The sequence below is a fragment of the Diabrotica virgifera genome, chromosome 9 (assembly GCF_917563875.1).
Source record: "Diabrotica virgifera virgifera chromosome 9, PGI_DIABVI_V3a".
Classification (NCBI taxonomy): Eukaryota; Metazoa; Arthropoda; class Insecta; order Coleoptera; family Chrysomelidae; genus Diabrotica; species Diabrotica virgifera.
The window spans coordinates 203,078,196-203,150,284 of NC_065451.1; the positions used below are offsets into that span (position 1 = coordinate 203,078,196).

General features: G+C 33.3%; 2 protein-coding genes across 2 annotated transcripts; both read left to right on the forward strand.

The window, feature by feature from the left end:
- The first annotated feature begins 20,837 nt into the window (after window positions 1–20,837).
- LOC114330494 (uncharacterized) lies at window positions 20,838–36,611 on the forward strand. The gene is made up of 3 exons (XM_028279837.1): window positions 20,838–21,094; window positions 32,587–32,811; window positions 36,209–36,611. Exons 1-3 carry the CDS (start codon window positions 20,933–20,935, stop codon window positions 36,551–36,553), a joined length of 732 nt encoding a protein of 243 aa, XP_028135638.1. The 5' UTR covers window positions 20,838–20,932; the 3' UTR covers window positions 36,554–36,611.
- Window positions 36,612–61,465: 24,854 nt separating this feature from the next.
- Window positions 61,466–69,396, forward strand: LOC114330493 (uncharacterized). The gene is made up of 3 exons (XM_028279836.1): window positions 61,466–61,691; window positions 66,218–66,442; window positions 68,970–69,396. Exons 1-3 carry the CDS (start codon window positions 61,530–61,532, stop codon window positions 69,312–69,314), a joined length of 732 nt encoding a protein of 243 aa, XP_028135637.1. The 5' UTR covers window positions 61,466–61,529; the 3' UTR covers window positions 69,315–69,396.
- Window positions 69,397–72,089: the final 2,693 nt, after the last annotated feature.

A 72,089-nucleotide genomic window follows, 5' to 3' on the forward strand; every position in this document is an offset into this window, starting at 1 on the left:
ATTCAAGAAAGTTAACAAACAATATATGATTTTGATATAGTTTGATATAAATGGTAATTTTGATCAAATTTATGTATTCCACTGTCTAGAATTATTCAAGAAAGTTAACAAACAACAGGCGCCAATGTATCTGTTAGTAACAGAACATCCGTACATCTATTTCTGTATTACATGTGGATTTTCCGAAAAAAGTGTACCTGAGGTCGTGGAATTTTAGACTCGTATTTGTTGTCAACAACAAGACTATTAATTTTATTTAAACAAGTTGATACTAATCTAATATCGAAGCAAAACATGAGTGTAGGAATCAGTGGCTGACGCTACGAAAACATTGAGCTAGACACTATTTCGATTTCATGAATTTTCTCTCTGTTCCCCTTCCGAAAATTTTTCGTATTAGAAAAGTTGTCCGACTTGACATGAACAACTGAATAAACGAAGTCTCACGAGGGAGGTAATCACCAGTGGCGACGCGTGACTTTTTCTAAAAGGTCATATGTTGCCCTAAAGCCACATCCATAGGAATTTTATCCATCCTTTGGATTTTACGATGTTTACATTTATATGAGACTCTAAGTCTATTTTTAAAAGGTTTCAACCTTTGTATTTCTTTGTGTTTCTATGTTTGTAGCACTATAGGGGCTTTTTAAACTAATATACCTTTTACCAGGACAAAATTTTTTTATTAAATTTTACTTTTTCTAAAGTGTTACCAAAACCAGATGCAAAAAATCTTATTTAAAAAAATGAAGATATGGCTAAACATATACCTATATAGCTTCAATAGAGCTTGACGATACGATACAATATCGATACTTTTTAAGTATTGAGTATTGTATTGGTTATGTTAATGAAGTATCGTATCGAGTATCGATATCGGCAATACTTTTTTATAAAAATATCGTATTGATATTGATTTCGATACGATATCGATACAATACTCGATAAAATATCGACATAAAAAGGATTATACATCTGAGCTGTGTAGGCTCTTTATGCCCACATTTGCATGCCTGGCAAATGGACATTATTCTAAAAATATTACGAATATTTCTTATAACTTATATGTATATTCTTATAAAGATTAAATATGGCTGAATGCTTCTTTAAAAGTCGACAATACTTGTTAATTCTGTATTGTTTAAAAACTACTTTTGAAAATATAGGGAAATCCACGGATATTCGAAATAAATCGCAATTCAGTATTTCGTGGGCATACTGAAAAAATCCACTAACTCCATTTTTTTCAATTTTCACATTTTAATACTATTCAATCCACAAACATCAATATGTTAACAGGAAAAACCGTATATCTCCAAATTCGTCCTCCACCGTGCTTAAATCGGTACATTCAATGACACAGAAAATCAACTAACTCCACTTTTTTTTTTTCATGAATAAAATAATGTTTTTTCAAATATCTTTATGTACATGTATGTGCACCCCACCTGTGGTTAACATCCTTCAAAATCATATCAAGGTACCAAAATTTGAACAGCCAGTGTACTCGATTTTTAAGAGGTAAGCCATAAGTATAATAATGTTTAAATGCGTTTTTCTCAAAACTTTACTTTTGTGAGTTAGTGGATTTTCCCAGTACGCCCACAATTTTTTAAAAATTATTTTTGCGTCATCATCACTCACTTCCATAATATTGCCACAAATGTCACATGATATAAACAGTGTAATCATAACAGTCATTTACTCACTCTCAAGAGTTTCAAGTTCAGGCACTAAAGTGTAAAATATTATAACAGCTGATGCTTGGGTTGCAGATCACTTATACTTTTATGTAATAAATAATTATGATCTAAATACCTATTCCACAAAATATAATCAAACAACTGTGGCGTTTTATTTTTTTTTTGTTCTCGATATAGATATTTTCAATAATATCGAGGCAAGCGTATCGATAATACAAGAGTATTGTATTGATTTCAGATAATGAGTATCTTATCGACATTAATATTGTTAGTGTATGTATTGTATCGGTATCGTATTGGTTTTCGATACGATATCAATACAATATCGATATTTTTATCGAATATCGTGAAACTCTAAGCTTCAATAATATCATTTTGTATATCACTTGAAACTCTCGAAAAATGTTTCTAGATGTTGGCAAATTTTTTGATCTTTTCTGGCAATTATCGTTAACAATTCCCTGTAATAGGGATGTTCATTAATTTTTAAATATAGTTAAATTCAATAGATTACAAGGTATATAAAAAAGTAACAATCATAAAACTGTTTAAAAATGTATATTTTTTAAGATAAATGAGTTCATAATGTTGGTTTTCTTGGAGGCTAGAAAAACGGTACCCTGCAGCGAGGCTACGGTCTGTGACGTCAGCAGTCGTAACGTCTTTGATCGATGACTAGTTTTGTATACTTATTTACTCAGTGTATTTGAATGTGCGCAGTTTTTTACGTATTTAATTATTAAAAATAAAGCCAAATAAGTGGTGTTTTGTTCCTGGGTGTGTAAATACATCAAAAAACAGTTCTGACAAGATTTTTATTACCGTTCCAGCCAATTTAAAACAGAAAAAGAAATGGTTTGTTGCAGCTAGAACTTAAAATAACTAACTTAAAGAACTAACTTAATAAAATAAACATTATAGAAGTTTTCCAGAGACTTTCGGCCCTTAGTAATAATGTAATTGTTCTTTCTGCATTTACATTTTTCAAAAATACTTATTATTAGTTTTCTCAGGATTCGAAAAAAATGAATGAATTTAAATAGCATTGGACCAAGATTTTGCACCTACCCCCTTAAAGAGTAAATGAAAAAGTTTCGGGACCTCAAATTTATACAGTAAAGTTTACATACAGTAAAAGTAAACCTTGAAATAACTACATGTGGATGTAGGTATGACTTTATATTATATTAAAATCATTAATAATTTAGTGAAAAGATTGGTTGAAATGAAAATGTATAATACCCGAGTTCAAAAATATTTTTTACCTTGGAACAGTTGTCAACTCGAAATACGAAACAACCGAAATAAGATCTAGAGTTGAAAAGGACATAGCAACATTTAACAACATGCATGAGAAATATTTTCACCCATTGCGACATAATATCTCTCCCACTAAAAATGCGGCTGCTAAAATGTTATTATTTCCGGTCTTGCTATATGGCGCAGAGGCCTGGACAATAATGGAAACATTAATGAAAAAGCTAGAGGCATTCGAGATGTGGGTGTACCCACGTATCCTCAATATCCTAGGCGACCCACACCAACGTACAGGTATTGCGTCGAATGGGAAAACAAAAAGAAATCTCTTTTACAATTAAGAAACGAAATCTTAAATATTTCGGTCATATCATGAGGCATGATAAATATCGTATACTCCAACTGATAACGCAAGGTAAAATAGAGAGCAAACGCGGACCCGGAAGAAAAGACACTCATGACTTAAAAACTTACGCCAATGATTTGGACAAAAATCGATTGAGTTATTCAGAAACGCCTCAAATGAAATTAAAATTGCCATGATGATAGCCAACGTCCACAACGGACAAGGCACATGAAGAAGAATAAAAATATTTTTAATACACCTAACCAAGGTAAAGTAATAACGAGCCAATGTATGTATACAATATGCATGCGTACAATGCATGCATACAACTTTCTCTATTTTTTTTTGTGGAGTATTAAGCATTTATTTTTTTAGCTTAAAGAAGACATGGAAAATTATATGGAATATACACTCAGTAAAGCTGTGGTAGATTTATTTTTTCACAAGATGCCAATAAATCATACACCATTGTTACATCTACACTACAGTCGGTAGTTTATACGAATCGGCTTTCTGAAAACCTTCTTCCATTTTATTTGTTTATTTGAACTAATCATTTTTATTGAACTAAACAAATTCACTATAAAACGACACTTTAACCCTGATAAAACAAGAAGAGAACAAAATAAAATGACCTGAAACGTCAAACAGGTAAACAGTAACACTATGAGAATGGCGCGCGCTTGGGGTATGCAACTAGTGACGTCAGGCCAATAGAGAAGCGTTCTTGAAATTTAAAATAATGCTAGATTTCTAATAAAGATTTTTTATAGAAAGGCTTTTTCAATTTTGTTGAAATTTTGGAAAATTATTCCTAGGGTGTTTCTTAATCGTTTTACATGTTTGAAATGACTTTTTAATTTTTTGTGAACATCCCTATTGCCTCGATTGTCAGATTCGTCGCCCTCAAAATGACCACGAAACGTTAATTCTTGTTTGGCCAAAAAACATACTGTATCTATTATAAGTGTGCTAAGGATATACCTGTCTATTTTTTTAACAAACTCATTATGTTTAGCAATATTTGCTTTAAAAGCTTGGTTAACAGAACTTTCGATTCTTGTTTTGCCAAACTGAATCAAATTGGGTATACATCTTACATGTAGGTAACGGAGAAATTTCATGTCTCCTTTTTAAAACTCTAAAACTATTTAAATCGTGAACCTGGTCCACCCATTTTTCTGTAGAAACCAGAAGACATGGCCAACAATACAGTCTATTTTTCTTGCAACCACATAACCAAGGATTTTCACTATACCAACTAAATTTAAAATTTGGAACTACTTTTTTTGATTATTTTTTTAAATTGTTTAAAATAGGTCTTTCATTTTCAATAATCTCATTTTTTTCTTCAAAATTATACAAGGAGAATTACTTTTCAAGTAGCTGATCGATTACGCAGCGACACTCATCCATGGTTAACTGCAAGCACACTTTTTATAGGTACTGTAACCAAATTTAAATCTGGTAACAGGGCTACTGATATACACAGGGCGCTTATGCCGTCGCTTCTTCAAAATTGTCAGACGCTAACCGGTCCCGAGCGACAGCGATTGTGACCACAAATGAAACTGGTAAATCTATCTATCTAATCAGCCCTAATCATCCATCCTTGGATATAGGCCTCCTCTTCCTTCTTCCATGCCTCTCTATCTTGGGCAATTTGCATCCATTTTGACCCAGTGTGCTTCTTCAGGTCATCTGACCATCGCATTTGTGGCCTTCCCCTTTTTCGTTTGTGGTTCCACGGTCTCCAATGTATAATCGTCTTAGTCCATCTTTCATCCTTCTGCCGTAGGGTGTGTCCGGTGAACTTCCATTTAAGCTTTGCTACTTGGGTTGAGACATCTTTCACTTTTGTTTTGTTACGGATCCATTCGTTTCTTTTCCTGTCTGATAGTTTAATCTTCAGCATTTGTCTTTCCATGGATCTTTCTGTCTTTGCTATTTTTTCCATATATTTTTTTGTAAACGTCCATGTCTGAGAGCCATATATTAGAACAGGGAGTATACATTGATTGAAGACTCTTGTTTTTAGATATTGCGGGTATTTTCTGTTCTTTAGAATATAAAACAGTTTTCCGAATGATGCCCAGGCCAATCTTATTTTTCTCTTTATTTCTTCGGTCTGATTTTCTTTATTTAATCTAGTGATTTGTCCTAGATATATATACTCGTTTACTTGTTCTATTCTTGTTTGTGCCACTGTATTTATTAGTTCTTCTTGTTGATTGGTCATGGTATTTGTTTTACTGTAATTCATCTTCAGTCCTATCTTTGTCGATTCTCTATCTAGTTCTTCCATCATTCTTTGTAGTCCCTCACTTCTTTCTGTTATTAATACAATATTATCAGCATATCGTAAGTGATTCAGATATTGCCCGTTTATGTTTATACCCAAGCCATACTTGTGTAGTTGTTTGAACACATCTTCTAGCGCTTGGTTAAATAGCTTGGGCGAGATGGTATCTCCTTGTCTTACTCCTAGGTTTATTTTAATAGGCTCCGTTTGGAGCTGAGTTGAATTAGGTACCATTAACACATACTATAATAATATATTTCTATTGGTAAAAATATAGGTAAATGGAATAATTATTCATCGTCATAAAATATTTATTTGCAAGATTTTTAACTGTTACCAATAGTAACAGTGGTTACTTGGACTCTTTGCCAGTGGTAATCACGATTTTTTTAAGTGTGGATTGAAGACCTACCTGTGGAATATGTGCAAGAATATAAAATATTATGATATAAGCAAGAAAAGACCAAAATGGGTAAACAATCCCTTAGTTATACACTTACTGGTATTACAAAAAGAAATATAAATAATTTGTTACTGCAATGTGTTCTTTTAACATTTTATGTAACTAGTACTATAAGAACTTTAACATTTTCTTAAGTGTTTAAATACATAATTGAACCAATTTTTCAGCATAGTTTCCTGGCAATTAAATAATTTTCCTTTTAATCCCAAGTAGCACATCCTTTGACATTAGTCTTTCAAATTAATAACGAGGGTTTTGTTTTTTTTTGTTTTAATACGGTTGTGATTATATAGAATTCGGTAGTTGCAGCCTTTCCTGCTAAGGATATTTTGTTTTGGATGTCTTTGCTCCTATGGATTTGAATAGATCCAATTATTTAAGTAACCATTCATCATTCAATCTTCGCGTGTCCACTGCTGGACATGGATCTCCCTCATAATTTTCCATCTATTTCGATCTTGTGCCTCTTGCATCCAATTCCTATGACAACGTTTTAGATCATCAGTCTAACGTTTTGGTGGACAACCTATGCTTCGGTAGGCATCACCTTTTGATCTCCATTCCAGTATCTGCTTTGTCCATCTGTTATCTGTCATTTGAGTGAGCTACGTGACCTGGCCAAATCCATGTCAATGTTGCTATCCTCTTTAGTGCATCAACCACTACTAATCTTTGTCGAAGCTGGCGGTTTGGGATCTTGTCTGGTAATGAAACGTCCAATATAGCAAGCATAGCACGCCCTCCATCGCTTTGAGGCACACAGATATTTTGCACTGTTCTCCTTGTCATGGTCAACGTTTCCGCTCCGTTAGTCAACACTGGCAAAACACACTGACTAAAGGTTTTTCTTTTAAGGCATATTTGTCTGTCAGACGATTTGAAAATATGGTTCAACTTGCCGAAGGCTTCCCAAGTCAGTCTAATACCACGGAGAAGCTCAACAGTTTGGTTATGTTTTCATATGCGAATCTCATGACCTAGGTATTTATAGACCATTACCTGATCTACGGAAAGACGCAAAGCAGACAAGTTATGTAGAAAGAAAAAGAGAGCCTATGAAAATAGACAAATAGAAAAAATGGAAGAAAACTTTCAAAAACAACGGAATTAGAGGGGCTTACGAATACCTAAAAATTATAAGAAGTGAGTATAAACCTCAAACAACTCTATGTAAAGATGAAAGTGGGCAAATAATCAGTGACCAAGAGAAAGTCACAGAAACCTGGAAGCATTATTTTCAGACCCTACTTGGAACACAAGTAGACATGGAAGATGAAATGGGTATGAACTACGTAGAAGAGAATAAAGTAGATAATGGAGTAGAAGCTCCAACTATAGAGGAAGTTCTCGAAGCTATTAAGGCCCCGAAAAACAATAAAGCTCCGGGAGATGACGAAATACCAGCAGAACTGTATAAGGTAGGTGGCGACCACCTAGCATGTCACATCCACGCACTCATCCAAGACATATGGCAACAAGAGAAAATACGCGACGACTGGAAGAAAAGTATAGTATGCCCGATCTATAAAAAAGGAGACAAACTCCAATGCAAAAACTACGGTGGAATGTGGAATCTCTCTATTATGTACAGCATATAAAGTCCTCACTTATATTATAAACCAGCGGCTCCAACCGCTAGCAGAATATATTATTGGAGAGTATCAAATATTTACAGCCAAACGGATCTTGAGCAAATCATGGGAACACGATATTAATATTCACAACGTGTTTGTAGACTTCAAACAAGCATACGACTCAGTCAAAACGAACAAACTATACTATATTGTTATGATCTGCTTCTTATTAATTTTATATTAATTATTATTTATTTGATTAATTATTTAATTGTCGCAAATCATACATAAAAATTGAATAAAAAATCTCAGGGTGCCTTTTTATACTATTAAAAAAAATCCAAATTATCTCACGTTATACTTATCTTCTCTCGTGGGTTCAGTATCTCTTAGTTGATCCTAATCGGGATAAAATAGGGAAAAGAAATAAAGCAAAATATTAAAATAAAAATACAGAATTGTCTTTTATTTATCAAAATCAATACTCTGAAATCTATCGAATCTAAAAACCTGTGGACACAGATATCCGAATGAAATTTTTACCACTTAAATTTATTATAGTCAAAAAAAAAACAATTTATCGGTTTGTTCCCGATGACTTTGGTAAAACAAACTAAACAAAACAAATTTATGTATTCGCAAGATTACCTATATTTACTATTTACTTTTTGAAATCTTGGAATTTTAATTCATATGCTTTTTACTCAAAAATTTTGTTTCCGAACATAAAAATCTCTTTCACATAAATTGACTGACCTTTTGCTTCACTCACTCTGATGTCTTCTTGTGACCCAAAACAGCTCTCCCTCGTTGACTATGTTAAAGGCTACTTATCAAAGCCCTCTCCGTTCTCCAGCTTCAAAACTATCAGCATATCAGCACCAATTCTCCAACAAGCCGGGCTTCTTTTGGCACGTACTCGATTCAAACAAAACTCCAAAAATTCTCTGCTCTCCTTCTCACAATAATACAGAATCAAAGAGGTATTTCGTCTCAATTTGATCTGTCTCTCGTTCCACTTTTCTACACTATTCTCCACTATCAAACAACCACTGGTATTTGCTAACTACTTATCCACCAACACGTCGAACTGCTCCTCAGAGATGCCAAAAACATAATGACTTCTTTTTCAAACTCTCTCAATCATCCAATCCAACTTTTCCCCTTCCACATTGCCAAACATCAGAAACCTCGACTTTTCCATTCGACAAACAAAACAGTCATTTTCAAAATTATTCCGACAATCCTAATTACTTTCGAAGAAACTCTACAACATATACTCGTGTTGAAATAAAGATATTAAAATTCCAACTTTCTTTTCAATTATCAATTTCGAGAAATTTATAATTACCTATACCCTAAACAATCTTTTTCCATTTTAAATCTAAATACATCGTTATTTTCACTTTAATTATTCACAAAAGTCTTTAATGGTTCATCGGAAAGCTCATTAAAAGAGAATTCTACTTACATCCAAACTACATTCTAAGAAATATCTACAGCTCAATACACAGGATGTATCAAATTTATGTGCCCGCGTTATTTAAAAAAAAATTTAATTTAATTTTTATTTTGCTTTTGATTGATAAAATTGAAAACAATAATATATTGGCTGAATTGGCAATACCACATAAGCTAATAAGACTCATTAAAGCCACAATGGATGAAACGCAGACATGTGTACGAATACAAAACCACCGGACAGACTTTTTCAAAATTTCGCAGGGACTAAAGCAGGGAGATGGGCTGGCCCCAACATTGTTTATTAACCTGGTACTGGAGTATGCGGTTAGACAAATGCAAACTGGACGAGGAAACCTACTGACCAACAGAACGGTTCAACTGGCCGCTTATGCCGATGCCTCACTTATATTATAAACCAGCGGCTCCAACCGCTAGCAGAATATATTATTGGAGAGTATCAAATAATTACAGCCAAACGGATCTTGAACAAATCATGGGAACACGATATTGATATTCACAACGTGTTTGTAGCCTTCAAACAGGCATACAACTCAGTCAAAACGAACAAACTATACTATATATTGGCTGAATTGGCAATACCACACAAGCTAATAAGACTCATTAAAGCCACAATGGATGAAACGCAGACATGTGTACGAATACAAAACCACCGGACAGACTTTTTCAAAATTTCGCAGGGACTAAAGCAGGGAGATGGGCTGGCTCCAACATTGTTTAACCTGGTACTGGAGTATGCGGTTAGACAAATGCAAACTGGACGAGGAAACCTACTGACCAACAGAACGGTTCAACTGGCCGCTTATGCCGATGATAATAATATTATGAGTAGAACATCAACAGGAGCACAGGAAACATACGCAGAGTTAAAAACACAAACAAAAAGGCTAGGTCTGGAAAATAACGCAGAAAAAACAAAAATAATGACTCAGACGAGAAGAAATATAGTCCCACAAAACATTATACATGAAGATGACATTGAAACTGTTGGAAAGTTTACATACCTGGGAGTAGAAATATATGCCGACGGATCAGAAGATGGGGAAATACGGAAGAGAATAACGCAGGCAAACAGAGCTTATTTTGCCCTCTCCCATATATTTCGGTTTAAAAGTGTCCACCGAAATACAAAGATGAGAATCTATAAAACTTTAATTCGACCAATAACATGCTACGGCAGTGAAGCCTGGGTCCTGAAAGAAACATCCGAAAACAAACTCGACACATTCGAAAGGAAAGCATTAAGGAGAATACAAGGACCTGTGAGGGAAAACGGAATCTTCAGAAGTCGATACAACAACGAAGTTTATCAACTTTATAAGGAAGCACCCCTGTCAGACTTCATTAGAATACAAAGATTGCAATGGGCCGGACATGCGATAAGAATGGGAGAGGATAGGCTACCAAAAAGAGCACTGAATGCTAGAATGCAGGGAAAGAGACCGGTTGGAAAGCCAAGAAAGCGCAAGCGCCAAGAAGACACAGTAAACAGCGACGCACAAGCCCTTTTAGGAGCCCGTGTATGGAGAAAAGGAGCCACAGACAAGCAAGGGTGGAGGCAAAAAATAAAGGAGGCCAAGGCTCAATTTGGGCTGTAGTGCCGTAGAAGAAGAAAAACACCTGATCTACGGATCCTGTTCCTTCGGTGACTACAAGATTTGTCATCATCTGGGTTTTGGATACTCGTATATTTCTTTTCAATCCCCCTTCCAGAGAGGAAAGGTAGAGCTTATTTAAAAGTTCTTTGGCCTCATCTATCCTATCAGCTATTAGTACAATATCATCTGCAAACCTCAGATGGATAAGCTTTTCTTCGTTTATATTTATGCTCGTGTCGGTCAGTTTTGCCCTTTTACATATACATTCCAAAAACGTAGTGAACCGTTTCGACGATATGGTGTCTCCCTGAAGTATTCCACGTTGTATCGGGAATTTCTGGATTTGACAATCACCCACTCTAACACTGGCTGTTGGGTTTTGGTGTATGTGTTTAATTTTATTATTTATATACCGATATTTAATTCGGCATTCTGTCAAGGCTTCCAACATTTTTTGTTGATAAATGGTGTCAAAGCCCTTTTCGTAGTTCAGAAATATTGAAGTTAGTGGTTTATTATATCCAGTACATTTTTTCATAAGATTTTTTATTACCAGTAGGTGCTCGTTTGTTCCGTAGAATTTTCTAAAGCCCGCCTGTAACCATTAGTCTTTCAAATATTTGCAATATCTAATATAGAATGGAATGGAATAAAACAAAACCTAATTGATATGGTTAATCATTCGTTAAAACATAATTAATATTTTCTCTATCAAAATCTTCCACCAAATAATGAATAATGAATGAACCACTTTAATAATGAATTAATAATAGTTATAGAACGGTTATAGTATATTTTACTGACAATTTTTATATTATGGAATTATTTTTCATAATCGATCGGAATAAAACTAATTTAATTTGATTCTTGATTTTAAACCTAAGGTGAAGACTTAATTTTATTTTCCGTAGAGTGTAAAAACAGTTTGCCCCCACATAGCGCACCCTGGATAAGCTAAAGGAACTAGCAAATATGTACTGCGGTTAAGAGAATCTTGGCATCTCCTGACCATAGATATTACAGAGCATATGTAGAGAATACCAGAAAGCAAATGAATAACAAAAGAAACGGATCTCCTTCAGGACAGAACGACTAGTAAAATCCTACTCGTAATCCAGGTCTTTAACGTTAAAGAGAGAAATGTATTTCTTCAGACAAGACAAAGAAAAAATTTAAAAGAAATCCTGGTGTAAAATTTTCAAACTTAAAAGACAATTCCAGCTAATGTTGTAAACAAATTACTTATTTATTAAAACAATTGAAAACCACTAATTTAGTTATGTATTTATTTAGTTTAGTCATTTGTTTAGGTTATAAAAATCTGTAATTTATGCAAGCATGAAATATATTTTGTACGCAGGAAATAGATATGTTGCTATCTGGGTACATTCATCGAAACCAACATGTTGGAAAAGCCCTTGGTTTACCTGTGTATGCAACCGTTAAAAAATTCCGTTATAGTTCTTACAGTACTAGTTACATACGTTAAAAGAATACATTGCAGTAACAAATTATATTTCTTTTTGTGGGCACTTTAAACTTTTGTTGTTTTGAAAAAAAAAAATAGTTAGAAAAAACAACAAATGTTGCCAAACTTAATAAGAGCTTCGCAGGCCACACTACGAGATAAAAAGACCAACGTTGGAATCCAAATATACAACATTGGAGACCTTACCAAAGTAAACGACCGAGAGGAAGACCACAGATGAGTTCTCTTTCTCTCTCTCTTGTCGTTTCCCCATTACTGAGGATCGTGATTTCTTCCAATATTCCTAACAATGTTTCTCAATTGGTCTCTATCTTCAGCTGCTCTAAGAGCTTCGCAGAATGAGTTTCCAGCTGAATTATTTATTTGGTCGGACCATCTAGTTGGTGACCGCCCTCTTGATCTTCTCCCCGGAACGTTTCCAGAAACAACTAATGTCTCCAAACTGTCGTCACCTTTGCGAACCACGTGACCAAAGAATTGCAGAATTCGTTGCAGACATATTGTGGACAGCCTTTTTTTAATCTTGAGTTGGTTTAGAATGGAAACGTTTGTCCTATGAGCTGTCCAAGGTATGCGCAGCATTCTTCTCCGAAGAGTCCAAGTCTCTGCTCCGTATAGAAATATTGAGAATACAAGGGCATTCACCAGTCTCATCTTGATATTTTGAGAGATATACCTGTCTTTCCAAACTTTAGTTAGGCGACTCATCGCATTTTTTGCCATACCAATACGTCTCCGAACTTCTGCTTCACAGTTACCATCTTTAGTTATACTAGACCCGAGATAGACAAAGGTGTTTACTATCTGGTATTCTTGTAACGTGTTAGTCAGTTGAATAGTGTCGAATCTGTCGATCCCCATTATTTTTGTCTTAGCTTTATTGATTTTTAGACCAACTTTATTGCTTTCGTACTCAACTCTTCGCAGGAGATCAAACATTTCTTCATCATTTGCTGCTATAAGTGTAGTGTCATCAGCAAATCTTAAATTGGAGATTTTCCTACCAGCTACTGTTACTCCACCGGCCCATCCTTCTAAAATCACCCTCATGACATGTTCACCATAAATGTTAAATAAGTCAGGTGACAACACGCATCCTTGTCTAACACCTCTCTCGGTCTTGAATTGGTTTGAGAACTTTTGCTCTAGTCATACTGTCGCTATATTGGACTGGTAAAGATTTTTAATAAGTGTCACCAGGTGCAATGGTGCGCCCATTTCTATTAAAATTGACCACATATTTATCCAGCTTACACAATCAAATGCTTTTTGGTAGTCAACGAGGCATATAATCATAGGTACTTGAAATTTTCTAGAATTTTCAAGGAGTTGCCTCTGGTTCAGGATTTATTCCCTTGTAGCTTTACCCTTTACAAACCCCGCTTGTTCCTGAAATATTTGGTAATGTAGATAGGTTTTTAATATGTTTTTGATCATGTGTAGCAAGATTTTACTAGCATGTATTATTAGTGACAGTGTGCGGTAGTTTTCACATCTGGTAGTAGTTCATTTTTTGTGTAGCGGGATATAAATTGAGGTACACCAATCAGATGACCTTTTCCTGAATTCCAAACAGCGACACAGATAGAATGGATGATATGTAATCCTTTGTCACCTAGTAACTGTAGTATTTCACATGGTATTGAATCGATGCCTGGGGATTTATTTCTCTTTAGTGATTTAATTGCATCTTTGACTTCAGCGAGTAAGACCGTAGGTTCTCTAGGATGCTCAGAGGGCCACTGATTTTCTGCTGATACCTCGTTATTTTTATATAGCTCGCCACAGTAGTTTCGCCATGTTTCCAATATTTCGTCAGTATCGTTCTTTAGATTACCTTCCTTAACTATTACAGACTACGTTTGAGGTTTAAATTCTCTGGCAAGGAGCTTGATCTTCTGGAATAAATTCCTCGGTTCATTTCGACAGCCATGTTCCTCTATCTTCTCTGCATATTTGAGAGATATAATCAGCTTTGTCTTTGCGGCACTGTTTCTGATTTCTTTCGATAACGCTCTGTATTCACCGTTTGTTCCGTATCTAGTTTTATGTTCTTTTCTGCGTTGAATCACAGTCCACGTATTATCGGATATCCATGGCTTACGGCCAGTGAAAACCGCCGCCTCACAGTCTTTTGCAGCCTCGATTACCTTATCTTTGAGATAGATCCAATTGTTCTCAGGGTCACTATCTACTTGGTCTAAAGAAAGAGCTTCTTCTAGGTTTTGTTGGAAGTCACTGATTTTTGATGGATTTAGAGACATGACTTTTCTCTGGGGTCTTCTTTTGGGGACTTTAAAACGAAGTCGAATGTTTAATACCAGGAGTTGATGATCGCTTCCACAGTCTGCTTCCACAGTCACACAGATGAGTTGGGTTGATGATATTAAAAGAGTTCTTGGAACAAATTGGAAATATGTTGTAGAATAAAACAATACAACAGTACTTTAAAACAAGATTGTTTGACCAGTGCCTACTCCCAATTCTAACATACGCATGCCAAAAATGGACCTTAATCAAAGCAAACATGGATAAAATAATGAAGACACGAAGAGCCATGGACAGAGCAATGTTAGGAATAAAATTAACAGACATGAAGCAAAACATCTGGGTAAGAAATAAAACAAAAGTCAAAGACGCAAGACAACATATAGCCAGGCTAAAATGAAGCTTCGAAGGTCATAACGCCAGACAAACGGACAATAGGTGGAATACCACGATACAAAAATGGTGACCATGGACAGGAAAGAGAGCAAGAAGACGACCCCAGATGAGATGAGGAGATGACATAAGAAAGATAGGAAGAACACACTGGAAACAGAAAGCACAAAACATAAGAGAATGGAGGAAACTGGGGGAAGCCTATTTTCAAAATTGGACGAATTAAAGGGCAAAAGAAGAAGAAGAAAGAAGAAATTAAAAACTAAAATAAAGAAGAAGTGTAGAACTTTCCATAAAAAATTTGTCGACGGTTGAAAGGTAAAAGGTTGTAACCAACAACTTTTTTCAGGAAGTAGAAAAAACGCGCCATTTAAGTAATTTTATGAGGAATTAACCTAAGAATTGAATAATTGAATAATTGAAATTGACCTAATTGAAGAAGGGGGTATGTAACATTTTCTAAAATTTTGAGTTTCTTAGTGAATGAAGGTGGTATGTAACTTCACTATCATGTAACACTAATACTGTACCTCTAAAAAGCTTAATAAGAGATATTCTAGTGGATGAAGGTAGTATGTAACATGTAATAGCTATTTGTATAACAAGGGAGGAAAGTGCTACTTTTCCTCCTGAGAATGAAGTTTACTGCCCGACGCGTAGCGGAGGGCAGTAATCATTCAAGGGAGGAAAAGGCACTTTACTCCCATGTTATACATATGGTTTTTCCACCTTCCTCAAATTAATAATAAGTCATTTTTCATTTTTACTTTATTTATGTAACTAACCAACAAAATTTATTACAACTAAAACTAACAAGTAGGTACAATACAACTGTCAACTGTCAAATATAAGTCAAATTTTTGTAAACATTGTTAAATCAAAATAACAATTTACTGTGTTTTACCATTCGGCAAAATACAGGGTGTTTTATAAATAAACGTTAAAATGTATAGATACTTACCTAATAGAAAATAGATATTGTACAGGGCGTCAATAAGTTATATTTCATGAATGAAATACCATGACGTCACTTTTACTTTTCCTCCCTAGGGAGGAAAAGTAGAACTTTGCTCCCTACAATCAGGTCCAGAAAAGTATACTTTCGGTAGAGGTAGGTGGAAAAATACTTTTCTTGAATGGAAGAAGGGGGTATGAAACATTTTTCGTCTTTTTCAGGTTTAAATTGTTTATAACTCGAAAACTATTAATTTGGAGAAAAATTACAAAAGAACTTTTGTTCCAATGATCAAAAGAACCTAAAATAATGTACCCGGGTTGAAAAAATTGATTTTTTTAATTTGTTTAATTTTTTTTTAATAAATGTCACTAAATAACTTTAAAATCATGGCATCTAGGTATAGGAAATATAACACGAAAAATAATCAGCATTTCTTAAGGACTTCAAAACGCAAAAATATACAGGGTATTCCATTTGAAATAAGAAAATTCACTAGATTTTCAGAAAAACGAAAGTTCTGACAACAACGTAATTGACACTATTGTATCGGCCGCATTAGTAAACCCTTTGTCACCAAAATCTATAAACAATCGTGCAAGCCGTTTCCGAGATAATTGGGCCAGGTCGAAGAAGACCGTCATGGCTTAGATACCTGTGAGAATGGCTTAACAGATCCTCTGCAACCCTTTACCGAGCTGTCATCAACAAAATTACCTACTATAGCCAATTTGATAGCCAACGCTCAATAATCGAGCACGGCACATGAAGAAGAAAATTATTTTGTGTTCAATTATATAAATTTTTGTAAAACTGATTATAGAGTATTAGTTCATGCCACATACCCCCTTCATCCATTCAGATAAAGGATAGTTAAACAAATTAAAATTAACGGAAGAAGGCACAGTTTTTATTTATTTTTAGAAAAAATACTAAAAATAAAAACAAATTATCAGTAGTAATTGCACAAGAGCTCTAAAATTATTGAATTTTTCCCGAGTGACATTTTGACAGTTTTAATTTCACGAGCCAAAGGCAAGTGAAATTATGTCAAAGTGTCACGAAGGCAAAAATTCTATATTAATTTTAGAGATCGAGTGAAATTTGTTGCGATTATTTCATGAATAAAACTGTTCAAAACCAAAATTTTATCGTAATTTATTTAGGTAAGTACAAACTAGTACAATTAAACAAACAGTTGTTATAAATATTAATTTGACGGTTGAAAGTCATCACTTTTATAATTTTTAAAACATTAATTGTCATTAATGTCACTGAATGTATTTTTTCGTAGCAACGAAGGGAATCTGACGTAATATACTTGACGACGGGAAATTATCAAAAATTATCGATTTAATTTAGATTTCTGTAGCTTTCTATTGGTCAGTTTAATTTTTTCATTAATTTGTAGATGAAAAATATTAGGTTAGTTCCTCATAAAATTACTTAAATGGAACGTTTTTTCTACTTCCTGAAAAAACTTGATTTGTGGATTACAACCTTTTACCTTTCAACCGTCGATGTAGTAAAGTTTGCTGTCGAAATAGGTACAAAATGACTAAACACTAAAGTAAGGAATAAAAAGATATTATATACTAGTAAAAGGAAGACAGCAGATAAATGGCACTAAAACCAATAAAGTAATGACAGAAGATGCCATCAGATCAGATGCCATCAGAGTAAAACGGAGAAAATGGAATAGTATTATATAGTCCCTTAGCATTAAAATAAAACTACAAATTAATCCTATAACGTATTCTTTAAACATGTAACTAGTACAATCATAAATACAGAATTTCCTAATTGTTATATGCATATTTTTTTTGGATATTCCATTTATCTCCAAGCTGTAATTAAAATTACAAACAAGTAAATAGAGTAAACAAAGAATAACATGCAGCAGACTACCCAGTGACAGAACAATACAACTATATAAAAAAAATAGTTTTTAGAATTATATAAATTTTAATTAAAAAAAAAATAAAGAGCCTTTTTTTATTAAAGCCTGGTTCTAATAGAAGGTGGAGCAAAAGTAATCACTCTATTGGAAAACTGTATAACTATTGCAAATGTCACCAAATGTCAATTCGGTTCTTCTCAGGAACCAATTTCTCTCTCATACATCTCCATAGCTATTGTCTATAAACTGTGTCTTACGCCATGTCAAGATCCATAAATACCAAATTTAGCGTCTTTTGCAACCATTTGCCAAAAAATATCAACCCCTTCCTCTTAGAAAGTTCCAAAAATGTTATTCTACATCCCACCAGACTGAAAACAAGTCTGGTAGGATGTAGAATAACATTTTTGGATGTTGTTCTATGTGCTATTAGATTGAAACCTTAGTTTTTAGAAAGATAAAACTTTTTACTACTCATAATGGAAGGAAGAAGAGGTCCAGGAAGAAGAAAATGCTCCTGGCTGAAGAACGTAAGAGACTGGATAAGCATGGACACACATTCGACAAAACCGCTGAAGAAGAAGAAGAGTAACTATTGTGTAACCAGCATCTGATTAAATTATTATTGCCGTATTACTGGCTGGTGCCTGTTCTACTAATTCCTAGGTAGACACTACGCTATGGAAAGATCAATGTTAGGTATTACCACTAGAGATAAAGTACCAAACCTAAAAATAAGAAGAAGAACAGGAGAAATGGATACAGTTGAAACCATGGCTAAATGGGCTCGGGCCGGACATGTTTCCAGATTGACGGATGATAGATGGACTAGATAGATTCTGGAATGGCGACCAAGACAAGAGGCATATGGAAGCAGAGGACGAAAAACTGACTAGACGGACAGATGATATAAAAAGCATCACCACAAATTGAATGCAAGAAGCTCAAGATAGAAATAAGTGGAAAATTTTACAGGAGGCCTACATTCAGCAGTGGACAAATATAGGCTACTTGATGATAAAGACGATCTGGTGATTTGTAACGACACCATATTTTGTTTTTGTGCGTTTATGTATTTTTAGAATGTATGTCATATGAAATCAACATAGCTACAGCGGCAGGAAAGCGAGCTGTAGCTACTGCTCATGGAAGATTGTCTACACAGCTATATGAAGAGTTGGAAACGCCCGTTATAGCAACAGACCAGTCATCGAAGGACTTGCCTCATATATAGCAGATTAAGAGTGCCGATGGAAGAATGTTAAGAACCTATGTTAAAATAAAGCAAAGATGAATTGAGTACTCAATTCCTCTTTGTTAGTTAGTCAGACTTAGTTTTTTAATAGATTGGATTGAAAACTTAGTTTTTTGATAGCAGTTGCCGCTAGGGCATCCCTGCCATTTCGTTCGTTGCAATCCGTGACTGCACGCCGGGGTTTATCCTAGTTGGGTCAGAGAGAGCAGCATATGTGCCTCCTGATGAGAGACTAATAAGTTTCGAAACCGGTAGAGGTGCTTGCTGCACTCTCTGATTGAACTGGAATAATGATGCGGCTGTAGTTTCGTGTTACAACGAAATTGAAAATGGATATTCATTTTTGAGTTGTATCTTTCTCCTTTGTAAATAGGTCCTAGATAACTCGTCTTTCTGTTTTTTACAATATTTAGGAGTTCTCTCTCAGTCGCATTCTTCTCAGTACCTCGTTGTTGGTCACGTGCTCTGTCCAATAGATCTTCAGCATCCTTCGAAAAACCCACATCTCAAAGGTTTCTATACGCCTCATACTTGTAATTCGGAGAGACCATGTTTCTACTCCATATAGCAATATGGAATAAATGAATGTTTAAATTGATATCCGATATCCAACAATAAGGTACAGTTTATAAATAATTTTTTCATTCTTTGAAAAGCGGACCTAGCATACTTTATACGAACACGTACTTCGACCTAGTGATCTAGATCGTTTGTCATGCAGCAACCAAGGTACTGGAATATCTGGGAATATAAAATCCCGGCAATAGTATTATTCATAGATTTTAAAAAGGCGTACGACTCTGTCAAGAGAGAAAAATTGCGGAAGTTATGGAAGAATTCAAAATACCTACGAAGCTAAAGAAACTAATGACGGTGACAATGAAGCATACAACCTGCAACGTAAGAGTAAAAGAGGGAACCTCAAAAGATTTTGCAGTCAGATCAGGACTTAGGCAAGGAGACCCCTAGAAAAAATTATTAGGAATAGCAACTTAAATAGAAATGGGCACATATTGTACAAGAGTCTTCAATTAGTGGGATATGCAGATGATGTGTCAATTGTAGCGACAAGTGAAAAGATACTGAAAGAGATAACAGAAAGATTAATAAATGAAGCGGATAAGCTGGGCCTACAAATAAATCAAAAGAAAACCAAGGTTATGAAAATAGGAAGAGAACGGGGGGATGGGACAAAGTTCAAGGCAAGCACACAGTTAGGTGAGTTTGAGTTTGAGGAAATAGACGAATTTGTATATCTAGGATCAAGGATAACAAACAGGTGTGCAGAAATGAAAGAAATTGATGCCATATTGAGTAAAGCCAATCGATCTGCGGGAGCCATGAATTATTTACTAAGATCAAAGCAGCTGTCATGGAATGAAAAATTCAGGATTTATAAGACTATAATAAGACCAACAGCGATATGAGACATGGATACTCAACCAAACAACAAAAGAAACAGAGTAAGTAGATGGGCAAGGAAAATACTGAGAAGAATATTAGGAGGGAAGAGAACAGAGGAAGGATATATAAGAAGGACAAATGAGGAAATTTATAATATTTACAAAGAACCACAAATAGATAGCGTAATAAAATCAAGAAGGTTGGAGCGATGGAGAGAGACGGTAGTAGAAGACCTAAAAGGAAAGGGAATAACAGACTGGAAGAAGTTGACAAGAAACAGAAACCTATGGAAAAGAACAACAAAGTTGTGGGCCTAAAAGGCCTGTAAAAAAGCTACATATATATACGTAAGTTTTTTTTATCAAAATAAATATTTTAATACCCCTTTTGTATTTACCAGCACGTCAGTGATATTCGCAAACACCGTTTGGTTTAACCCATCGCTCGACTAGTTCACAGAACACGAATAAATAATTAAAAGAACACCAGTATAAATATTAAGAATTTTTCCCTAGATTGTGTTAGAACATTTGATTAAGTGAAATGTTGCAGTTCGTATGTCTAGCTGTTGTGATCGGGGCAGTCTCTGCCGCTGAGTTCGAGTTCAGGAACCGTGAAGGCGGCCCAGTATGGGTTGGAATCCAAGGGAATCCTGGTCATCCTCATCTGGAAGGTGGAGGGTTCAAGCTAGGACAAGGACAATCGGTAGGAATATTTTTTTGTATTATACTAATAAATTTTTATTCACAGATCTACAATCATAGTACAAGTTGGTAGTAAATGTAATAAACTAAAAATATATGATTGACTTTTTTTGGTTTATCCCTTTTTTTATTTTCAATTTTTAATCGTTTCTTTTGTTTTATTTTTTAATTTCCTTTTTTGATACAGTATTTTTTAATTTTTATTTTGTTTTTGTTTATGAACTCAATTTTTTGTCATCTTTTGTTAAATAATCTTAATTTTGTATTATATTTTTTCCTTTTATTTTTTGGTTTTTTATTTATATTTTTTTATTTTTTTTTTAATATTTTCGTATCAGGATCTAGCTTAAGAGATTCTTTGTACTAAGTGTTTTTAGGACATCCAGAAAATATTATTGCTTCGGCATGTATATGGTTTAAGGGTTTTTGTTTTCTCGTCTATTTTATTTTGTTATTTTCTTGTGTGTTTTCAATTTTACTTTTGTGACATATCGTATTGGCGTTTTAGAAAAAACACTATATCTACTATGCTGGGATTTAATTTTTCAATGACAAACATCTCTGCAGCATATTTTAAGTTTTGCTGTTTATTTACTACGCACCTACTTTCTACTCCCTTCTCAGATATGTTTTTCAATGTACTACTTCAGGTTTAGAAGAAGTATTTCTAGGTTGATTTCTTGGTTTCTTTCTTGGTTCTTTCTTGGTTCTTGTCCAGTATGGTCAGCTTCATCTGGAAGGTGGCGAATTCAAGCTGGGACAAGGACAATCAGTAGGGATATTAATTGTCTAGTTTATTATTTTAGTTTAATTCACTAATATTTTTAATGCTGGTATTATTTTTCTTTAGTTCAAATGATTTTTTTTTCAAATTTCAAAATACTCTATAATGAGCATGTATTTCGACCTCGTGGTCAAGATCGTTTGTTATCCAGCAACCAAGATACTGGGATCTTTGTACGGGTTCTATCTGTTTGTTATAGATAAGAATATTAATGTCGGCATTTGATACACGTGTAACAGCCATTACTTTTGTTTTATTTGTGTTTATATTCAGCCCCAAGCTATCTCCCTCTCTGGTAATTCTCTGGACATTCAAAAGTCGTTGCAAACCCTCAGCACTGTCCGCAAGAATAACTGTATCGTCTGCGTATCTTAAATTGTTTACGTATTCTCCTTCTTCTTAGGGTGCCTGTCCTTTCCGAAAGTTGGCGATCATTCTGGCTATGATGACTCTGTTAGTTGCTATACGGAATAGTTGTGTTGAGGTCTTTCTATATCATGCTCTCAGGTTAGCAAGCCAGGATATTCTTCTTTATCCTGGAGCCCTTTTTCCTTCAATTTTACCTTGTAAAATGCACTGGAGCAGCCCGTATTTGCCTTGATTTTTCATTATATGCCCCAAGTACTGCAGATTACGGCCCTTCACGATGTTGACTAAATCTGCGGTTGTGTTCATCCTCCGTAGTACTTCTTCATTGGTGACTTTGTCTGTCCATGGTATCTTCAGGATCCTTCTGTACAACCATAGCTCAAAAGCCTGAAGTTTCGATAGAGTTTCCGCCTTCAATGTCCACGTTTCTACTCCGTATAGGAGCACTGAGTACACGTAACATTTAAGGATCCTTATTTTTGTTTTTAAAGTGATGTCATGGCTCTTGAACACAGAGCTCATAGTCAAGAATGCACTTTTTGCCTTTCCGATGCGACATTTAATCTCTTGAGTATTGTCCCACGACTCATTGATTAATAGCTCCCAAATAGTTGTATTGTGAGACACGTTCAATTCGCATTTGGTTCACATACAGATTTACTCCAGTTATGTTTTGCTTGCTGATGATCATTAGCTTGGTTTTGCTGGTGTTTATATCTAGTCCATATGTTCTACTGTTTTCAGTTATTTTATCCATTAAATTTTGCAGCCCTTCTATGGTATTGGAAAACACTATTGTATCATCTGCATATCGCAGGTTACTGAGCTTGACTCCATTTATTGAGATGCCTTCATCAATATCTTTTAGAGCCTCTTCAAAAATGTGCTTTGAGTACAGATTGAATATCAGCGGTGAAATTATGCATCCCTGTCTCACTCCCCTTAAAATTTTGACCTGATCTGTATATTCTCCATCTATTCGGAGCACTGCTGATTGATTCCAATACAGGTTAGCTATTATTTTCAGGTCTCTTCCGTCAATCCCTGTCCTCTTCAGCACTTCCATCATTTGTTCATGTTCACGTATTCTCCGTTGATTTTTATTCCTTCTTTAATATTTTCGAAGGCATTTTGAAAGATATTTTCGAAATATATTGATGTGATCTTGATTATTGATATGAGATAATATTTTTATATGTCATTTAATTTAATCAATGCATTAATATTAATCTAATTAATTTACCAGATCACATATCAATGTGTTTTCAATCTCAGGGCTTTTTATAAAATTAAGTACTTACATACGTGGCTTCTAAGTATTTCTTAATGGTTCCTAATCGGGATAGGAAAGAAAAGAGTAAAATAATAACACATATGGGTTACAATTGTAATCAAAATATTGTTTATTTTATTTAAATCGCAATCACTGCTTAATATTTGCTATATCTTATTATTCTTAAACATAACATTTACACATGGGAATCTTATTTCCTTTTGGTTTCCAATTGAAAGTTTTTATTAACATTTAACTATTATGATTTATTAGCAACAATTCTATTTAAGTTTGATGAAGCTTTTCTGATATTATTGATTATGTTTCTTCAATTTTAAATGTGGTATTTAATACGAAAAACCCATACATTCATGTCCAAACAAATGAGACTGACCTTTTTCTGGTGAACTGAGAATGTCTTCACACAAGACCCGTTTCCTGCTATCCTTGGCTGCAATCAAAACCTCGTCCTGGCTTCCAGTAATGTTCTCCTCTGAAACTAGCTCGTATAGCTCTCGCTTCCTGCTTCTGTCGTGATGCTGTGTTCTACCTTTTTCGAAACTGCAATCAGCTACCGGGAACTCTTGGCTCAAGGAGGTTCTTTTACTCTCAACCTGGCCTACCTCTCGTTCTACGATAGATACTCCACACTCACGGAACTACACCGGCTTTTTCACTCTCCGTACACTACCGTCTACTACTCGACTTCACTTCTCGACAGCTCAAAACATTCTGATCTCTATTTGTCATTCATTCCCCTACTTTCTAAATATCCCTTCCAGATTCACAAATCAAACTTCCACCACCAATTCTCATTCGCAGTATTCCTCAAAACCAATTTTTAAACTTTCTAAATATGCTTAATGGATTTCAAAGAAAATAGTTAATTCCCATTCTAAAATTACTTTCTACTATATACAAATTTTAATGACCTATTCTCTATTTCCACTTAGTCTTATTTAGCATCGGCAAATGACCGATCCTTCCGCGAACAAACGATAATGACCTATTAACGATTTCACTTGAGTCTTATTTAATCACTTCTTAAAATTAAATATAACAATTTGTTGTATACAGGTTGTTCTAAATTTATATGCCCGTGGTTGAGAAAATTGAAAATATTTTATATTAAATTGAATTCTGTTTATAATTATCAAAATTTAATTTTCATATCAAATAGAAATATAACAATATATATTAAATAATAGTAGAGAGACGAAATCCTCTTTTTATGATCATTTCTGCTGTTAGACTATTGTTTATTTTGATTGATGCCATTTGATCCCAATATAGGTTTTTAATAAGGGCCACATTGTTATGGTCTATACCTATACCATGTTGCGTTCGGGTTTCTATGAGTTCTGCGTGTTTTACTCCATCAAACTGTTTTTCGTAGTCGATAAAACAGAGAAACCCGTATTTTCGCAAATTCAAATTTTGAAATGCCGATGCTGCTTCGATATTCGTGTTCCTGACGATTTTTCACATATTAAAAAAATTTCTTGGACAATTTTTTGCATAGCTTTTCTAACTTTAAAAATTCATAGTTTGTTTATTTATCAATGTAAAATTTAAAACTACCTTTGTACATCTATCAAATTTACTCCTTTACAAAGCCATTTATACAAGTAAAAACTATAGAATATTTTGAAAAATAATGGTTTTCGTAGCGATCTTAAATAAAAAGTTTTGTCCGAAAAGGGGTGGGGGAAGTAGTTTGCAATATCTCCGTTAAGAGCAAACAGTAGTGATCAACAGGTAGCAACAAACGCGTTCCAAGATTGCGGCTCTAATTTTGAATATTTTGTCGAGATATTTGGCACACATATTCGTAATATAATAAAGAATGGTGGTACAATGTCAAATTTCAGAAATTTGTTAGTATGTGGAAATTACTCTATAACTAAATAAAATACTGAAAAAAGGAGCCTGTACCCGCCATTAAGAAAGACAAAAAAATACACTTTCTTTAAATAAACTTTTTTATCCCTTGCCTAGATTTTGTGTCACATTGGAACTACTAAATATCGATTTTTTATAACAAGAAATCGGACGTCACCGACTTGGCAACATTTCGCGCCTATGTGTATAAAATTTTTTGTATTTTATAGTATAAACGTCACTGTCAGTGTCGAATTACCGACCCACTGTTGCCTTACTTTTGAAAGTTCGCAGAACTTTCGCAATCTTGGACCGCGTTTGTTGCTACCTGTTGATCGCTACTGTGTGCTCTTAATAAAGGAGCAATTTCAATGTTTTTTTTTTAATTTCGAATGCTGCATATTAAGATACTAATATCTGCATGACTCTTTTTGCAATAAATATTCATTAATTTGTTATTAAAAATTTTCAAAAATCGATTTTTTAAACTTTTTTTGCAATAATTAAGCAACAAATTAACAAAAATAACTTTAGAAACACTCATTTTAAAGAATTTTCTATGACTTTTCAATAAAATTGTGTCACTTTTCCATATAATTTACCGGTCTTCACCTTCAGTATTTAAAATAAATAGCGATTTTACATTGTGTATAAGTAGTGTGACCAACTCCAAGTCAGTCGAATTCGGGACAAAGGTGAAAAAATACCTAAAATCCGGGACTTTTTCAATGAAAATCGGGTCATTGTTTTTAATATAGAACTTTAAATCATCATTTTATTGATTATTTAACATTTTTATATCGACAATGATAATTTTGATGGGCTTTAAGGTTGTGTGTGTGAGATCCTGGCATCAGACAAAATCTATTTGCCACAAAACATGTAAATTCTTATTTCCATCAAATGATTTCATATTGTCTATTTCTGAACTATACCGCTATTTTTGAATTTCTGATAAAATTAATGATGGAATCTAGTACCGCTTTATCTGAGGAAGAAAGGAGAGCTGTAATATTTAGTGGCAATGGACACTCGTGATGAATTAGTTCTTGATACAGAATTGAAGAAGATTGAGAGTTCAGAGAACATTCTAGAAATATATGATTTAGATCACCAATGGATATATTGTCACAATTACAGACAGGGGAGTTAAGTATTCCAATTTTATATAAGTGAGATGGAAAGCGAGCATGGTTCAATTTTAAACGAGTCAATACTGACATGTGTGCTCTATTATAATTAAAGGTGAAATGAGGAATGTTTTTTGGAAGTGTAGGGTGAATTCTGAAATAATGGTTTGTAGATTTACTTGCAATTCTTTTGTAATCAATTTCCCATTTCCTTCTGATATTAGGTTTGAGAGCATTATTCAAACCTTTTAAATTAAATACTTTGTTAATATGGTGGCAACTGTGACTACTTTTTGTGGCTATATCCGCAATTTCATTACCTTCGACTCCGCAATGTCCTTTCGTCCAAATAAACGAAACAGTTACATTATTTTGTTTAAGATCCATAATTAATTTTTTAATGTTCAAAATTAAGGCATTTCGGAATTGGTTTATTGGTTTATTGGGCTTTAAGGTTATAAAGATTATTTCGTTCATAGGAGATTCTGAACAATAGAAAGCTACATAAATAAAAATTACAGCGATTATTTTTTGATGATTTTAACTTCCAATAATATAGTAAGATATTTGATCACGTGTTTAATTCTGTCCAATCAGATTAAAATTATACTGAGAATTATCTACTGTAGAAAATTACCGATAGAATTTTTATAAGTTGATTGTTTCTATTTAATGGCAACCAGTTTCCTAGTTTTGACAACTGTCACATTTAAGAAAATATCCATAATATACGTATTAAAAATAATCTTACGAATATCACACGACAGTAAGAATAAATACGAAAATAATGCTTCATTTTTACTCAAATTTGTTGTCATTGGGCAATAGCCACTCGAGCCCAAATTTTCAGACAACAAATTTTCGAAAAACTGTCGCATTATTTTCAATTTATTCTCACTCGCTTGTGATATTATACCCGATTATTTTTTGATGATTTTAACTTCCAATCGTATAGTAAGATATTTGATCACGTGTTTAATTCTGTCCAATCAGATTTAAATTATACTGAGAATTATCTACTGTAGAAAATTACCGATAGAATTTTTTTAAGTAGATTGTTTCTGTTTAATGGCAACCAGTTTCCTAGTTTTGACAACTGTCACATTTAAGAAAATATCCATAATATACGTATTAAAAAATAATCTTACGAATATCACACGACAGTAAGAATAAATAAGAAAATAATGCTTCATTCTTACTCAAATTTGTTGTCATTGGGCAACAGCCACTCGAGCCCTGCGGGCTCTCGTGTCTATTGCCAGACAACAAATTTTCGAAAAACTGTCGCATTATTTTCAATTTATTTTCACTCTCTTGTGATATTACATATACCCGATAATTTTTGATAATATCCCGTCGCCAAGCATTACGTCAAATGCCCTTCGTTACTACGCAAACATGAACATTCATTGACATTAATGACAATTAATGTTTTACAACTTGTCACAGAGAACACCAAAAAACAGGTTTAGCAAATATTCAGGTGAAGATATCAATAAAATATTAGTTAAAATTATTTAAAAAGACAGTTTTACTCATGAAATAATCTCAGCGAATTACACTCGATCTCTAAAATTATTATCGACTTGTTGCCTTCGTGCCACTTTGACGTAATTTCACTCCCCTTCGGGTCGTGAAATTAAAACAAAGTGTAACTCGGCAAATAAATCGATAATTTTGGAGCTCTCGTGCAATTACTACTGATAATTACATTTTTGTTAGTTTTTGACACCTCGACTTTCAATCCGGAAATCGTTCTCAAAAAAGGAAAAATTAGACAATCAACTGATGTTGGATTTCCATGTATTTTCCTGGGACAGCTGATTCATGTGTAGGTACATAAATTGTTATTGTTTTTGCATCGTCTTTTCAGAAGATGATAATTAAAATATAGAAACGGAAAAAAGTCCACAGTTTTGGATGTGGTATTATAATCTAGAAATTGTCGACTTTTTCGTCTCACCAATTCAATTTTATGTGAATTTTTAGAAGAATAGCCTGTTCAAAATTTTAAAATATAATTTTGAAACATGTCCCGGGTTTTTCGGACTAGTTGGTCACACTATGTATGTATAAGTAAAAAATGATGTTTACTCGTTTGGATATTGTTTATTATAAATATATTGTTATCATTATTTTTATCAAAAGCAGTTGTTAGATACCTGTATCAGAAAGTAAGAAAACACAAGAATTTTGAAACAATTTAACAAATTTATGACAAAAATTTGATTGTATATTATACTTAATATGAAAAAATGGTAATTTTATAGCATGTAAAATAAACTACTATTTTACATCTCATAATCAATGTCAACAAAATATCCGAGTGGTTAGTTATTTATAATTTGTTATTCAAATGTAAATTATTAATGTGTTGTTCGTATAATATAAAATAAAAATCAGATGGTTTATTAGGTTAAAATACTAAACAAATTGTAGTTTACATATTAGTAATCAATAAATATGAATAATAGGGATTTTCATTGGAAAACCTCTGATAAAATTTCTCGTGACAATAACAATTATTACATAACAACCTTGTGGTTAGTTCTAGATAGACATTCAGGGTTTTTTCTCCACTTCCGTTTTTTTATAATCTTGTAATAATCTTGTTTATAATCCTTATATAGCGTGTGTGGTAAATAATATAAAAACCGATAAACGCCGTAAAAATGAGTGGCGCATACAAGTTTGCAGTTTGAGCCTGCAGTTTTACTTCAAATTTAGCAAATATGTGTATATTATGGAAAAATATTTCAAAATAAACCTATAATTTTATTTTCCATCAAAATGAAAATACATTTTTGTGCCATATCAGCTCTTTTGGGAATGTTGAGTGGCATATAGTGCGTAGGGGATTGTGCGCCACTGGCGAGAACTACCGTTCTCTGGGATATGTTAGCAAAACGTTTTTTCGAAAAATCCGAGTTGGTTTATAAATCAAAATAGAATTAAAATGATAAAACATACTAGATAAACATACATACACATACATCCACAAACATAATATAATATAACACATACATAATTAAATTGCCTTTTGTAAATACAGGGTGATTGACTAGTGGGGTAAAGCTCAATAGATCCGCTATAGTAATAGATAGCAATAAAAGTTAACAACAAAAATTGTACCCAACTTTGAGCTTCACATTACAAAATTTGTTAGAATGTTACAGGTTGTTCGATAACACAGTGGCAGACCAAATTTATATTTTTTTAAATAGAACACCCTGTATTTTATTTTATATTCGAAATCCTATTAACCTCTCCATCACAAAAATAAATAAATAAAGGTTTGTTATGCTATACAGGGTATTTACAAAGTTATAACCAATTTTGTATGTAAATCGTAATAAGTTCAATTCCCTGTATAAATAAAAGTAAGCACAACAACAATGGTTTATTAATGCCATATTTTTTTATTTATTATCAACATTTTTAAGAATTATTGACATTGCTAATTTTCTTTATATCAAATACAGGGTGAGTCAAAACGCAAGTACATTATTTTCTCAGTAATGTTCAATGGAACACCCTGTAGTTTATATCATTATTGAAAAGTAACGTTAACGTACTATAATTGTTTTATAACATTCCCTATGTCCAAATTTATTAGTTTTCGAGATATTTTCATTTTCAGACCAAATTATTTTAGGTGTCTAAATTTATCTAAATTTTAAGTAAACCATGACTGAATTGTCAATTGATGATTACTGATTATCAATCCGGTAATCAATGTAACAATGTAGCAAATAAAAAAATAAAAATAATTTATTAGTAATACATTTTACAAAAAAAAAACACAACCACAACATACAACCTTTTGAAACAATTAAAAACTATTTTTTATCTAACAAATAAAGAAAGAAAATTAGTACCTAATAAATTTTACAAAAAAACACACAAACACAAAATACAACATTTTTTGAAGACAGTTAAACACTACTTTTTTATGTAAATATAACAATGTAACAAATAAAGAACGAAAAATAATTTATCAGTAATACATTTTGCAAAAAAACATGTTTGAAAAAATTAGAAGCTACTTTTAATAAAATATTTTTAATATTTAATTACATAAGGTGTTCAAAATTACCTCCTAACACATTTATGCACGCCTAAAAACGATCATTGAATGAGCTACTTACTCTACGAAGCATTTGTAAATTAACACATCAAAATACGCTTTGTATTCTACTTTTCATCTCATTCCTTGTTGTTGGAGGTATTTTATAAACTTCATTATTAACGTAGCCCCAAAAAAATCAGTCCAGTTTATTAAATTCTGGTGATTTGGGTGGCCACACTACTGATCCATTGAAAAATGAAAATATCTCGAAAACTAATAAATTTAGACATAGGGAATATTATCTAAAAATTAAAGTACGGTAATGGTACTTTTCAATAGTGATATAAAATACAGGGTGTTTCATTTAAAATTACTGAGAAAATAATGTATTTGCGTTTTGACTCACCCTGTATTTGATATAAAGAAAATTAGCAATATCAATCATTCTTGAAAATTTTGACAATACATAAAAAATATGGCATGAATAAACCATTGCTGTTGTGCTTATTTCTATTTATACAGGGAGTTGAACTTGTTACGATTTTCATACAAAATTGGTTATAACTTTGTAAATACCCTGTATAACATAACAAACCTTTATTATTTTGTTATGAAGAAGTTAAAAAGTATAGTCTAATCAATCACCCTGTATAGAGAGTAGTTAATTCTATATAAGATAATTTATTTAAACTCTGTTGATAATAGCGCTTTCCGTTTATACCTTGTGCCTTTTGCTCCAGTTCTATTGAGAGTGTTTATCGTGAATCTAACAAACCTCCTCTCACCTTACTCTTCTGTCATAGTCTTCTTTCATATTCTGCATCAACATCCGTAAATCATTTCAATCTAGTTCATTCCCTAATTTTCACAATACCCTCTTTATCCAATAAAAATATCCATATCCATCTTATCATAAAACCTAAACCTCAATTAATTACTCCGCTGCTTAAAACTATAGAGCTCAGACTGAGTAGTTAATTTTCTCTACCTTCGCTTCCCCCTGAGTTAAACATCGTCTATCAATAAACATCTCACTCATCATCTTTAACAAACATGAATTTCCTAACTATCTTACAAGGAAAGCATTTTTAGAAATTAGGTATACAAAAAAATCATATGATTCAATTCTATTTACTGAAGCTTGTAAGATCATCTTGGTTAACCTTAACATGTAGTATATAGTATTCTGTTGGCTTTTAAATGCATCTCCCAGCAAATCAGTAATCTTGCCATTTGTACGGATCTCCTTTCATCTATCGGTTCAATCAATACAATTTTCACTGACCACCCATTGGTCCAAAACATTCATGACATCTTCCAAAACCTCTCTGCTCAAAATGTGCCAGTCTCTTTCATATGGGTATCCTCTCATACTGAAATTACTGGTAATGGAACAGCAGATCATTTTGCCAAAGAAGCTACCACTGCTACCAGCCATAATACTGAAATCACCACAATTATTCAACTATAGTTAGCGATCTTAGACTTGTTTCAGTGTTCATTCACTAAATTATTTGCTTTCTCAAGATCATAGAAACACTGTATTATACACGTTTATTTCCTGATTTCTGTATTTTTCGGTTAGCTGTCTTTAAACAAAAGTCAAATCTGTTGATATATCATGCATGAAGAGAAATTTTCTTTTTTCTCTTGTACTTCTCGTTTATTTATTTTCTCAGATTTATGCATTGCAAACCTACTTACCAACTTATTTCTGTTTTCGCTAATGCTGTCTATTATTGTCCATACCTCTCCAGATCTATCACATAATCATATTGTTTTACCAATTTTTATGACCTTAAAGTTTTAAAAATGCTCATCAAACCTTTTTTTTGTCATTCAATATATAATTTTTCGCTTTATTTTGTTTATATTGGCCTTATTGTGACTACCACTAACTTCTTTTCTATAATTTTTTTAAATTATTTTATGACAGTTAAAATCAATACTATTGTTACATATTAAAAGTTTATTTTTTATTTTTCAGAGAACAATTGGAGCACCCGACAACTGGGCTGGACGTTTCTGGGGCAGAACTTGGTGTGACGAAGGTTCAAACCATTGCCTAACAGGTGATTGTGGTAATAGAGTACAATGTAATGGAGCTGGGGGAGTACCTCCAGCTTCTCTTGCTGAAATTACAATGAAAGGAGCTGGAGGACTTGACTTCTACGATATTTCTTTCGTTGATGGATATAACATTGCTATTAGCGTAAGTATAAAAAAATGAACTATATAAAATTATCAATTTTTATGTATAATCAAGTCAAGAATTTATAAAGCCAGTGTAAAACCAATAATGACATATGCATCAGAAATAAGACCCGATACAGATACAACACACTGACCACTGGAAACGGCAGAGATGAGAATACTGAGAAGAATTGCAGAAAATACGCTGAGTGATCCAAAGAGGAGTGAAGAATTTAGAAGAAAATGTAACGTACTAAGTATAAGCCCCAAAACACCAAAATTACATATATCAGCATCCAAAAAAACGCTAATAGAAAATGACCTGAATAATCAGCTAAAGAATTCAACAAATGAAAACAGTAAAGAAATATGGATCACGTTTAAAGTAATGAAGATCTTACCTGGAAAGTAATGAAAAAATATACAACAACAATGCAGAGGCACAAAAAACAATAATGGATGACTGATGAAATCCTGGAATTGATGGAGCAGAGAAGAAAACTGAAATATAACAAAACAGAATACAAAGAAAAACAGAAACTAATTAAACAAAAAATAAAGGTAGCTAAAGAAAAATGGATGGAGGATAAATGCAAGGAATTAGAAAAGTTGAATGAAAAATATGATACGTTTAATATGTTCAAAAAAGTTAGAGAAGTAGCTGGTCTTTATCATAAGAAAACTCCACATACTATAACCGATTCATCGGGAAAAATGATAATAGACGAACACGAAATTCGAAATAACTGGTATAATTATATAAATGAATTATATAATGATGACAGACCCCAAAAACTGGAGACTTTAGATGAAGGTGAAGGACCAGAAATACTAAAATCAGAAATACTACATGCTAAAAAATTGGCAAAAAACAAGAAAGCCGTTGGTCCCGACAACATACCTGCAGAAATGTTAAAGCTCGTAAATGAGGAAAACATTGGAATACTAGTCAAACTTTTCAATGATCTTTATTCGACTGGTGATATCCCTGAAGATTGGTTAAAGTCCGAATTCATAACCCTACCAAAAAAACAACGTCCGAAAAACTGTAGCGATTATAGAATGATAAGCCTTATGAGCCACACTTTGAAAATCTTTCTACGTATCATCCACAGTAGAATCAGAGATAAATGTGAAGAAGACCAGGATGAAACACAATTTGGCTTCAGAAATGGACTGGGAACCCGGGACGCCCTCTTTGCACTAAATGTGTTATTGCAGAAATGCCGAGATCAAAGGAAAGACGTCTTTGCTATATTTATTGACTATGATAAGGCCTTTGATCGAGTACAATATCACAAATTAATTAAAATATTAAAGGATAAAGGAGTTGATAGTCAAGATGTACGAATCATAGAAAAATTATACTGGCGTCAAACAGCGGCAGCTTGCATAAATGGAAAATCAACAGAAATATGCAAAATACAAAAGATGTCAGACAGGGTTGTATACTGTCCCCACTGTTATTCAATTTATATTCAGACAGAATATTTAAGGAAGCGCTGCATAATTTGGAATGGGGTGTGAAAGTTAATGGAATTCTGATAAATACAATTAGATATGCAGACGATACCGTTATTTTAAGTGATGATATGAATGGATTACAACACCTTTTAAATGAAATTGACACAGTGGGAAGAGAGTTTGGCCTAAATATAAACTGTTCAAAACAAAATACATGGTATTTAGCCGTTTGACCCATCAAGATTCACGGTTATATGTTGATGGTCATATAATTCAAAGAGTACCCAGTTTTAAATATCTTGGTTGCCATATTACTGAACAACTAGATCCAGATAAAGAGATAAAATGTAGAATCGAGATAGCCCGCACGACATTTTGAAAAATGAGGTCATTCTTCTGTAACGATACCTTGCAACTTCAACTTCGAAAGCGCATGATTAAATGCTACATTTGGTCAGTCCTATTGTATGGTGTCGAAGCATGGACATTAAAAATATCCACCATTAACCGTTTGGAGGCCTTTAAAATGTGGCTGCATAGACGTATACTGAAAATACCATGGACGGCTATGCTGACAAATGTGGCAGTCCTTAAGAGAGCAAATGTTACCCGCGAGCTGCTTGATAACATCAAACATAGAAAGATAGCCTATTTTGGACACGTAGTAAGGGGAGACCGGTATAATATTCTTCAACTTATTATGATGGGTAAAATCGATGGACGCAAGGGAATTGGTAGAAAGCAGGCCTCTTGGTTGAAGAATATCCGGGAGTGGACAGGAATAAAGAAAGCAGAACACCTATTTAGAATAGCTCGAGACAGAGACAGTTTCGCCATGTCAATCGCCAACGTCAAGGGGACTTGATAGGGCACGTTAAGAAGAAGACTATGTATAAATGAATGTGCATGTACTAAATGGAGAAAAGAATGGAATAAACACAAAAGCAAAATGTAGGAGGTGCGTGTTGTCAAAAATCAAGAGATAAATCACCAATCGGTAGAAGAAGTATCGACCGACCGCAAAAAAGATGGAGTGACAACCTTCCATAGAGTTATCACTTCACCAATGAACAAGAAGAATTGCATATAAAGAAGAAGAAGAAGAAAATAATAGATGAAAAATCAAAATGTTGGGACGATTTCAAATAACATAAAGCTCGAGCAAAACTTCAACATAGATCAATACAATTTCGAGGCAGTAAATAAGTTTACCTATTTGAAGAAGTAAAACGAAGAATACTGCTAGCAACAAATGTTATTTTGGACTAAACAGGCAGCTAAACAAAAATTTAAGCCAAAAAACCAAACTAATCATCCCACCAGTGTTAATGTATGTGTCAGAACCAAGGACCATTTCCAAAATAGACGCAAATTGTTTGCTCATCTTCGAAAGGAACATACTAAGAAGAATAGTGGGCATAGTCTGTGAGAATAGAATTTGGAGAAGGCGATATAATTTCGAATTGTAGAAGTATACAGAAATAGTAAATGGTAGAAATATAATATCTTTCATAAAAATTCGTAGTCTTAAATGGATTGGACATGTGTCACGAGCAAATGAAAATTATCCACCCAGACAAACCTGATTAGCGGTACTAGTAGGAAATTGGAGTGGAGGTAAACTAAAACGTGATAGAGGAATAGCGTGGACGAGGACGTGAAGAAGATCGGCACAGGAGATTAACAGAAACAACTGGCGAAATAGACTGGAGAGATTCGATGCTCAACTAGGGCTGTTGATGATGATAATGCATTCTTATTATATATCTTCTTTCGTAGTTTGGCCTGTGCCTTCTTATTTATGTATTTGTTGGGATATTACTATTTAAATATGTGTGGCGTTTCTTTCTCAAAATATTTAATGGTATTTCTAATAATTTTCCAAATTATCGAATTAATTTGAAGTTTGTTTGTTATTGAACGATTAACCTATAAATATTTTCATATTCCAGTTTGAACCTGTTGGAGGCCAAGGAGATGGCGGCCAATACAGTTGCAAAAGAGCTCAGTGCCTTAAACATCTCAACGACGGCTGTCCCAATGAACTCAAAGTCCAAGGCCCAAATGGATTCGCCATAGCATGTAAATCAGCTTGTCTTGCCTTCAATACAGATCAGTACTGTTGTAGAGGTGCTTTTGGAACACCAGATACTTGTAAGAGTTCAACTTGGCCCCGTAACTATCCTCAGGACGTATTTAAATCTCAATGCCCAGATGCTTACAGCTACGCTTACGATGATCACAAGAGTACCTTCACGTGTAAGGCTTCGAAATATATTGTGCAGTTTGGTGTTTAAGATATAGTGTAAGATTGTTTTATTTTTATTTTTTAATAAATATATGAATATTTTCTAATTATTAAATTTAATCGACCCCATCACACCCCCAACGAAAATATCCTGAGGAGAATAGGCACATATAGGGAGCTGCTAAAGATCATCAAAGTTTTTTTTTTTAATGGCATAGACTTGGGTGTTATTTAGCCAGTCACAACTTTTTTGTTTTCTGTTCATACATAAGGAAGGCAATGAGGTCCTTAGAGTTCCATAGCAAACTCTTCTACAGCTCTCTACTCAGTTCAAAAGCTGGCCGCTATGGACTGTCCAAGTTGCTCACCACATTTTCCATTATGTGTCTTCTTCTTCTTCTTCTTCTTTTTTCATATGTACATAATATACCAAATTATCAGGATTAATAAGTTTAGAGGTTAATTTTAGTTTCACAGATAAATTTCATTAAACAATCATATAATATGTTCTTGCTGTTCAGAGACAATAGATAGGATACATTGAAAGGTGGAAAAACATTACATTTTATTAAATCTTGGATTAAATTATATGTGCATGGAATATATTTTGCGCACTCAAAGAAAGTATGATTTAAGTCACCAACCTTCTGACATTCTGTACAAAGATTTGAATCAAAAACTTTAATTCTTGCTAGATGTAGAGGGAAACATGCATGTCCAAACTTCATTCTAATTAATGTTGTTATATATCTTCGAGGTACTACATAATTTTTAAACCAATATATATTTGGAACAGAAGGTTGAATCAGTGAATACTGAGATTTGGATTGTTAACAAAGATCTCGCCATGATTGACTCCACTGATTTTTAACTCGATGCTTAATAGTGTTAACTAAGTCAGATATGCAAGACTTACGATTATGTGAAGTACCATATTCAATAGCTTTTTTAGCCAAACTATCAACATATTCATTATGCGTTAGTCCTATATGAGCCTTAACCCATAAAAAGTTGACTCTTCTTTTATTTTTATGAATTTCAAAAAGGATTTCCTTAATTAGTAGGATATAAATATTTGAATTGTTATTGGGAAAATCTATAGTTTGAATAGCAAGAAGAACAGAGAGTGAATCGGAAATAATTGTTGCAGATATATCTTCTGATTCTTTAAAATATTGCAGGGCCTCATAAATTGCTATGGCTCCAGCACTAAAGATAGAAAAATCATGGCCTAACTTAAATATTTTTTCTGTTTTAGTAGCAGGTATGAAAAAGGCACATCCAGTGCCAACTAACGTCTTAGATGCATCTGTATATATATTTATAGAATCTGGCCAATTATCTAAGAATGTTCTTAAGATGTTAGAGCTAATATTACTGTTTTCATGGTAACTTGGTTTTACTAATTTAACTCTATGTAACAAAGAATGAAAATCTTCAAGTCCAAAACTATCAATCATGTTAAAATCACAGTCAAAATTTAACAGATCTCGAAAAGCCTCGCAAAGTGGAGGAGAGTTCTTTAGCTTCCAGTATTTATTAGTTAAATCCGCTACATTCAGCTTGTTAATATTTTGGTAAATACCGATATTTAGGTAACGAATTTTCATTAAAAATTTCTGGCTGAGATACTTCCTTCTATAATTGAGTGGAATTTCTAAAGCTTCTACATGTAAAGCTTTATTTGGAGTTGATTTCATAGCTCCCAAACAGATACGGAGTCCTAAGTTCTGTACAACGTCTACTTTGTTTAAAATATGTTTAGAAGCTGAGCCATATAGAATACTACCATAATCAATTATAGATCTAATATATGATCGATAGAAAAGCAAGGACGTTTCAACATCAGCTCCCCACCAAATCCTTGAAACTGATTTAAGAAAATTTAGACCCTTATTACATCGATTTATCATAAAGTCAATATGTAATTTCCAAGTCAATTTACGATCCCAAATCATTCCCAAATACTTAATGGAAGAAGCAAATGCGTAGTCGTAGCCATTAAGTTTTAAATTCTCTATTTTTGGGATATTATGTCGAGTGAAAATACAGACAGTAGATTTATTTTGAGCTATTTCGAATCCGTTTTGATTGAACCATAAATTAACACGACTTTATGCAAATCAAAGTTAGAAAAGTTACCTATAACTTTTTAGTATACATAGCTAGTATACATACCTAAGCAGGGGCGTAACAGAGGCCCCCGCAGAGTGAAGCTTGCAGGGGGGCCCATCTTGTCATCTGATATTATGTACAAATCCTGATATTGCTATATTATTTTACGTTGTGTGTTTAAAATTGAAAACGTAAATTTCTAAATAGACGTATTTGCCAAGTAAATCGTCTCGTAATATCTAAAAACTTAATCCCTTGTGGCCTACCGAAATTTTATGGTAACGACAATAAACTATAATGCTTTGTACGTGACTATTGAAAGATTTGAGAATTGCAATTTGCCGAATTTTAGAGCAAATATTTCTAAATCTAGAAATGGGTTTTCTCCTTGATCTTTTTCTACGTTTATTACAGTGGAACCCCGATAAGTCGGCCCCCGATAACCCGGAAGTCCGGCTAACCCGGACCGATTTTCATCAGATAAACATTTTGATTTTCAATATTTTGTATTTTTCAATTTAATTGTGGCTTATTTCCAATCAAAATAGTTAATTATCAGACAAACCTTTCAACAATAAAAATGTATGTACTATAATATTTGAGAGATAATGTGTACCTATGTGTGTAATTTGAACTACAATATGTATACGATATTAAAAATGACTCATAGCACACGCCGCAGAATCAACAGCCACCTGTCTGTAGTATCTATGCCTTTTTATTTCAAACTGTCAGCATTGTTTAGGAAAGACTATTTAAAAAATTCTTTTATAAACAATGGTCTTTAGTATTGTGTGTCTTGTATTGTTCGCTTCGATTTGCTTACGTTTGGGTTTGGTGTTTTTTTAGTAATTTTAATGAGTAGGTACTGTGCATATTTATAAATATATTTCATGTTATTTCAATTCCAACGGAGTTTATCTGTAAGTATACCGTATTTTATTAATTTTTACCATATTCTCCGGCTATCTCGGATTTTCGATAACCCGGATCGGTCGCGGTCCCGATTAATCCGAGTTATCGAGGTTCCACTGTATTTCGATACAATTATCCAGAAGTGTAACAGAGGACCCCGCAGCATGAAGCTTACGGGGGGCCCGTAATGTACTATATGTCAAGGGCCCCATCTTGTTGTCTAATATGTAAAAATGTGTTGTTATATTATTTGCATACATACGTTTTTAAGCAGTGCCGTATTGAAAATTAAGTTGTCCATCCGAATTAATAAAATTAAAATTGTAGATATATTCGCTGACAGTAGATAGTGCACGAAGAAAGTTGTTCATCTCATAGAATAATACTAATATAATCATTTAGTAATTTTTGTTCTATTTTATTCTATACCAATAAAGATGAAAAATGTAAGTCGTCATAAACATTGCATGAATACACCAATATCTCAGTACATGACAGTTTTGGAGTGAAATTATCAGCGTCACGACGGACGTATTTGCTTGACAATTTGGATTTAATTTCTAGTTACACTCCACTTCAAATTTGGATTTATGCCGTTGGTTGCTTTTACTTCGGGAGGTGACACCCCTCCTTGTGGTGAAAAACATACGTTTAAAATAAATCCAGAAATGTATATTTTTCAAAAAAAAAACACCGTTTTCAGACGGGTTTTTCGCAAATAACCCAAAAATAAGTATTTATCGAATTAAATATTAGATATCGAAAAAATATTTGTAGCAAAAATGTAGCTTATAAGATACAGAAAATAGTGTACTTATTAATGAATGCTTTCGACACAGCAAAAACACAGTTGAAGCTCATGAAAAATTATTGTTATTTGTCCAATTCCAAATCGAATATTTCAACCCGAAATAACCAAAAAATGAAGAAATTTTCGGGAAAAACTCTTAAAACTTTTTTTAAATGTTTCAAAAAAAAGCTTTATTTTAATTTTTTTATAAAAGTTTCTAGCACCAAAATTATACGAGTTACGCTCAAAATAAAGTTGGCCCCTTTTTTGGTAAAAAAAAATCGTGAAAATCTGCCCCTATTTCGCACCCCAAATAAAATTTATCATTAGCGCTTTACCATTTACTTTAAATATTTATTGTTTATATGATCTGTAAGTTTAACCGGTTCGAAGTTCTTATTTTTGAAAAAATTTAAAAGTTTTTTTATTTTGGAAAAATGCGTTTTTTTTTCAAAATAACTTAAAAAGTATTAGTGATACGAAAAATCTCAAAGAGTAAAGAAATGTAGGTAGGTCTTGCTTTTATAAATATTTTGGCTTTATTTTGTTTTTCTGTAAGACAACAATTGGTTAAGACATGGCTGTTAAAATTTGCATATACTCGTGATTAGTGACTCGTTCAAGCCCTTCAACTAGAACCCTTTTAAAAATAAGCACTTTGAACCGGTGAAACTTACAGGTCGTATAAAAAAGTTAGATAATTTGTAAGGCGATAATTATTAGTTTCATTTGGGGTGCTAAATAGGGGGAGACTTTTACAATTTTTTACCAAAAAATTAGATTAACTGTATTTTGAGCGTAACTGGCTTAGTTTTGATGCTAGAAACTTTTGTAAATAATAAAGTTTCTTTTGAACACTTTAAAAAAGTTCTAATGAGTTTCCCCGAACAGTATTTAATTTTTTGGTTATTTCACGTTGAAATATTCGATTTGTAATTTGACGAATAAGAAAAACTTTTCATAAGCTACAAGTTCATTTTTTTATAAGCTAGATACATTGGATAAGCTAGATTTTTGGTAACAATATTCTTTTCGGTCGAATACTTACTCTTTGAACTATTTGCGAAAAATCGCCTAAAAACGTGGTTTTCTTGTTGAACAATAAACATTTTTACTCATAAATAACTCGAAAAGTCTTGAGTTGACCACTTCGGTGGTGACACTGAAAATTACACGGTATCGCCATATTTTATGTTGATTTACTGGGCTGTAACACATATAGGTATTTGTTACACATCTGGTCATCCAGGGAAAGATTGAAGGAAAACGGGGTCCCGGTAGGCGCCAGTTCCATGGCTTAAAAATATCAGAGCCTTGATTCAATATCTTTGTTTAGAGCCGTATTAGACAGGCATGAATTTGCCAGTGTAGGCGCTAACCTCCAACAGATAATATCTTAAGGCCATCGGTACATAATTCGCAAATATTTTACGGGTATCCCTACTTTTTCTGTCTTTACACGGCAAATTACGTGTAGTAAAATTGACACTGGTATGGATATGTAAACATTACTGGAATGTCATTCTACTTGAAAATGTTAATTTAAAGAGATGGCCTTTGAATGTTCTTGGATAACTGTTATTTTTATAATTGCAAATTATTAATTCAGTTAATAAATGTGATAATTTTTTCACTAACTATGTATTTAGTGATTGTAATAATGTATATGTAAAACAAAAACTAATACTTAATCGAGAAAAGTGAAAAAGTGTTTAAGTGCTTTTTTAATAATATATTGTTACTATGGAACGCTTACAATTTTGAACATCTCTATCAACAAAATACTTGGATCACAAAATATGTTATCCTGATATATTCTCTGCTTGGATCTTCAACAAATAATACACAATAAATAACTTTTTATTAAGTTCACGTCTTAAATCAATTATTTATCAAATACACTACATATCAATATTATTTAATCAACAACTTAAAATATTCCCGATGCCATGTCAAATATTTAAAATTGTCACTGATTGTCACTGTCTGACTGACAGTATGCTGACAATATTCTATTCGACTGAGTGCGTTGTATGACAAAGATAGATTTGGAAATATTACCACGGACTTGTGTTCATTTTTTTCGAATCCTGAAAAAACCAATAATAATTTTTGAAAAATTTAAACGCAGGATGAAAGAATATATTATTACCGAGGGCCGAAAGTCCCTTAGAATAAATAAAAAGTTTATTTTGAATGAGATAATTTAAATTAAATACCACACTAAATTTTCTCTTAGTTTTTCACCCCTATAACTTATTAAAATAAACATTATTGAAGTTCTCAGGGACTTTCGGCCCTCGCCAATAACGTAATCTTTCATTCTGCGTTTAAATTTTTGAAAAATACTTATTAGTTTTCTCAGCATTCGAAAAAAATGAATCCCCATTTGAATAGCATTGCAGCCGAAAATACGTACCCATCCCCTTAACAAAAAATGGGAAATCCCTCTAATTGGGTATATACCATAGCAAAAAATACAATAAACATGGTATACAGTAAGCGCCACCCTACTAGATACATAGGAACATTGAGCTATTGCAATCCTGGACTCTTCACTTGTTGCAATGTTTATTTTTATGTCTAGTGACGTTTAGAACGTCAGAAAATGTATAGAAACTGAATATTAACATAGAAAGTCATTGTCATTTTGTTAAAGTTGTAAAAGTTTTAAAGTATTGTAATATTGTTGTTGTTTGAATAAAGTTATTTTAAAACAGAGTAAAAAATACTATAAAAATGTATTTTTTGAATGGAAAAACAGTTATTTTGAACATATTCTTGACAGTAACATGACAGGAGAGCTATAGTGGATGCGACGAATACTCACCCCGAGATGTCAAGAAGAAGAAGAAGAAGAAGAAGAAGAAGAAGAAGAAGAAGAAGAAGAAGAAGAAGAAGAAGAAGAAGAAGAAGAAGAAGAAGTAACACTTATTTCATCGTGATATCGTAATATTTACATATACATACATTTTTCAGAATTTAGCTGTTGTTCATTATTTTTATTTTGAAACGAGTATAAATTATTTAAATGATGAACGCAACAAAAAACATTCCTTTCCAAAAAATTCCTAGGAAAATTGTTGTCTATGGTAATATGTTGAGTTCGGAAAGTTTGTGAAGATAACGAATTATATAGAGATAGTAATATGCGCCTATTTGAAACAATGAAAGAATATTATGTATATTTATATTCGTATATAAATATTTATATAGCTATATAAATTTAAGGTGTCCGAATATTCTAAGATTAAGTTCATATTATGTACAAAAAAAATTGGAGAAAAAATAAGATTGAAGCAAACTGTATCTTGTTGGAATTTGTCCGATTGATAGTATCTAATTGATGTAAAATGTTTAAAAAAAAAGAAGAAACCTATTTATTTTAAATATTATAGATACTAAGATATGGCTATGTAGATCAAGTATAATTCCAAGGAGATAACCAAAATTCTCTTAAATAGGATCTCTTTTATAACTTATGCGTCAAATACAGGAAAATTGAAAACAATGTAGCAAGTACCATAAAAAGGCACCAAAAAATAGTCATAAAAAAGCTCTTTCTTGAGAACATGGCCAAAAAAATTAGTCTCAGGACTTTTTTTAAATTTGAAAAATAACAATTAAATACGTTTGATGTGGTTTAAATCCAAGGACCTAGACCTAGGGCCGGTTGTTCGAACGCTAATCAAAAATGGAATCAACTGATCATTATCAAATATTTAATTACTGTTACCAACTGTCAATGTCAACTTTGTTTGGGTTGCTGTAAACATAATTGATTACAATTATGAGATTTATTAATCAATTATGTTAATAATTGTTATGTTAATTAATACTTAATAATTAAGTAATCAATAAATTATGTTAATTATCATAATGATAATTAACATAATTGATTACAATCAACTGATTGACGTACGAATGAGGAGTGTTGTTATTTGATGGTTGCTAAGGGACTAAATTATAATCAACTTCTTGATTAGCGTTCGAACAACCGGCCCCTAGATATACGTATGGATTTTTAGATGAAAAATCAAAAATTTACTTGCCACATATTGAGCGAATACACCAGGAAACATCAGTTACATCAATATATAGAATACATCATATTGGGATAAAAGTAGTTCTAGTTGAAATATCTCATAAATATGACAAAAAATTCAACAGCCCTCAGAGAACAAAAAAATCGAAAAGAAACATATACATAAATTTGATTTTGACAAAATTAAAATCCAAAAAAGAGAACATAATAAAAAGAGAGTGAGCTCCTGGAGTCTATAGAAATTTAAAAAATAATAATGCAATAAATGATAAAAATGATGTCAAAATTTTAAACAAAATATATTTAAATTTAATTTAAAATATATGAAAGAATAAATCTCAGAATGCCTATGATGTGAAATCTATTTCAGTTTAAAAAATAAACCATACATCAACACATGGTACCAGGTACCTTCCTTAAGATAAGCAAAATACCCTCACTCCTAAAATTCGATTTTTTTAAATTTTTTTACGTACTTTGTGATTAAAAAAATAAGACTCAGCGCAATTTAACCCCCCACCAAAAACGTAATCTTTGCGTTTTTATTTTTTAGGTGGTATGCAATGAAATTTAAAAATTTGAAAAAATACATACGCATAGTTTGTTGCAAAATATGTCTGTTCTTTGTTGACCCGGGTAACCGCTTTGTAACATAAAAAATGAATTTTTTTGATAAAAAGCGTATTAACTTTTTTTGGAAATAGCTGCAGGTCTAATTTGTTTTATTTTGTACATTCTATCAAAAACTATATGTATTTCTAATTTTTTTCAGATTTTTTCGTATTGTGCATCATCTTCAAAAACCCGAAAATTTGGTTGCTTAGGATGATTTTGGGGATTTTCCCAAGGTTTTTTTAGACTACATATAATTTCAAGTAACTAAGTCCTTTAGAACATTTTGTGACAGTGACATTTTTTAATGTCTAAAGTTACTTTAGATTCCTTCAAAATCCTCAAAAACCCCCTAAAAACAGTTTTACGGATTTTTGAATTTGGCGCAAATTAGACCTGCTGCCCTCTTAAAAGAATTATACGCTTTTTTCCGAAAAAAAAAAAAATTAAAAGACATTTTGAGGTTATGCACACTCAACCTAAGGGTCTGTAAATATAGACATATTTTGTAAAAGCCTCAACTATAAGTGCGAATTTTTTGAAGTTTTTAAATTGATTGCATCCCACCTAAAAAAAATAAAAACGAAAAAAACGATATTTTTGCTGTTATTGGAGGGTTCGAGTTGCGCTGAGTCTTATTTTAAAGTCTACAAAATAAAGAAAATCCTCAAAAATCACCGAAAACTCAGTTTTTCGGATTTTTTAAGGTGGCGCACCTTACGGATAAACAAACATACTCACTACCAGACATCATATTGGTAGCTTTTTTTTTCATACACTTTTACATTCTTTTGAAACCTCTGTAAATGAAAAAAAAATTGGACTAGTTAAGCTCTTTTCAAATTTTTACGTTGGCAATATAATTGTGGAAAACAAATTACACTGATTATTTCATTCATAGGAGATTCTGACCAATAGAAAGCTACAGAAATCTGAATTAAATCGATAATTTTTGATAATCTCCAGTCGTTAAGTATATTACGTCAGATGCCTTTCGTTGCTACGAAAAAATACATTCAGTGACATTAATGACAATTAATGTTTTAATAATTATAAAAGTGATGACTTTCAATCGTCAAATATTTATAAAAACTGTGTGTTTAATGGTACTTACATAAATAAATTACAATAAAATTTCGGTTTTGAACAGTTTTATTCATGAAATAATCGCAACAAATTGCACTCGACCTCTGAAATTAATATAGAATTTTTGCTCTCGTGACACTTTGACATAATTTCACTCGCCTTCGGCTCGTGAAATTAAAACTGTCAAAGTGTCACTCGGGAAAAATTCAATAATTTCAGAGCTCTTGTGCAATTACTACTGAAAACTAGATACATTCTTTCTCTCAAGGTTGGCTTTCGTGACAAAAGTAGTTAAAACATTTTTTAGATTCAACAGATTCTTTTAAGACAGTTTTTTCATTGGAAACCTATATTATTTTTTACAATGTTTTTAAACAATCTACATAATTTGTTTATTAAATTAGAATGTTAGCAATTATCTCCAATTGCGTTTGGTTTAACTCAATGCGTCATTATTAATGACGCAAGATTATGCAAGTTCGTTAAGGTCATACAGCCTCTCCATTGATTAGCTTCCTAGGCGACTTTCTATGTCAGAGGGCGCTAGGCTGAGATCTTCTAGGAATTTTAATCGTTTGAAAAACAGTGCTACGCAGTTGCCTAGTATATATCTTCTGCCGTTTCCTTTTCGTTGTCACAGAAGCAACAAGACTGTCTCTGATTTGCTTATTCTTTTGAGATGATATCTCTGAGCACAGTGACTCATGAGAAGGCTAGTGACCATAGTTATATCATTTTTACTCATTTCGAGAAGGCAGTTTGTTACAGTAGGCGGCTTTTATGACTCTTTTTGCTTGCCTTTGTCCTGGTGTTTTAGACCAATATAGTTGTAGTTGATTGAGTTCCCAGGTCCCGAGTTCCTCTCTGATGTGGCTTTTCGATAGTCCACAGAAGGGTTATGGACCTTGGAATGGGGTATAAACCCCTTCTTTTGCGAGGCTATTAGCTTCCTCATTTCCTGCGATTCACTTGTGACCTGGCACAAACATAAAAGTTACTTGTTGCGTTCCGCTAGCTTCTTGAGAGATTGTTTACAGTCCTAAACCAACTTTGACTCACAAGTGAATGACTTTAGAGCCTTTAAGGCAGCTGGGCTGTCTGGTAAAATAAAGACTTTTCCCTACGAGTGTCTCAGTTGAGCCATTCTTGGACACTAATGTCTATGGCATTTCTGCCTGAAAAAGAGTTGGAGCGTTTCCAAGAGATTAGGATAGCCTTAAATTGGGGCCAGTAACTCCCACTCCTGCCCTTTCATCTATCTTAGATTAGGGATGGCGGTTGTTGATAAAACACCGGTTTTCGATTATACCGGTTTTTTTAACTTCCGGTTTATCCTGGCGGTTATAACCGGTCAAAAAACCGGTTACTCCAAAAACCGCTTTTTGGTTTTTTGAGTCAATATTCAATGCCCAATAGGTTACAACGTTAAATTTACATTGCCCTTTAGTTTGTGATACTCCACATGCCTATTTTCAATATAAAATCTCACAGTTTTTAATAGATTGGAAAAAATCAATTTTCATTTGGTAACTCCAAACAGCTGTAACTTTTTTAAAAGTGCACATTTGTACTAAGGTAAGTTAGGTTCATTCGATCTATTTTTGGTCCCAGAATATGTGATTTAATTTATGACCTACCTTTTTGTTACATCCTTTATAATAATCTAACGCAATGAAAATTTCGGGTCCAAGTAATAATACCAAATAATTAAAAAATTCAAAAGTACATAGTAAAATTAGGAACCTATTTATAAGACTATAAACGTAATATGAAGTAAATTAGACTATAACGTGTATGTACATGTATATGAATTTTAAAACAAAAACAAAAATGGAACATCAAAAATAGTAAAAACAAATAATGACTCATTGTCAAATTTCTGAATTGGATGTATTATGGTCCTAAATATTTTTGCAAATTTGTTGTATTTCCCAAAAAAATCACTTTTTACACAAGATAGCTACACAAAACTGTTTTACTTTTTTCATTTTTTAACTGATTCCATATTCCACACTCCACATACTAATTTGTGTAGATATAGCATTTATTATAATACAACCATGACTGCACAGCTGATTGATACTAATATGTATTTTTAACCCTTAAATGCCCAATCGGGATCACTATGGGACCCCAGACATACATTTTTGGCTATAATATCTTTATTTGAAACATTTGGCAACCGCGCAATCAGGTATTTGTGTGGACGTGTCTCCTACGTTTTCTGTTAGTATACCACGAACATTCGTGAGGTGCAGTGGTCTGTAAGAGAGATTTAGATAAGTGGGGTCTCGCTGTGACCCCGATTGAGCATTTAGAGGCACCAGAATATTTTTATTATTTTTAACATTTTTCGTCAGTTTACATTGAAAAATGGACCGTAAGAGAATGAAAATGACAATAAGCGACCAAGAACATGAAAAAATTATCCGAAATATAGAAGAAGGGATATCAGACTCCGATTTCGACTATGAGATTACCGACGAATCAGATAGCGAAGAGCAAGATGTTTTTGAGGAAAATGTTTCGGAAACTGAGGACAATTTAGAAGTCAACAGTGACGAGGAATCAGATGCAGAACCTACCGAAGTGGACGATAATATTAGTGAGGTTAGTGGTCCAACATATACATCCAAATCTGGAATGCAGTGGAATAGCCTACCTTTCGTGAGATCCAAGAGGCAACAAAAAAATATTATAAATGTACATCCAGGCTTAACAAACTATAGTAAAAATTCCAACACGTTTTTAGACTATTTCAATTTATTTTTGACCGAAGAGATGAAGAATGTCATATGCCTTCATACTAATGAAGAAGCTGTTAGGCGTTATCAAGAGTGGAACGAAAAACATCCGAATAACAAAAAAGAGTGGACGGTACTTACCAACAATGAACTGGATAGCTTTTTAGGAGCACTTATCAAAGCTGGTGCTTTAAGGTGTGGGAAAGAATCGACACGAGAGATATGGTCTACAGACACCTCAATACGCCGGTCATTTTTTACAGCCGCATTAGCTAGGAACCGATTTGAAGAATTATCGAGTTTCTTGAGGTTTGATGACAAAGTGACCAGGGTGGAGCGGAAGGAACAGGATAAGTTAGCGGCGATACGAGTAATTTGGGACATGTTCGTCTCTAACTGTGACAAAGCCTTTGAACCATACGAACATATAACCGTTGACGAACAGTTAGTGAGTTTTAGAGGAAAGTGTCCTTTTAGACAATATATAAAATCAAAACCTTGCCGCTATGGGATAAAAATTTGGGCTGCCGCGGATGTTAAAACATCTTATTTATCAAAACTTCAGGTGTACCTTGGAAAACTACCAGGTGGTACAATAGAGAAAAATCAGGGATTTCGTGTTGTGAAAGATCTGGTGGAACCATATCATGGCAGTTGGAGAGGAATTACAACTGACAACTTTTTTACCAGTGTTCCTCTTGCTCAATATCTTTTATCTAAAAACCTTACTTTACTTGGGACCGTCCGCAAAAATAAACCTGATACACCACTACAACTAAGTTTGACAAAAAGACCTGCGGAGTCGTCAATATTTGCTTTTACTAAAGAATTAGCTATGGTTTCGTACATACCTAAAATACACAGGATGGTACATCTTCTTTCAAGTCAACACGATAGTGATATAATTTGTCAAGACTCTCAAAACAAACCCTTGATGATTTTAGACTATAATAATACCAAGGGTGGTGTTGATAATGCCGACAAACTGATTAGGGAATATTCCTGTAAAAGAAGAACTGCTCGTTGGCCATTCAGGCTCTTTATGAATATTATAGACATATGTGCACTAAATGCCTATATTTTATACATTGAAAAAAATCCTGATTGGAAGAAAAATAATTTTTCACGAAGACGTATTTTCCTGTTACAATTAGGGGCTGAGCTTGCTCGAAACAACATGGAAAAAAGAGCGAAATATATAAAACATAAAGCCTATGTAAAATCTGCTCTAAAAGATTGTGGCATACCAATGGTAAACCCAACTACCGAAGTTGCAACTCAATCCGTCCATTCAGCTAAGAAACGTGCTCGTTGTTACCAGTGTCCGCGAAACTGTGACAGAAAAGTGAATACCGTTTGCTCTTTTTGCAAAAAATTTATATGCCAGGTGCACAGAAAAGAAGAAAAAACTATTGTATGTAAAAATTGCAACTAAAAGTTATATGCTTATATTATTATTTAATTTTAATTTTGTTCGAATTGAAAATAATTTGTTTCTAGAAAAGCCGTTAATTTTGTATGAAAAATAAATAAAAATTATTCAAATATGCTTAAAATTATTTTTAACCGTGTTTTCCTTTTAGTCAGTGCTAAATGACGTTACTAAATTGAAAATTTTAGTGGTGTCCCTAGGAGACCCCACATGGGCATTTATGGTTATTTTCATATCACGGGCATTTAAGGGTTAAAAGGATTCCCGAATTCAGCAAACATACGTGCTTATTCTCAAGTTCATCAAAATAGCCAATTCAGCTTATCACATTTCTCAGTGAGTGTTTAACGGATATAACCATTGAAACAATTAAGAATTATTGATGAATTTAAACAAACAATCTTTTTTCTCCAACTTCGTTATTTTTTCGAAGGTAATTTTTATCCGGTTTTTCACCGGTTATTACTTTAAAAAGAAAAAACCGGTTATAACCGGGACAAAAAACAAACGGTAAAACCGGTTATTGTGAAGTAAAAAACCGGTTTTAGGTTATAACCGATAGGTTTTTCCCATCCCTATTACAAAGTTACATTTACAATACACTTTAGTTTGCGATACTCCATTCGACTCGGATATCAATATGATCAAAATTAATACTATCGAAAGAACATGTATTACTTTTAACACGTTTGTATATTTGTAGAATAGGTACATTTTAACTCATTTAATACTTCCTGTATCAGTGTATCGTTTTGAAAACGTAGCGAAATTCTTGGAGATTCGTATTTGTAATCAGTAATTCGATATTCATATTCAGAGCATTATTTTTGGTAATTAGAAAAAGTCATTCACCCACTTTCAATGTCAAGAGTTAAGTGTGAAAAATAGATGATGTTTGCGTCTAATTCAACCAGATCACTTCTTATGTAAATATTATGATTAAAAATACCTTTTCAAGGAAATATAATAAAACTTAATAATTGTTTCAGGCTGATGTGAGATTGCACTCTCAGTTTGCTTCTGTATTTTATAAAATAAAATAAAATTTGGATTATGGTTTTGTTTGGAATAATTACTTGAGAATAATAATTATGATTGGGATCCAAAATAATACCTAACCTAATCCTAATCACCGTAAAAACCTAATAACCGGTTTTTACTTTAAAAAGAAAAAACCGGTTATAACCGGGACAAAAAAACAACCGGTAAAACCGGTTATTGCGAAGTAAAAAACCGGTTTTAGGTTATAACCGATAGGTTTTTCCCATCCCTATTACAAAGTTACATTTACAATACACTTTAGTTTGCGATACTCCATTCGACTCGGATATCAATATGATCAAAATTAATACTATCGAAAGAACATGTATTACTTTTAACACGTTTGTATATTTGTAGAATAGGTACATTTTAACTCATTTAATACTTCCTGTATCAGTGTATCGTTTTGAAAACGTAGCGAAATTCTTGGAGATTCGTATTTGTAATCAGTAATTCGATATTCATATTCAGAGCATTATTTTTGGTAATTAGAAAAAGTCATTCACCCACTTTGAATGTCAAGAGTTAAGTGTGAAAAATAGATGATGTTTGCGTCTAATTCAACCAGATCACTTCTTATGTAAATATCATGATTACAAATACCTTTTCAAGGAAATATAATAAAACTTAATAATTGTTTCTGGCTGATGTGAGATTGCACTCTCAGTTTGCTTCTGTATTTTATAAAATAAAATAAAATTTGAATTATGGTTTCGTTTGGAATAATTACTTGAGAATAATAATTATGATTGGGATCCTAAATAATACCTAACCTAATCCTAATCACCGTAAAAACCTAATAACCGGTTTTTACTTTAAAAAGGAAAAAACCGGTTATAACCGGGATAAAAAACAACCGGTAAAACCGGTTATTGCGAAGTAAAAAAACCGGTTTTAGGTTTAAACCGGTAGGTTTTTCCCATCCCTACTTCCGAGAAGTCCAACTTGCCGTCAAGGCTCTGGATAAGATTTTTTCAATATGACTATTCCAGGTAAGTTTTTGATCTAGGGTTATCTACATATCGCACCTTGAAAACCATAGGGCAGTAACTGCAAAAATCATAATATCGAGTTATGAGCATTTTAAGTTTTTCTAAAGTTAATTTGATCTAGGGTTATCTACATATCGCACCTTGAAAACCATAGGGCAGTAACTGCAAAAATCATAATATCGAGTTATGAGCATTTTAAGTTTTTCTAAAGTTAATTTGATCTAGGGTTATCTACATATCGCACCTTGAAAACCATAGGGCAGTAACTGCAAAAATCATAATATCGAGTTATGAGCATTTTAAGTTTTTCTAAAGTTAATTTGATCTAGGGTTATCTACATATCGCACCTTGAAAACCATAGGGCAGTAACTGCAAAAATCATAATATCGAGTTATGAGCATTTTAAGTTTTTCTAAAGTTAATTTGATCTAGGGTTATCTACATATCGCACCTTGAAAACCATAGGGCAGTAACTGCAAAAATCATAATATCGAGTTATGAGCATTTTAAGTTTTTCTAAAGTTAATTTGATCTAGGGTTATCTACATATCGCACCTTGAAAACCATAGGGCAGTAACTGCAAAAATCATAATATCGAGTTATGAGCATTTTAAGTTTTTCTAAAGTTAATTTGATCTAGGGTTATCTACATATCGCACCTTGAAAACCATAGGGCAGTAACTGCAAAAATCATAATATCGAGTTATGAGCATTTTAAGTTTTTCTAAAGTTAATTTGATCTAGGGTTATCTACATATCGCACCTTGAAAACCATAGGGCAGTAACTGCAAAAATCATAATATCGAGTTATGAGCATTTTAAGTTTTTCTAAAGTTAATTTGATCTAGGGTTATCTACATATCGCACCTTGAAAACCATAGGGCAGTAACTGCAAAAATCATAATATCGAGTTATGAGCATTTTAAGTTTTTCTAAAGTTAATTTTATTTCCTGTAGTTCCAAAAATTAAGCTACAAACCTGATATTTGGTACAATTGTCTTTAATTTTGCATATATTTATATGAATTAAGAAGTACATAAAATTTCCTCCGGGAAATAGGTATTTTATTCTTGTTCTCATGATCATTTTTCAGTGCGTCATTAATTATGACGTCATATACTGTATTGGGTGTGTCGAGACTTATTTCATGTAATTATTGACGAATCTGACAGATGCCAGAATCGTACTTAGCCATAGGTGAAAAGCTTGTGGAATTAAACTACAGTGGTACCTCGATTTACGAGCGCCCTAATATACGAGTGTTTTGAGATACGAGCCGCCGAGCGAGCGATGTTTTGCTTTGAGATGAGAGCAAAATTTGAGATACGAGGAACAGCTTTTAATAAAATTCATGCCTCTTTTTGACTACCTATTTCTAACTTGAAGGAGGTGATAAATGGTATAATGCCAGCTAAGGGCGTTACAATAATTTCCAAGCTCCGTACCTCCCTCAATGAAAAGATGGAGAAACTACTGATAGTGTGGGTGACAGAGAAGCAGCTTCAAGGAGGAACCTTAACACAAAGCATCATATATGTGAGAAGGCACGAGCGATTTATGAAAGGGAGGAAGAAACAAACCTCTTTGAACAGTTTTTTAAACGAGCTGCAGATGAAAATGAGCAAAGTGTGACGAAAATAGCGGAAACAACTGACGAAAATTAGCGCTTCCGTAAGCACCTCACTTTTTCTTATGTTTTTACAGATTATGTATGTATATTTTGTTATTTATAAATTAATGTTTATTCTTGTAAAAACATTTTTCTTATTTAAAATCACTTAACAAAAACAACTAAGGTTGTTTTTTTTTGGGGCTGGAACGGATTTAATAACATATCAGTTAATTTCAATGGGGAAAATTGCTTTGACATACGAGCAATTTGACATACGAGCAAGGTTACAGAACGAATTACCCTCGTATGTCGAGGTACCACTGTAATTAGTAATTTAGTAGATTTGATTTTTACACAATATGTTAACATGTAGGTATTTTTTATAAAGGGGAATAAAATTAAAAAGTAAACAATATTGTTAATTAAATTTATAAATATGGAAACATTAAAAAATGACACACAACTATCCATAAACTGTGTTTTTATCTTCTTCTCTAGGTGCTGTCTCCGCTTCAAAAGTTGATAATCATCAGAGCGATCTTTATTTCTGAAACCGCGGCTCTAAATAATTCATTGTTATTACATGCAAACCATTTCCTAAGGTTCTTCAGCCATGAGTTACGTCTCCTTGCTATGGATATTTTTCTTGCATAAAGACCTGGAGTATAAACTAACTTCTAACGAATTAAATTCTAAACCAAAATACAAAACTAACTTTTAACGAACTAAATTCTAAACCAAAACACAAAATAATGCACAAAAACGTTGTGAAACACAAGGGAAGTCGAATTCGAAATTTCAAAATGACAGGTACACAAAATACTGACCTGAATAATAACCGTCACTTGACTCTTTGACACTTCTAAAAAATGGCCAAAATGGACGAAGTTTTCGTCAAATGTTCGTAATACGTGTATTTGATTGGCTAGAAAAAACGCGCATTCTAAATATCAACGAATCAAACGTAGGTTAGGAATAGACATCTTATGTATATAACCATTGTAATGCTGCATTATTTTTGTGTTTAATCACGGAGCTACCGCTTTTTCCGTCTCATCAAACTTAATGCATTAGAGAGAAATCGAAAAACTGTGACGCACTGAAAAATGATCATGAGAACAAGAATAGCACATACGGCCATATGGTTTTAAAAAATATATCAATTTTCGCAAATGACGCAGTAAAAATGCATATCAAATAACAGTTTTTTTATTTAAGATTGATGCAAGACTTTGATATTCAAAGTCTTGCATATTATAATCTGTCTGTTCGGTTTCTATTGTTGCATTGGTCATGTGTAAATCTGCATAACACCTATGATAGTGCTCTTGAATAACATTAGCCTTACATAGTGAGAGTCTACAGTCTACATCTTGTTTTTTGAGATTGCATATTCCTGGTGGACGCTAATATGCTTTACTTTGTTCCATATTAGCCACATCCCTCGTTGTCTTTGCCTTGTATAAATGGTTCTGAGCTCTGTATCGTTGAAGCTTGCCTTAACCTGAAACTTATTTTTACATGTCTTCTCCACCTAGCTCATCTTATGCCATCCAGACGACCAGATTTCCTTCTTCGTCAATGTTATAATTGTTCCCCATTTCCTTACATCGTTTTTTAAAGTCCAACATATCCGATGTACACCTTTCATTAATTTTATATAAGGTTCACCTGGTTTTTTCGCTGTTTGCACTACTGTGAACCATTGCGCAGCCACGTAAATTGGTCATCTTTTAAAGCCTTTTTTCTTGTTTCTCAATCAAAGAATGCACGCTGTCTACCGTATTTTGGGAGTGACCCGTTATCAAAAATTTGTGGGTAATTTTAGATATGTCAATTTCTGTACTGCATATTGATAAAGATAGACAATATACTTGTTCTTATTTTGCCAACAGTAGTTATCTGAGTATAATTTTATTTCTTTTTCCCTGGCATGGTTCCTCAGAAATTGTAACAGGAACGACGCTATTTCATTTGAATCACGATTAGCAATTCGCTCGAACCAAAGACAGAAGTGTCCTGCATTTGTGGTCAGGTAAAAAATTGTGAAATTAAATAATGTTGATAATCTCCTTTTGTAATAAAATAAAGAGACTTCGCCTGAAGGCGTCGGTAGTAATGATTGTAAATCAAAACAAGCAGTGATGCAAGTGTTGGGTTTTGCAGATTTTAAGTCATTTATTTCTCTTTCGTATTGAGTTCCACTTCCTGACAGTGAGTATTATAGACTGTTTCTAATGTCGATTTATCTAATTAATTTCTGTAACTTTCTTACAGCAAGCAAAGGTATTCTTGGGCTTAAAGAATTATTAAATTCCGTGTGAAATATATGGTCATCATCGTAACGTAATTTCAGAACACCGAACCTTTTTCTTTGCAAAATTTTATATAATCGCGATGAATATCAGCAAGAGTTTTGTCATCGCTGACGAATTACCTGGTAGTTTGTTTCCTTAGGTAGTGAGATTCCACTTTAGGAATGGACTCGATGTAAATCATTATGTTTTGTATGAAGTAAAGAAACACAGACTTACTCACAGTCATTTAATAATACTTCGACGACCGGTTTCGATCTCTACACTATTCAGATCATCTTCAGATCGGCGTTACAAGTAGTTAAATGATGCCGTTACAAGGGATGCTTTGTAAGTTCAACTTAGTTGGACGTTTAAACATGTTATCGATGAACTTACAAAGCATCCCTTGTAACGGTATCATTTAACTACTTGTAACGCCGACCTGAAGATGATCTGAATAGTGTAGAGATCGAAACCGGTCGTCGAAGTATTATTAAATGATTGTGAGTAAGTCTGAGTTTCTTTACTTCATTTAATATGGACTGACATATGCAACCCATTCAACATTATGTTTTGTTTCACGACTTCGTTGATTCTTTTTCCATTCTTATGAGTTCCTCGCTTTTCTTTTGGAATAAACCCAGCTGCAGTAGGACGTTGTATATTAATTTGTTATATTCTTGTCGCTTATTTCCAGTGTTGCAATGAAATCTCTATGCACCACTCTATGTGTTGTTGCATGCAAAGGATTTTTCCTTATTACATCTTGCTTTTATTTTACGAGAGTGGGTCACATTTTGCACATATTGCCATATAGATCTGAGTTTTTGTTCCAATTTTAGAACCGTAGAGCATCAACTGCAGATAATGCCTGATGGTATAAAAAGAAGAATCGATTTTTGAAAAAAGACATAGGGATGTATCTTTTTGGTGCCGAACTTAAATTTTTTTGAAGATCCTGCTATATCGCATTAAAAAATAGATTTTTTTTCCTATTAGACTGCATTCAAAGGTCATTTCATGAAAAAATTGCAGTTATTGCCATATGGTTTTCAAGGTGCGATATTTGTACTTTTTTGGAATAGTTGAAAGATGGACGAGAAAAATTACACATTAAAGACCACGAAAACATAGTCGTAGTAGAGAAGATTACAAAACCGATGACTAGACATCAAAGCAAACGTAAACTCACGGAAAGGTCTTTGTCCAAAAGTGAGTGCAGACATGCAGAAACAGAGAAAGGGAAGATCGTTTCGTGAAACGGTGAAAGATTTTTTAAATATTTTTATCAAAAATAGTTTAAAAATGTTAACATTCAACGGATTATTTTGTTACAGTTTTTCTTTTTCTTCCCTTCTTTTCATTTTATTAGTCAGCATTGCTTGCTTTTCTTCAAAGGCGCCTTTTATTCTGCCCCTAAATTTTCGTTCCATCTTTTTCTTAAGCCTCCTATACTTCTTTTGCCTGACGGTGACTTTTCCCTGGCTATTCTTACTATATACTTGATTCTATCCTGCGTATGTATGTGTTGATTCCACTCTTCTTTTCTGTTCTTTACCCAGGTATTTATATTGTCTACCCCACATATAAGTCTGATTTATTCACTTCTTACCCTGTCCTGTAGTTCTTTTCCAGCAATCTTTCTTAAGATCTTCATTTCGTTGATCTCCAGATATCTTTGTGTTTTGCTTGTGTCTGATCTTATTTCGGCCGTGTAAGACATAACTGGCCTAATACACTCAACGAAAAAGTTACGTAATATCAATAAAAATGTTAATTCAGACAACAAACGCAATACTTAAAATTTGTCCAATTCTTGGTTTTATTGGGACAACAAAACGATGTTCATCAATTCATTATTTTCGTTCGTTGAGCCAATGTATTACGTTTATTGAATGGATGAACATTCATTATGTATACCATAATATCACTTTATTGGTATTACGAACTCTGTTCACTGAGTCAACGAACAATATTTATTGATATTACGAACTCTGTTCACTGAGTCAACGAACACTATTTATTGAAACAACAACGTCGTTAATTGACCGACGAAGACTATTCGTTGTGTCAATAACAGTGTTATTTCTCCTAACGTATTTCGTTTATTTCTAAAATTATTTCCGTTTATTGTTACAATTAATTCCGTTTATTGTTACAATTAATTCCGTTCATTCCCACAATAAATACGGTTTTTCTTACAAGCAATTCTATTCATTCTTACAATCAGTTTCGTTCATTCCTACTATGAACGTATTTTATATTAATAATTACTGAATGCCCAATGTATGATATTAATTGATTAATAATAATTTTTTAAATAGCCCTTTTTTGTCCTTAACCTAAAGGACTTTACACTTTGTGATTTTTCATATGATTTCACTTATACAGTGTACTGGAATAAGTGTTACACTCCCCCACCCCTTATTAACTTATTTATTTTTAACACATAAGCAAAACGCTCGGACAGGCGATTTTTAAAATAATCAAAGTATATTATAACATCAATGTTTCGAACTTTACACGATCCCTCTTTAGGTGACAGGCGCGGCGTAACTTTGATTTTTTTTAATGGGAAAGTACGTCATGTGACAGCTTATTTAGAAGCGTTTGAAATAGTGATTCCAAAAATGTATAACACTTTAATCCTTTTTGAGAGCGCAGGTGCAAAATTTCGATCGAATTCTTTTTAAACGCATTCATTTTTTTTGGAATTCTGAGAAAACTAATAAGTATTTTTGAAAAATTTAAACGCAGAATAAAATATTACATTATTACCGAGGGCAGAAAGTCCCTTAGAATAAACAAAAAGTTTCTGTTGAATGGTATGCCTATTTGAAATTAAAAATCATACTAAATTTTCTCTTTTTCACCCCTGTGACTTATTAAAATAATCATTATAGAGGTTCTCAGGGACTTCAGACCCTCGATAATACTGTAATATTTTATTTTGCATTCAAATTTTCAAAAATAATAATAAGTTTTCTCAGGAATCGAAAAAAATGAATACATTTAAAAAGAATTCGACCGAAATTTCACGATAATAGACACACAAAAACTTCCATCTAGTACGGACTACACTTGAAAACGAAATGCAATTATTATTCGGCACTTCAGTAACACAGAGAAGCTAGGGGTATCACGATATGGAAAAGCCGTTAACTTTCAAATGGTCAAGCAAAACATTTATTTTCTCAACAACTACAATTATTGTCACAATGAACGCATTGATTGTGGGTATTAAATGCAGTAGTAGATTGATTAATGCATTCGTTGTCACAACAATCAATTTACATCTATTCAATAATCATATATTACTCTATATTAACAACATTTGTACATTGTTTTAATGAAATCTGTACGTTGTCACGATAAACCAAGGTAATTGATTGTCATCTACGAAATCAAGAACGTGAGTTGCTGCCAGAATTAACAGTATTTATTAAATATACGAAACTAAGTTATTGGCTGAATAAATTGAGTGTTATTGATTAATGTACTGTAGTTATTCTCACAATTATTATTCAATCATTGTGACAATAACCAAATACATTCGTCAATGTCTAAAAGTTCGTTGAAACAACAAATTAAATTGTTGTGATAACGAAATACTATTCAGTAATCACTGTTAATCAATATTACGAACTAAATTTTTTTGAGTGTAACTGACTTATATTCGGGCCCTTTGTTTCCACTATTAGGTATTTGTTTTTTCAAATTGTGTAGTTCACCTAGGCATGCAGCCGTTCTACTGGCTTTAATTATTTGGTCTTTTGCCTCTTTTTCGGTTCCCCAATATGAAGACGATCAGTGGGAAGACCACGAGAACGATGGAATGACAACTTACTAGATGCACATTGAAAAAACAGACAGAGTCAAAAACAGAGTAGAGTTTCACGATACGATACAATATCGATACTTTTTAAGTATTGAGTATTGTATTGGTTATGCCAATGAAGTATTGTATCGAGTATCGATATCGCCAATACTTTCTTATAAAAATATCGTATTGATATTGATTTCGATACAATACTCGACAAAATATCGACATAAAAGGAGTATACATCTGAGCTGTGTAGGCTCTTTATGTTCACTTTGGCATGCTTGGCAAATGGACAATATTCTAATATTACGAATATTTCTTATAACTTATATGAATATTCTTATAAAGATTGAAATGGCTGAATGCTTCTTTGAAAGTCTACAAATAATTACTAATTCTGTATTGTTTAAAAACTACTTTTGAAATTATAGGGAAATCCCCGGAGATTCGGAATAAATCGCAATTCAATATTTTTGTTAAAAATTATTTTTGAGTCATCAGGTCGTCATCACTCACTTCCATAATATTGCCACAAATGCCACATGATAATAATAGTGTAATCATAACAAACAGTCATTTACTTACTCTCAAGAGTTTCAAGTTCAGGCACTCAAGTGTAAAATATTATAACAGCTGATGCTTGGGTTGCAGATCACTTATACTTTTATGTAATAAATAATTATTATCTAAATACCTATTCCACAAAATATAATCAAACAACTGTGGCGTTTTATTTTTTTTCTCGATATCGATATTTTCAATAATATCGAGACGTATCGACAATACAAGAGTATTGTATTGATTTCAGGTAATGAATATCGTATCAACATTAATATTGCTAAGGTATGTATTGTATCGGTATCGTATTGGTTTTCGATACGATATCAATACAATATCGATATTTTTATCGAATATCGTGAAACTCTAAAACAGAGTCATGTCTATACAAAAAGAAGAAGAAGAAGAAGCAGAAGAAGAAGAAGAAGAAGAAGACCTCTTTTTCGAAATTGTTGTTGGCTGATAGATTAATTCCCACTTATTTCAAAGTCATTACTTGTTGTATAATTTGATTGCCTAACTCCAATTTGCATCGTATTGGTTCTTTGGCTATTATTAAGCTCTTTGTGTTTTGGGCTGATATTTCCTTATTCACTTCTTTTGAGTTAATGTTGAATTCGTGCAGTAATCTTTTTAGGTCGTCTTCGTACTCTGCTACTAACACGGTGTCATCAGCGCAACAGAGTATTTTTATCTCTCTATCGGCCATTTTGTATCCTCTTTTTTTCATCACTTGTTTTATTACTATAGTTTTTAACTGTATTTTTTTGCCATATTTTGAACAATGTACATAATTTGTTTATTTAATTAGCATTATAATAATTATCTCCACTTACTAACATGCTAACTTGGGTTTAACCCAACGCTTCAATATTTATAGAATGTGAATATATAATTTAAAAAAATGGTATAAATACCAAGAATTTTCCCTTGTTGATATTAGAACATTTTACCATTTGAAATGTTACAGTTCGTATGTATAGCAGTTGTCATCGTGGCAGCTTCAGCTGCCCAGTTTGAATTCATCAACAAAGAAGGTGGTCCAGTCTGGGTTGGAATCCAAGGAAATTCTGGCAAGCAGCATCTGGAAAATGGAGGATTCAAACTGGCCCAAGGCCAATCGGTAAGCCTTTTGTGTCCGCTTCTTAAATTTTTTAAATTTTTTACAGTTCTGGCCTTCATATTTTAGTTATATCTGGCTGAAGAAGTAGTTATATAGGGTCTATTGGGCCTACGGACCTCTCACTCCTGGACATAAGTATAACTCTTGATTTCTTGTTCTCTGTCGTCTTTTTTCGCAGGGTGTTGTATGATTTCGTCCGTTGGTCCTTTCAATTTTAAATTTTTGTCCTCTATTTAACTTCATTCTGTTGATATGAAGCTGCTATGATATGATCTGCTGAGCTGAACTTGCTATCTGCCCTTTATTCTCCCTCTAGATTTTGTCTTTGTAGGTTTCCACTGAAATATTTTCTTTATTAATTTATCTCCTTCTCATCTTAATACATGCCTTTAATCCTTTAAACCTTTATATGTCTGATTATATCTTTTCCATTTATCTCATTTTTATCTTGTCGTTAAATCTTCTCCTTCTTTTTCCTCTTTATAAGCATTTTGCTTGTTCAATGGCGGACTGATAACTCTATGGAAGGTTGTCACTCCATCTTTTGCGCGGTCGGCTGCTACTTCGTCTGCCGATTGGTGATTTATCTCTTGCTATTTTGACAACACGTGTCTCACCCATTCTGCTTATGTGGTTATTCTTTCTTTTTTCTATTTAGTGTCCATTCGTTTATACACTGTACGTTATATTGTCTTCTAATTTCTGCACTCCTCTTTCGATCTCTCAGCGTATTTCCTGTAATTCTTCTCAGTACTCTCATCTCTGCCGTTTCTTTGTCTTTGTGTTGTGACTTTATCGGGTCTTGCTTCTAATATGTCATTATTAGTCTTACACTGGCTTTATAAATTCTTGACTTCATATCAGTGTTAAAATGTCGGTTTCGCCATATTAGACCTGGATCCCGGGTACCAAAAAAAAGTTGACTAATAGCAAGCTGAAAATTTGTTAATAGCTTAACGGTGTCTAGTCGGACAAACTTTGATATATCGGACACTGGAAAAGGGGAAGTTTTAATTGTGGAACAGGTTAAAAATTTGGAACGTCGACTTCCAATTGATTTGTTACCATTTCATTAAAATCTCATGCAAAATTCAGACTGGTGTTTATCACCAACTGGGCATTTTAATGAGTGGAACACAAAGAACATGTCAAATGATAGGAATTATATTGGTGATAAATAGTAGTCTGATTTTTGCATGAGAGTTTAATGAAAGGGTAACAAATCAATTGAAAGTTCTGGCCGAAAAAATACATGGGGCGTTTTCGTAGTCTGACGTTCCAAATTTTTAAACTGTTCCACAATTAAAACTTCCCCTATTCAAGTGTTCCCTTGATATTAATCAACTTTTTTTGGTACGCGGGATCCAGGACTATATAGCGTTATTAAGACATCCTGCCATTTGCTTTTTGTACTTGATTTCTTACTTCTTTGTCCAGGTCTCCGTAGCTTGACAACGTAATACCAAGGAATTTTATTTCCATTACTTGTTCAATTCTGATACCATCAATTTCTGTTTTACATCTGATTGGTTCTTTATTATTCTATTGGTTTAGTTTTCTGGGACGAAATTGTTATATTGAATTCTTTTGCTTTTACATATTTTAAATCCGTGGACTAATCCTTGCAGACAATCTTCATCTTGGGCTATCAGTATTGCATCGACTACTTTTTCCGAAGCTTGAAATAGTTGCGTCATCATGGTCTGTAATTCTTCGAAACTTGTAGCGAATATTACAATGTCTTCAGCATATCGTCCCTTAGCTTACAACACCGCATAAGTCATTTTTACTAACTTTACAGGAGACGAAAAAAACTACTTTTTGAAGCACCGCCTAAGTTAAAAAAAATACCGTTAGTAAACACCGCTTAAGTTGTTTTATTATCATTTCTTTCTATATTAATACGCGTAAATAAATAAACATTACTTTATTATATAGCTTACCTCTTAATCTTCTATAAAAACTCCTTGGATACTAGACTTTTCAGCAGTAAAACTCACGTACAAACATATAATCACAGAGCGACTTGTGCGGTGTTGACCATGATACAGGTGTTGACGACTTACGCGATGTCACTACTTTTTGAATTACGGCATCTGATTGACTGAAATCTAAATCATGTGACAAATAGTTAGATGCGCAATGAGCAGACCTATCCAACGGTATGTATATGTCAAAACCGTTAATTTTCGACTTGAGCGGTGTTGTAAGCTAAGGGACGATATCTGAAATGACTGAAAAAAGTTTTCTTTCATTAACATTTATTCCCTTATCTGTCCAATTAATGTCTTTGAACACGTCTCCCAGTCCCAGTGTGAATAGCTTTGGCGAGATAAAATCTCCCTGGCGCACTCCTCTGTTGATTGGCATAGCTTTGGTTTTCTCATCTATTTGTATTTTATTGTAGCTTTCTTGTAAATATTATGTATGATCATTCTGTATCGGACATCTATCCATCGAGAATGCAGTTGTTCATAGTTCTCTCTATTGCTCAAAGTTTTATGGAGTCGTATGCCATTTCATAATCAACGAAGCCAATGTATAAGTTCAAGTGATATTCATTGGCTTTCTCTATTAGCGTTCTGACTGTGAGAAGATGATCCACTGTACTGTAACCCTTTCGGAATCCTGTCTGCTCTACCGGTTGATAGCTATCAAGTTTCGACGTTAACCTATTAGTTATTTTTCTCATAAACAGTTTCTACATTTGGGACAGAAGGGAGTTTGGCCTATAGTTCATCTGGGACTTCTCCTTTCTAAAGGAATTCTTTGAAAAAAATTTTCAATCCTTCGAGAATAATTTCACTCCCCTCCTTCAACATTTCGGCAAGTATTCCGTCTGGGCCCGACGCCTTATTGTTCCTTAGTTGTGCTATAGCTTGTTTTATTTCGAAGGATTCTATATTAGGGAGTACATCTGAGTTGACATTTATTATCTTTCTCCTAAAATTTTCCTTTGCAGTGTTATCTAGGTGCTTGATTCCAGTAATGGTTTGTTATTAATCGTATGTCCCTTGTGTCATTAGCACAAAACGTGGAGACTAACGGTTGCTTCGGTATATGTCCTTTTTTGTATATTGTGTTAAACCAGAAGTCTACTATAATGTCTAAGGTTTCACCATTTATGCATTCTTCTTCTTCTTGTAGTGCCTATCCGTTTCGGATGTTGGCGACCATCATGGCAATCTGTACCTTGCACACTGCTGCTCTGAAAAGATTTGTAGTGGTTGTGTTGAACCTCGTACGTAGATTTTTCAGCCACGAAATCCTTCGCCTTCCTGGGCCTCACTTTCCCTCTACTTTTCCCTGTAAGACCAGTTGCAGCAGTCCATATCTTTCACTGTTCCTCATGATGTGACCGAGGTATTCGATTTTTGCTGTTATTATTTTGATTAACAGCTCTTTTCTTTTTGCATTCTCAGCAAAACACCCTCATTAGTAATGTGGTCGGTATAAGATATCTTCAGGATTCGACGATAAAGCCACATCTCAAAAGCCTCAATTTTCTTGCAGGTGGCGTCTGTGAGAGTCCACGACTCAACTCCGTACAACAGTATAGGAAAGATATAACATCGTAGTAATCTGACTTTTATGGGTATCGACAAATCATGACATTTGAACAACTTTGCCATTTTTTGAAATGCAGATCTTGCTTTCTCTATCCTACATTTGATTTCTATGGAATGGTCCCAATTTTCATTGACGTTCGTACCAAGGTAGGTATATGTCTTTACTCTTTCTATTTGTTGACCATTTACACTGATTCGTCCAAATTGCTGTTTGTTCTTAGAGATAATCATACATTTTGTTTCCTTAGTGTTTAGTGAAAGTCCGTATCTCTGACTGACCTCCGCGATTCTGTTTTCTGCGATTTCCTCAGAGTAGATGTTAAACAGCAGGGGGGATAGTATACATCCCTGACGGACCCCACGTTTGATTTTGATATCGTCGGATTCTCCTGCCTCTGTCCGGATAGAGGATGTTTGATTCCAGCACAGATTGCTGATAATCCTTAAATCACAGGTGTTAATTCCAATATTGGTTAATATCTCCATCAGCTTGTCGTACTTTACAGTATCGAACGCTTTATGGTAATCAATGAAACATGCATAAATATCGCAATTTACGTCTCTACATCGTTGAAATAGCACTTGTATACTAAATAGAGCCTCTCATGAACCCACTGCATTTCGAAAACCAAACTGTGTTCGGCTGATTTTTTCTTCGCACAGTCTATATATCCTTTGGTGTATAATTTTTAGAAATAGTTTTAAAGTATGGCTCATTAAGCTGATGGTTCGGAAATCACTGCAGGATACGGACTTTGTTTTCTTTGGTAAAGCAACAAACGTCGACTTCAACCATGTTTTTGGTATTAAGTTGCATTAAATGCATTAAAAAGGTTAATAGATTTATACTGGGATTTAGTCTGGACCTACCCTGCTTTACCATTTTTGTTATTTTTTAATGCCATTTTACTGTCCGTAGTATTGCTAAATATTAAAAGATTATGCTCTATTTTCCAGAAAACAGTTAATTCTCCCGATGACTGGGCTGGACGTTTCTGGGGTAGATCTTATTGTGACGACAGTTCAAACCATTGTTTGACAGGTGATTGTGGAAATAAAGTACAGTGTAATGGAGCTGGAGGAGTACCACCCGTTTCTTTGGCTGAAATCACCTTGAAAGGATCTGGAGGACTTGATTACTACGACATTTCTTTCGTTGATGGATTCAACCTACGTATTAGTGTGAGTATATCATTTTTTTTTATAAGATATAGTTCTTCAATTTTGTCCAAAACAGGACAAAATGGATGGTTATAAGAGCAAATCGACTAAGATGCAAATTAGAGCTGGAGAGTCAGATAATAGAACAAGTGACGGAGTTTAAATATCTAGACATCACACTCTCTAGCTAAGGAAAGCTAGAAACAGAAGTGGAAGATCGAGTGAAAATAGCAAATAGAGCCGCAGGATGCCTGAATGAAACAGCATGGAGAAACAAAACTATAGGAAAAACGCTGGACGGAAGGGCCGCCCGAGAACTTTATCGTACCGATCTATACATACGTGAAAAACATATCTCTATGCAGAATTTAATTGCGGTGAATTTTTATTAAGGTGTTTTTGTTGTAAAGTTAAAATCTTCGGAGTTATAGAGCAATAATTGAAAAAAATACGATTTGTCGGCGCCATTTTGTTTATAAAAAAAGTAGCACACTATCTGCGGACTTTGCATACCTATATTATTAATATATACAATCATAAGATTCCAGCAATAAAATTGCTGGTAAATAACTTTTCCATGAATTTTGCTAATTAGCCCAGAGTATTGGTGCTACGTAACTTTACGGAGTACCTCGGTAGCTTAAAGTCTTCAGAGATCTAGGGGTGTGGATTCTTAATAAATTTTAAATATAATAGAAACTCAATTTCTCGGGGGGCGCCACAATTAAAAGAAAATGAAAGATAAATCTTACATAAAACTTAAAAAAAATAACTAAAGTAAAAGGTTAATAAAAATATATAGTTATCATAAGATACAAACACATTTACATAAATATAAATATAACATGACATTACCTTAGTGTTCTCATGTTGATTTCTGACTTATGAACAAGAGAAAAGGGATCAGATAATAATATTTTCATTTAAAAAAAATTATTATAAAATGAATCAACTTTTTATTAAAATAAAAATAAAAAGGAAAACGATGGATCTCTTGTGGATACAAAATAAGAAATCATTTTTTTTTATAAAATTAAAAATGTTTACAAGAAATACCTTGTCATATAGTCCTGTCCTTATTCTTCACGTTGTGGATGCCCAAAGCACGCGCTTTTCACTGAATTTAGATAAGGAATACTACAAAAACGTTTATTACCATGAAAAGTTTCAGCAAAGATAAAACTTCCAAATGATTGTTCAAAAATAAACAAACTTCGAAATGAGTCTGCTCATATTGACTTTTTAAAATATTTAAATAACTTCTAATTAAGTTCTTGAAGTATATATTATTATTATTGATACTTAATTCATGACTTTATCCATGACTGCTCAAAAAAAAACTGTATGTTTGTGTATTACACTCTAAAACTAACCAGCTTGTTGCCTGAACGCGGCAACGCCATGATTTCTTCATAAAAACTCAAAATCCGCTACATTCTCATTTGAGTTCTCAACCAAAACTTCCACAAAAAAACTCAAACTAAAATTTCAATTTAACTCTTAAGAAACCGCTATAAGCGGCCTCTGACAGAGGCTACAACTAAACCTCTGACTTTAACGTCCAAATCTTGAATTCCTCCAATCTCACAGCTTGAATTGATTTCCTCAAACCAAAACGTTTCCTTCCACAAACCCACTTCACTTCTCTCATTCTACCCTACTCATCCAATCAACCAATAAGAAAAAAGTTTAATCCCTAATTCTTTCATCAATGACTACTAAAAAAAATAACCAAGCTTCCTACATTTACTATCGACCAATAGGGAAAAACAAAATATATTTTAACCCCAACGTACTTAGTAGGGAACCATCAAAAAATCATTTCGCAAGTGAGCGAAACTCACTTAGTTCTACAGTTCTCAAGAAAAATACTGCTGAGTGTACAATCCTACACCTACGCTTCTCTGATATCAAAGTAGCACGTATTGTGAATCGACCAATAGGGAAAAACAAAATATATTTTAACCCCAACCTACTTAGTTGGGAACCATCAAAAAATCATTTCGCAAGTGAGCGAAACTCACTTAGTTCTACAGTTCTCAAGAAAAATACTGCTGAGTGTACAATCCTACACCTACGCTTCTTTGATATCAAAGTAGCACGTATTGTGAATCTAAACTCCAAAAACCGCGGCGTCAAAGGCCATTATAATATACAATGTAACTATTTTTTACATCACAAATTGAACGCAGAATATCGAATATATAATACCTATGACTGTAAAATATAATAACGTCTTTCTTTAACAAGACGGATAAAATTCAAATTCTCACGTTTTTTTGGGATAGAAATAAATTCCTTACATTCGCTTGATATATGAAGCGATATGTTTATGTCTATAAGATGGGACAAAAATATGTTACGATACATTTACAATTTTTGGTTTCTGCATAAAGCAAAATAATTGCGTTCTTTTGAACCGTTTCAATGTAACGTCATCGGCGTAACATACTATTTTTACTTCTTTGTTTGCCATTCTATATTCTATATATTTTTTATGTTTCATATTGTACGATAAATATATAAGATATTTTGTTTTAATTTCTAGTTTGAACCAGTAGGAGGACAAGGAGATGGGGGTCAGTACAGTTGCAAAAAAGCTCAATGCAACAAAAACCTCAACGATAACTGTCCCAAAGAGCTCCAAGTAAAAGGTCCCAACGGAGTCACTATAGCATGCAAATCAGCTTGTCTTGCCTTCAATACAGACCAGTACTGTTGTAGAGGTGCTTATGGTACTCCAGATAAATGTAAAAGCTCAACTTGGCCGCATAACTATCCTCAGGAAGTCTTCAAATCTCAATGTCCAGATGGTTACAGCTATGCTTACGACGATCATAAGAGCACCTTTACTTGTAAGGCTTCGAAATATATTATAACATTTGGCGCTTAAAGTGATAGTCTAAGATAGTTTTTTCTTATTTTTTGTTGTTTGATTTGTTAAATACTAATATAAAATAAAATTCTAAACAATTTTTCATTATTATATCTTATGGACCTGAGAGCTATTTATAAATACATGTTGGTGTTGAATATTTTAAACGGGGCAGTTTTAAAATGCTCACTTACTTAAAAAACAGATGGAAAATTTTGTGATCAGGAGTAACAGTGCAAAGAATAGAAGACATATTAATGCCCTTTTTGACCATGCTTCTCGAGAAAATGCTACATATACACATACTACCTATGACAAACAGTTCAGAAGTCTAAAAAGCAATACAATAAGCTTAAACTAATACGGCACCTGGACCAGACCAAATCCCTGTTGAACTATTTAAACCTTTGGACGAGGAAGATATTACATACCTACTTTACCACTTTCTTTGACAAAATTTACAACGAATGAAAATACCAGATGATTGGTTACATTCATTGTTTACAACATTCACAAGAAAAACAGGCCCACCAAATGAAGCAATTTTAGACTAATTAGTTTGATGAGCCACACAGTTAAGATACTTTTACGAATGGTATAAAACCAAGTATCTATTCTATGTGAAATTAGGATTTAGAAATTTGGATTTAGAAATGGTCTAGGAACTAGAAAGACACTATTTTCTCTTCTTATATATTTTATATTTGTTCCATCAACTTCGAGAAGGCATTCGACTGAATACGCGATATACTTTTCGACTGTTTGCAGGCAGTAGGGCTTGTTCACTACGATATAAGACTGCTAAAATACTTATATTACACTAAAGTAGCCTTTATCCAAATTGAAGATATTCGTTCTAAAAAACTACCCATCAAACGTGGTGTACGGCAGGGTTGTATTTTGTCACCCTGTCTTTGTAAATATACTCTGAAGAAATTTTCAGGAAGGCTTTGTATGGCAGACAAAAATGAGTTGACTAGGAGGAGAAGTAATCAACAAAATGAGAGACTTTTTCTACTACGGCACTGCAGCCCAAATTGAGCCTTGGACTCCTTTATTTTTTGACCCCATTATATTGGTTCTACATCATCTGGACCATCTCAGAGTGGTTGGGGGTAGTTACCCCCTACGATAGGGGTTGATGAAGTAAACACTACTCACAGTATATTCATTTATTCAACTCGGAGTACGACTGTAAAGAGTTGGTGTGCTAATGTACGTTCACCCTCTGGTGTATCTCAATTATCAATGATGATTGATCACGCAATGAAATTAGAATGCCTGCCTATGTTTACTGTGTATATAAATAAAAGAGAAAGTGTTGATATTATTTATGCTGAGTCGGCTTTGGTCATGAATTAGGAATATGTAATATTGGATTGCTGACACAACAAGATTGACAACTGGTTCACTTGTGCGGAGTAATCCGGGTCACGTAATGTGTATAATAAACAAACGTGTGTTTGTTTACCAAGGACATTTAAATTTTAAAAGAGTGTGTCTTGCTCTTAATTGGATGCTTAATACTGGATGCTGTGAATCCCAATACACCATCCTTGTTTGTCTGTGGCTGCTCTTCTCCATACACGTACTCCTAAAAGGGCATGTGCGTCGCTGTTTACTGTGTCCTCCCAGTGCTTTCTTGGCTTTCCAACCGGTCTCTTTCCCTACATTCTAGGGTTCAGTACTCTTTTTGGTAGCCTATCCTCTCCCATTCTTATCACATGCCCGGCCCATTGCAATCTTTGTATTCTAATGAAGTCGGACAGGGGTGTTTCCTCATAAAGTTGATAAAGCTCGTTATTGTATCGAATTCTGAAAATTCCGTTTTCCCTCACAGGTCCTACTATTCTCCTCAGCACTTTTCTTTAGAATGTGCCGAGTTTGTTTTTGGATGTTTTTTCAGGACCCATGCTTCACTTCCGTGGGGACCATTCAGGAACAATGTTTCTTAATGGAGCATTTTGCCTATCTTAACCATTTTATTTTTGGAGTTTTTCAATGCGCAGATTCCGAATTTAACAATGAATTATATCATATTGTAATGTGAACGATACTGTAGTAGCAGTAAGTCTATATGGTAGTAGAGCTTTATAAATAATAAAAAAGTCATCTCCTATATCTTCGGTTGTTAAGAACCAAGCGTAAGTTACGGCTTTATTCTCACGTTTCATAAAAATACAGATCTCACTTGCTATCAGATCGAAACTAAGTCGTTAAAGGGGAAGCCGTTATACAAAAGTGTATAAACCTTTTTAAAGTTGTTACAATACAATTTTATGCCCAATACAATTTTACACCCGACCAAATTTCATACCGAACGATAAGAAGTATTCATCTCAAAAATTGAATTCTGGGAGTGAGCATTTTGCCTATCTTAACGGAGCATTTTGCCTATCTTGTTAAACAATTTGTTTTTGGGGTTTTTCAATGCGCCGATTCCGAATTTAACAATGAATTATATCACATCATATTGTAATGTAAATGATACTCTAGTAGCATTAGGTCTACATGGCTTTAGAGCAGCGATACTCGACCTTTTTCTTTTCTGGGCCACTTAGTAGCCATTGCAACAGCTTGCGGGCCGCAATCAAGGTGAAGTAGTATACAGTAGGGTGGAGTGAAAATAAAACAAAAATTTTTTTTTTCTCAAATTTTTTCGCCTGTATGCGGAAAAGTGGTCTCACGTGTAGTGTAAGTAGCTTGCAAAAAATGAATTTGATGGGATAATTTTTTCCGGTGCCCCAAGCCACCTAAAAATTAAGATAACGTGAAAATAAAACAAAAATTTTT

Bases quoted from the DNA above. Each gene is read 5' to 3' on its own strand.
- LOC114330494 (XM_028279837.1), top strand. From the start codon at position 20,933: ATGTTGCAGTTCGTATGTCTAGCTGTTGTGATCGGGGCAGTCTCTGCC. The intron at 21,095-32,586 runs GTAGGAATATTT...TTTATTTTTCAG, and splicing joins AGCTAGGACAAGGACAATCG to AGAACAATTGGAGCACCCGA. The intron at 32,812-36,208 runs GTAAGTATAAAA...TTCATATTCCAG, and splicing joins GATATAACATTGCTATTAGC to TTTGAACCTGTTGGAGGCCA.
- LOC114330493 (XM_028279836.1), top strand. From the start codon at position 61,530: ATGTTACAGTTCGTATGTATAGCAGTTGTCATCGTGGCAGCTTCAGCT. The intron at 61,692-66,217 runs GTAAGCCTTTTG...TCTATTTTCCAG, and splicing joins AACTGGCCCAAGGCCAATCG to AAAACAGTTAATTCTCCCGA. The intron at 66,443-68,969 runs GTGAGTATATCA...TTTAATTTCTAG, and splicing joins GATTCAACCTACGTATTAGT to TTTGAACCAGTAGGAGGACA.